Genomic DNA, 52,705 nt, shown 5'->3' on the forward strand with positions numbered 1-52,705 from the left:
CACGAAGCAAGCTACCCTAGCATTCAGCTGATGAGCGAGAGAGAAATATTGTTGCGTTTCTCATCACTCTTGCGTTGACAGTTTCTTACGAAATTTCGTGTGAGTGTAAAAGAGATACTTTGACTGCGAGCAACCAGAACAGAGCTGCGCGCAACTGTTAGGCGCACAACTAAACCTACGAAAGAAAAATTTTAGATAATAATCGCAATAAACAAAACTTTGCACCAGATCTTCACAGACTTTCCATATGGCAGTTCCACGAGAGTACAAGAGATCGATTTGTGCTTACATAGCGAATGGATGACGAGACAATTTGGAGCCAGTCAGCATATCGAAAAAAACAGCTAAGGCCGTTCCCAACGCAAAGTTTCAATTATGTTTTAAACTGCTCGACAAATTTATAGTTTGCAACTGTCAAAAATAGAACTGCATCATGTGTTACGCAATGCCATGTTTTAAAAACTTCGACGCCGCCACCTTATTTTATGTGTGTTTGTGCTCAGAATACTGTGACGTTTTTATCCGATCGGTATGGCTAGTGAGTAAAAGTTGGTTTTTGGTAGATTTGTTGTTTCAGCGTAGATTAACTGGCAGTCAGCAACCACAACAGGCATACCCGGTATAGCCTTTAGCTCATAGCAGACGCTACACGAGAGGTGCAGGTGATATTTGTTCAAAACACACCGGAATCTATTTTTCGTCCAGGCAAGGAAAAATCAGGAACGTGCACGGCGTATAATCCTTCTCGAGTAGAAATTTCAGAAGCGAAAGCAAAGCACGCATTATGCTAAGATAGGCTGACCAGACTCCCGGATTATGCGGGACAGTCCCGAAACTGGATGGTTTGTCCCGGATTACTAAGCGTCCCGGAAAGTGCACACCCTCCCCAGTCACGACCGCGACCAGCCGGCATCTCGAACTCCTCATCTGATCAATGTCGTTGGTGACTGTTTTCTTCATTTTTAGCTTTCTCTTCATTATCCGGCAGTAATTCAATATTGGACGAACCCGGGGACAATTTGGTGCACTCAGCTCTTTTGAGATGAACTGAAGTCCATTGTCCATTGTAGCATGCAAGCTGAAACTGCGTTAGGCTATCATGGAGCTTAATGAAGGGCTAAGTCCGCCTGGTGAGACACCCTGTGTATCTCCGAATTCTTATCCATCAAAAACACTGACTTTAACTCGGATGCCAATGAAACAGATCCCTTCCCAAGTCATGACCTTTTATCACGAACCCATCCCCAAAACCAATCTCGAATCTGCTACAAACCCTACCGCGAGTCAAAGTGATCGAACCATCCCTGCCGCTGGGTTTGGCTGAAATCGGCCTTTTCTGAAGCTTATTCATCGTCGAATCAGACACATGCATCGCGTTTCGTCACACCGGCAGCACAGCCTTTGTTTCTTATTTGAGGCTTCTGTTGGGCTCCCCACTTGCTCTAGTGGTCTAAATAGTCATTAAAGGGGCAATAATGTGCGAAAGAACTTCATCCTTCCGTAGGTTAACGAAGGCTTTCATACAAAAAATAACAGGAGGTTCTGAAAACTAAATTAAAGTTTCAAAACATTTTTCTTATTTTCACTTTTTGACAGTACTTAACCTGTCACTTCGGATAACATGTCGCACACATACTGACAAAAATATTTAAAGTTATATCCGTGTTTCAGATTCGGTCAAAAGTAGAACAGAACTGTCGCGCAGTTGTAAATTCGTTTCAAAAATGAATTCGAAAAGTAGAACTGCAACTCAGCATTGCGAATGACCAGTTTTAGTTCTAGTTGTAAAATAGACCAGCCCATACAAAATACAACAGCGTTGGGAACGGCCTAATAATAGTTAAAATATAACTACACGGTAAAAAACTATCACGTTAAAGTAAAGTGATTTATCTTTGAATTCGCACTACTTGCCAAACATTATAATTTGAAATGAAAACGTGTTGAAAATGAATCAATTCAAAGCACGATGAAACCAACAGAAAATCACTTCAATTTCGGGTGTGTTACGTTTTGAATTTTGGACTGTCAAATGAATTAAAAAAAACGCATATTGAGATTATTAACTTGTTCGAGTTTATTTAGTATATTATATTAATATAGTGGATAACATAATTTACCATAATAAATGATATTGCGTAATTATCCGTAACCACAATCACCGATCATTGAAGAGGACAATTCTTAAATATTGTTGGTGGCCGCTACCGTGTTCATGTCCGTCTCCATTTGATCAATTCCCCAAGCTGAAAACATTTAATTTATTAATTTCGATCACGGGGATAATTTCACTATACTCACGATCTAAAACATCAGTGATTTCAAACGAAAACATGGTTTAATCAGCTGACTTTCTGTTTTTCTGCTGACCATTATAAGTTGCCCGTTTGTTTCGTAAGACTTTGACATATATGATTTGCAAAAACAAGATTCATTTTCAATGGATGAAAACAGTCGTGCAGATTCTTAGGATATGCATTACAATTTGATGGTGTTTTCCATTAAATACTTCTCAATAGGAGATCACTTTGTTAAAAAATAAAAATCTCTCGAATATCAATGCTAAATCACTTCAATTTGCAGTGCGGCGTGACAAATTGAAGCAAATGCCAAAACCCTTGAAAAAGACGTGACAATTTTTTACCGTGTAGGGCAATTGATCCATTATAGTTGCGCCACTAAGCACAATATAACTTCATTTTGCTTGTTTATTGAAGTATATGCTTCAATTAATGCTCGTGGGATATAAATTTATCAAATACGAGTTATTTGTCACAAGGCAAGACAATTGCTTTCGTGATGGTACCAGAAGCTTTTTAAAGAAAAAATGAATTGTCCGATTCAATTATATTGTACCAACAGTTGCGCTAATGTTTTCTTAATTAAGTTTGATGTTCCTTTAATAGTGTTATTCCATATACATTGCTAGGTTGCTAAGTGAAAAAACATCGTAATAAAACTATAGATGAGCGCCCATCTAGGCGCCCATAGTTGTGCGCTCCAACTGCGCGTTAGATTTTGGAAAATTGGCATTTTAGCAAAAAATGCTTTAATTTTAAATGGTGTAGTCTAACTACCAATACTTCTAAAAGCCTGTTTTATATAATGAATGTAATTGTTTTATCTAAAATGCTACGGTGACGAAAATATGCATTAATAATGAATAGTAGCGCAACTATTGGTACTACCACAACTATTGGATCAACTACCCTAAAGAGGGCTGTGTTTAACTACGTTCTAATTGGTTTCAGTTGTTTTTAAATGAATCAACCTTTAAGTACACTCAAATAAATTTCACGTCGAAATCATATAGGAAAAGTTATGTGAATATTTTCCGTCCAGCTTTTCCTGTACTATTTACGTGATTTTCAGGTAGTTCGCACGCATACTAATGCGTTAACGTGAAAATCAGATAGATGCTATATAACAGTCCAATAACAGTCATGTGAAAATCACGTAACTCCCTGCAGAGAAATTTACGTGATTTTTCATGTGGAAAGGACATGTGAATTATTTTGAGTGTAGGTACCGGACCCTTCTGGCATACAAAAAAGTAGGTAGCAGAAACAAAAGTACCAAAACTAATATCCCGCATTTTGTACCTTACTGAACACCGCAGTCTAAAAGTGCGACTAGCACAAAAAGTACGACAATGCGAAAGCTGTGAGCGAGAAAGAGAAAGAGTAACAACTGCAATGTTGCTGTTTTGTTTTGTCATATATATTGGCATTAGAGGAAATAATCTGGATTAATCCAGGCACAGCTGCAAAGCACAATAAGTGGAACATGAACAGTTTGACAGCCACACCACCCCTCTGGTTTTTCCGAAGCATTTCCCAGTGTATCCAGCTTTTTACGAGCCAAAATGGCGGACGTGTTCGTAATATTTGAACAGCTGTTTTGACATTTCCCCAATACATCGCACGTTTTCTTCTACGGGGTGAAGTGGCTGTCAACGTCCGCCATTATGGCCCGTAAAAAGCTGGATCCCGCTTAGGCGCGTCCGGCAGAAATCGAACAAAAATCTGGCAGCAAAAAACTTTTTCTGTCAGGCATTCTGCCAGATTTCTGGCCGCCGTCACCCGTGAAAACGAGCAGAAATGCAACATCCGATACAGGCAGAAATATTCGCTCGGGTATTCTGCCGGATTTCTGTTCGATTTCTGCCAGAGGTTTTGAATAAAAACCGGTATTGCACCGATTCAGCTTTCCCTCCTTTTTTGGAGGGTAGCAGCAGCGGACGCGGACTGTAGCAGCAAGAAGCGTGCAATAAACAGGTTGACAATTAAATTATACCTGCTTTATCATATTCCATATTATTCTCTTACCTTTTGCCCGAAACTGCAAAACTGATGAACCACTTCTCTCAGCCTCAAAGTGTAACATTTGACATAAAGAGAATCGAGCGAAAAATGAAGTCTGGCTCTGTTCGATTTCTGCCAGGCCTTCGACTTTTTCGTAAGCGGGATAAGGTAGATGCCAGACAATGTGGTATATACAGGTGTGGGAATGTTGGTAAAGTGGTGTTAGTGCCGTGAAGAAATATCATGGTACAACAGACAGACATAACTCTTGGATGAAAAAAGTAGAATCATTATATGTAGAATGCCAGTGTCGCTGTTTTTCTACAGGACTCATTGTGGTAAACATGATGCTAACAATCTGTATTAAGTCTGTGAATCGGGAACTTCATTGTCAAAGTTGCTCATTGTTATTTATCTGTTCTTTATCTGTGCGCTGGTTGGTGCTGTCATCAGTGCGCTCATCGGTGTGTTTTCATGCCAGTGAAATGTTTTTAAACGTTCTTTTTCTTTTCGTCCGGATAAATTGAATCCCACAACTGTGCCTCTTGCACCGATTTTTTCAGAAATCGGAAGCAAGCGAAGTTTCCAATTACATTACTTGGCAGCCATATTTGAAATTTTAAACTGGTTGTCAAAGTTTGACAATGAGATTCCCCTTTTGATGAATCTCAGGCACACACACATATGCATATATAATGTAAATACATTATCTGAACATGTGTGATGTTTACCACGCGCACTGCAGCGACACTGGCATTCTATATATATTGATTATACTATGAAAAATCAACAAAAAATATCGTACCTCACATTTTGCCTGAACACTAGCACCATCTAAGATCGACATTCCCAAATATCAAATAGAAACTTGGGTATCCCCCGAAGTAGCAAATATTTTTTATGGGGAATTCCCCTTCTTTCGTCAAAAAGCGCCACTTTGACCAAAACGGAGACATTCCCAACTAAGCCCAAATTTGAAATGACGGTTTAATCGGTACGAAGAATGGAAAAGGAGTGTTATGTCTGTTTGTCTGGGGTATGGGTAAAATCGTAAATCAACCAATCACGGTCAAGCGTGACGTCAAACTCCAAAAACAAACCCCATTGTCCGACGCGGTTTGTTTTTGTAGTTTAACGTCGTTTTTTGTTTTTTTCGCTACTAATTCCATCTTCCTCACCTTTTTAAACCACATGGGATGCCAGAATCACACATTTTTGTTCATGCTTAAATTTGGGATCCCAATTATTTGTCGACCAACATTTGAAAAGGGCGGATAGTCAACTGTCAAACAGAACGAGTGAGAGGTAATTTTCCTATGCTGCTCCAACAGAAAATCCAGCTTTTTACGAGCCATAATGGCGGACGTGTTCGTAATATTTGAACAGCATTTTTGACATTTCCCCAATACATCGCACGTTTTCTTTCCGCGCGTTCACGGTAAAGCGGGGTACGCTGCTGAAAAGAAAACAGCTCAAGAAAAAATCTTGCTATTTACCGAAGAAATTTTGACAACTCCAATGCAAGCAACCACCTGTCATTTTTTCTTGTGGTAATAATTGCGCCGGATATTATTCCGTACGGAAAAGTGACGTTTTAATTCACCTGCATGTAAAACTGCGCCATCTGAACGTGAAATAATATTTCTTATGAAGTGCGTACTGCTTAAGAAATCGTAAACGAAATCGATTTCTTGTCCTATCTTTTTACCCATTACTTTTCAGCAGCGTACCCCGCTTAAAACTAAAGGAATGTAGGGAAAGAAAACGTGCGATGTATTGAGGAAATGTCAAAAATGCTGTTCAAATATTACGAACCCGTCCGCCATTATGACTCGCAAAAAGCTGGATAACTCACTCGTTCTGTTTGACAGTTGGCTTATCCGCCCTTTTCAAGTGTTGGTCGACAAATAATTGGGGTGGTCGACATTTCAGTTCCTGTGGGTTGTGGTTCTACCGAGGGTTCTACCAATGTTTGTGATGATTAAAGTAGTTCATAAACTATGTATATTACAGAAAAATTTATACTGGCAAAATTAAACATTGCGGAGAAAACAATCCAGCTTTTTCCGAGCCATAGTGGCGGACGTGTTCGTAATATTTGAACAGCATTTTGGACATCTCCCTAAAACATCGCTCGTTTTCTTTCCGCGCGTTCACGGTAAAACCACAGACAAACAGACATAACACTCGTTTTCCATTCATCGTACCGATTAAACCGTCATTTCAAATTTGAGCTTAGTTGGGAATACCCATATTGCTATTTGATATTTGGGAATTTGGGATACGCGGAAGCAGCCATCTTGGGAGCCAATCGAGCAGCGAAAAATTGTCAAAAGGGAGCCAATCAAACACGCATACTGTTTGCTTAAATGTTTGATTAACAAATATTGAAATAGTTATGAAATCTACTTAAGCTACTGTCACGCACCTTGAATATTGAATACTCGGACACAGTGTGTATAAAGCTTTGCAATGCATTGATGTAAATAAAACTGAACCGGATCGTGTTGAAAACAATCAAGTCACACTGCTACAGCATTTTGCTCCGCAGCAAGCGCTGGCAGTTTTTGTACACTAATTCCAAATCGTTGGCTTTAGTTTTCGCGTATCTCTTACAGTGAGCATTTCTACTCGTACCATCATATCCAGCTTTTTACGAGCCATAATGGCGGACGTGTTCGTAATATTTGAACAGCATTTTTGACATTTCTCTAATAGACCAAATCATCATACCGTCAATTGACAGATAGTGGCGCCCTTGTTTACATTTTGGAAAACTTTCTTTTCCGTTTATAGGGAATGTAGCGTGTATTTTAACATTTTACAGGCATAATGGCTTTTAAATTTAGTCTCAATGCTGTTTAAACTCGACTTAAACAACAAACTTGCCGTTTAAACAGCTGAAACTTTTTTGGATTCTACGGTCTGTTTGTAAACAAGGGCGCCAGTATCTGCCAGATGACGTCACCTTGATTTGGTCTATACATCGCACGTTTTCTTTCCGTGCGTTCACGGCAAAACTAAAGGAATGTACGAAAAGAAAACGTGCGATGTATTAGGGAAATGTCAAAAATGCTGTTCAAATTTACGAACACATTCGCCATTATGGCTCGTAAAAAGCTGGATAGAAATGTTGCTTGCATATTATCCGTATGCATATGCCATATCCAGCTTTTTACGAGCCATAATGGCGGACGTGTTCGTAAATTTGAACAGCATTTTTGACATTTCCCTAATACATCGCACGTTTTCTTTTCGTAAATTCCTTTAGTTTTGCCGTGAACGCACGGAAAGAAAACGTGCGATGTATTAGAGAAATGTCAAAAATGCTGTTCAAATATTACTAACACGTCCTTCATTATGGCTCGTAAAAAGCTGGATAGATTCGTGTTGATGTTTATTCTATTGACGGTGCAGGATTTTGCGCAAGATAAAAAGAGAGGGAAATATTTTTTCTTTTATCACACGTACGTTCGCAAGATTTCCTGCAAGTGTGAGCAGTGTTCAAAATCTCTTTTGATGCCGATAACGGCAATAAAGCTCGCTTAGGGCATCTAATCAGCTTTTCATAGTGCTTCAAGTAAATTTTTATTCAGCATTGAGAATGCCATTTTAAAGCAGCTATGCATTGACAATGCTGAATTATATCTGGCAGCATGTAACTTGCAAATATAGAGCAGCTTTCAAGCTTAATTCAGGGCTTAGCGGTAACTTGGATGGCTCATAGTTACTTTTTTTTCTATATTTTTATCTGAAATAATACGCGTAACATTAGCGCTGATAGACCCCCCCCCCCCTCCCCCCATTTCCAAAATATTTTCTTAATCTACAACAGAAACTTAAGAAACCCTCGCCTCTGTTGCGTTACGTAATATTTAAACTGGACCTATATGGTTCTCGAAAGTCCCTCTGAAAAACATCTGACACAAAAACTTTTAAACAAAAACGACAAATGTTCATAGTGCTAAACAATAACAAATAGTTAAAATTTTATATTTTGGCAGAGATGCACAATATTGGCAGTTATGCAAACATATCTCTACTATTTGTAATTGATGGTTTTGTTCATATTATAACCAACTTATTTATCAACACGAATATTTACATTAAACTTCAGTATCAATATAGTACACCGATAACATAACAATCGTCTGATTAAATTTAACATTCACTGTGTTGCAATCTGCATTTTGGGAAAGTGTCTAGTCTTGCGATGTGCAGTCTTCCGCCAAAGTTTAGTCATTTCTTTGTAGCTCCAGTTGATCGAAAATAAAGATGATAATGGCTTACGATATCCACAAGACGGTGCCTAGATTTTCTATCCAAGCCATCAGGCCTTGTAAAGATTTTAAGAGAAAGTGGTTAACGATTGAATTATTGCTAATTTAATGATAATTCGCTGTTTGTTTTCTCAAACAATTTGGCAAAATGAAATCAAAGAATGACGTCATGCTTATCCCACTGAAAAAGCTATATGCTCAATAATTGCTTGATGGTATGGGTTTGGTGCGATGATTTCCGATGTGCCTCGCTTTGCGAAACAGGCATCAACAAAGTGGCTGTCAACCTTGTTCGATCAGTCAGTGAATGAAGCTTGGGTGAAAAAGCAACAGAGAGAGGTTAGTCGCGCGTTTCAGCAGCTAGCAAGGCTACACTCACACATTCGTATAGTAGGTTGTACAAAAGCAGACCAAATTTTCCTGTCGAAAGCTAGTTTTTCATCATAAAAATTTCTTTCAAAACCAGCATTAAACTGAACTAAATTACCGGAAAAACGTTCCTGGTTGCGACTGAAATAGCGCTATCGTTTTGATAGTTGAATTTCGGCAAAATTGGACCCAGGAAATCAAATTCTTTTTTGCACTTACCTGCTTGGCAACTTGCGAAGACGTAGTCCGAATGGGCGATGTTTCTCGTCCACTGAAATTGATAATTGTACGACAATTCAAGGGGAAAAGGTTTCCTGGTGTAAAGCATTGAACTAAGGCAATTTTTCAATTTGAGGTAAGTTTTATTGGAATTTAAAAACTTCCCGTATTAATATTTTTATTTTGCTTATTTACTCCTGAGAACAATACTTACATCTATCGTTTGACACTTCTGTCAGTGCATGTTTTGAGGTTATATTTTTTGCACAGCATCGTACAGAATAGGCCATAAAAATATATTATTTTCTTACTCTGCCGTTTTAATGTATTCGTTTGTTAAAATTATGGATTTTAAGCTAGCATAGAATCTGTGTACATTTGCATATAATTCAATTATTAAGTGGAAGAATGAAATTTCTTTAAGATAGTGATCTAGTCGGAATTTCTTCTAAATATCTCCTGAACATGATAGTTTGCATGTCAGCTTCAAATTGATAATCTTAGCAAATTTCAATTGGTCGAAAGTTGAATGATTCATTACTAAATTGAACCATTGAATTGCAGTGCGATTCTTGTAATCATAACCCGGAACAAATGAGCAAAACTTAGCTGTAAATACGCGATATTACCAATATCTCTGGAAATTGAATATTAATGTTCTATTTTTGTGTTTTCGTATTGTGTTGCAGAAATGAATGGAACTTTTGATGGAAAATCATCTAGCTCATCTTCCTCATCGTCCTCCGGTGGTGGAAGTGTTTGTGGCACTGGTGGAAGTGGTGGTAATCCCGGAGGAAGCAACAGTAACACAACTCAACACCACCACAAGGCACCGCGGAATTACAAACTGATTGCAGATCCATTTCTTCACAAGGGCGTTCCAAAAATCTATCGCTATGACGGCATCGTTCCAGGTGATCCCAGCTATCCGCCGGTGATTCCTCGCGATCCTCGTAACCCATTAGCGAGAATTAGGTCACGCTTAGAAACATGGGACATTCCGGTTCCCAGGTAAGATTGCGCCGTTCTTCCTAATGTCTTAATGAAACAAGTTTTTTTGCACTTAGGTTTAAAATCGACCAAAATTACATTGGTGAGCCACCGGCTATTGAGATTACTATCACAAACTTGAACGACAATATCGACAAACCGTTCCTGTCGGAATTATTAGCCAAGTATGGAGTGTACACAGAATTGTATATATATTACCATCCGGTTACTCATAAACATCTGGGATTAGCACGCATTGTGTTTGAAAATGTTCGCTCAGCTCGTATGTGCGTAGAGAAACTGAATGGAACCTCAGTCATGGGGAAGATACTGAACGTGTTTAAGGATGCTTTCGGAGAGGAGTGCAAGCGTTTGCTGGACGAGAAAACAAATGAGCGGAAAATAGTGCCGCCTCCGCCGCCACCGGTGCATGCTGTGCATTCGGCCATATCGTCCGTTCCAGGCTTAACTTCAAGCTATTCCAAAACTCTTCCAAAGGCAGTCCATCAGCCGCCGCCACCGCAACCATCATTATCAGCACCGACAACTTCTGTTTCCCGTTACGGACATGGAGGCCCCGATATGTTGAATGATGAAGATAACTGGGACGATGATACTGTTTTGGTTAGACCAAAATCATCTGTTCCTCCGCCTCCACCTCCTGTTCCGGCTGCTCCGCCACCGTCGTCAATGAAAAGTGGGCTAATGGATGATCTTGAGCAGTGGGATTCAGGAGATTGTTCGGGTAGTGCTGGTAACAGTCACGATTCTAGTTATTATAGTAGAGTGAAGTATTCTTCAACCAGCAAGACTACCAGCCATTTCAATGATCGAGACGATGACAGTCGAGGCAAAGACAGATATTTCGATCGCAAGGAACGCGACAGAAAGCATGGTCACCATAAAAGTGATCGTCGGGAACGAGATCGAGACAGAGAACGTGATTGGGATCGAAGCAGAGATAGAGACCGTGAACGTGATCGAGAACGGGACCGTGATCGCGATCGGGAAAGAGATCGAGATCGTGATCGTGAAAGAGACAGAGATCGAGGCCGTGACCGCGACTGGGAGAGTAGGGATCGTGATCGATACGGAAGGGACAAAGGTCGAAGAAGCAAAAGCAATAGTGGTTATGGATGGTACGGAGATTCCGGTGGCTACTCTAACGATATGAACTATGCTGCGAGTGGAAGGTATTCACAATCACAATATGATTACTACGGCTATTCTACTACGGATTACGGTCAGTATGGATATACACACTCGTCTACGCAGAGCAGTACTTACATGACTACCAGTTCAGCGTCCGTTACTTCTTCCTGGGCGCCTCCGCCGCCGCCCGATGAAAAACCTAAGGCACCGCCTCCTCCGCCGGCTACAACCAAGCCTGGTTTAGATGAAATGGAAACATGGGATGATGAAGATGTAGCACCACCTATTCCACCTGCTGCGAAAGCGCCTTCTACTCCACCAGATGTTCCACCAGAGCCAAAAACAGAACCAACCAATGACGACGAAAACAGTGGATCAGCACTGGATTTGGACACAAGGATAGCTCTAATGTTTAAAGATAAAACTTTTGGTGTGGCACCGTTTTTGCAGCTCAGTGATGGTGAAGAAGAGCAGCAAGATAAAAAGGAAGAAGGAGAAGTAGTGGAAAAAATGCAAAAGGTAAAAATTAAAGAAGAAACAGAAAAACGTTCACCCAGTCCTCCAGCAGCTATTGAAGAGCAGATTAAAAAGGAGATCAAATTGGAACCTCCAAAAGAAGACGGTGCTAGCGACATCTCATCTAGTGAAGATGAAATTCTCGCAAAGGAAAGTTCCCCTCCACCAACGGTAATTGCGCCTACGAGGCCACCAATGGAGGATATTATAAAACGTGAGAACGATCAAATGTCCTTGTCGAGTTTATCCTCTAATGATGCTAAAAATGAAGACTCAAAGGCGCCGCCGCTCCCCGCAGAACCAGCCCCGGAAGTTCCACCACCACCGGAACCTAGCGATACTTTTGGGTACGTTTATCCGCCAGGTATAGCTCCCGGTATGGGTTATCCTCCTGCTCCACCCGGGACCGATCCGTCATACTATTATTCACAATCATATTCGCAAAGCTCCTATCAGCAGTATCAATCCGGGTATTACCAGAACAGTTACATGCCCTATATATCCGGTTTTTCTAGCGGGGCTTATCCATATCAAGTTCCACAGACGCAGCCGTACTACTCACCCAGCAAGAGAGATTTCAGTTGGAACGATGACCGTTACCGTACCTCATCGTACAACAGCTCTTCTTTCTCTGCTGGAAGAGATCGCGTGGAACAGAAAAAACGAAACCGTTATGAGGAAGCAATTACCGCTGTAATAGAACGTGTAACTGCCGAGCTAAAACAAATCTTAAAAAAAGATTTCAACAAGAAAATGATAGAAAACACCGCCTACAAGAAGTATGAGGCCTGGTGGGATGAAGAGGAGTTGAAGAGTAAGGGTAAAGACCGAGCTTTATTAAGTGAGATTACACCTCTTGGACAAAAGCTAGATAAAGCACCAGATATCAATCAGTTGCTCAACCAAACTTACGATAATTTAGACAGCAACAGCAGTTATATTGGTTTAGGTTTGCGAGCAACAATTCCGAAAATGCCGAGTTTTCGAAGGATACGAAAACAGCCCAGTCCTGTTCCTCAAGATGATGAAGATTCTAGGCGTAGCGATCAGGAAGACATGGTGCAAGGTTCAGACTCAGAAAAGGAGGGCGAAACGCAAGTGTCAACGCAGCCACGAACAAAAACACCACCCCCGTCGGGTTCATCGGAAAATGTTGATGCTTCGGGATCAGCTACTTCACGCACCGAAAAACGAAAGACTAGCATCTCTTCATTTTTCACTTCTTCTAGTGAAGAAGAGAGTAGTGCCAGTGAAACTGACGACAGTTCTGATACCGGATCATTGTCCGACGTTGATATGGCGTACACCAATCGAAAGTCACATCAGCCGTCTTCTCGGGACAAGAAAGAAAAGCGAATATATTCTGACTCCGAGTCGGACGATGAGCCTGATCCCAGCGGTAGCAAGTTTCCACTTCCATCCAGTAGCGCAGGAACACGCAACAAAACCAAAATATACTCGGATTCAGACTCCGATGAAGTCAATAAACCTCCTGTCAAAGAAGTTCTTCCATCAATCTCTACCGAAAAGGCACGGAGTAGAAGTCCCGAACACACACCCGCAGGTCACGATTCACGAAGGACCCCTTCGCCAAAACAACCGTTGGAATCGTCTTCAATGTTACCTTTGGATGAGCTGCATGAGGACCTATCGCCAGATGTTGAGGAAAGCCCTCCGCCTCAGCAGCCCCCTCGAACACCTGGGCGTGAATCTCCCAAAAAGGCTCTCTACGAACTGGATCGCATTTATAGCGATTCAGAAGAAGAACGTGAGTATCAAGAGAAACGCAGGAGAAAAGCAGAATATTTGGAGCAGATAGAACGTGAATTCCAAGAGGAACAGGCTCGCTTGGCTTTGGAACAAGAAGAGCAACGAAAGGCTGCAGCCGCAGCACCTCCGCCAGTAGAACCCGTTGTAACAGCTAAATCACCTGCTAAAGCTGCTAAGAATAGCAAGAAAAATGCCTCGGTGTCAATACTACAGAAAGCACTCAGTTCCGAGGATCCAATAACACCGGTTACGAGTCAACCTCCTCCAACACCCGGAGCGAGTTTGCTCGATATTTACACAAAAGATCCCATGAGTGAGGCATTCGCCAAAACCAGTCCCGTCACTGCTTCCACTGGCCGAAAGAAGAAAGCTGAAAAGGCTCCCAAATCGAAAGCGAAAGGAGGTCGCAAAACAAAAGAGACTAATGGCGTACCACCCAGTGTCGCTCCTATACCCGAAAAATTGCCACCACCGGCAGAACCAGTTCAACCTATTCCACCCCCCAGTACAGCCACACTGCCTCCTCCTCCTGTCGCAGTCACGGTAATTGCACAGCACGGTGGTACGCCTCGGCTCAGTTCTTCGGACGATTTCTTCTCGGCCGATGAAGAAGCGGCGGCTGCCCGGCGAGCAGCAAAAGCATCTCCCGCTTCGTCCGATGGCGGTTCCAGCCAAGCTAGTCAGGTGGCTTTGGATCATTGTTATTCACTTCCACCATCCGCCTCCCCATCTTCTTCGTCACCACAACCTCAGTCAGATTCATCTGCGCCGGTCGCAAAGTCTGGCAACAAATACGCTCCGTCAACGTCCGAAACATTGGCACATGATCATGGTTACACGAACAGTGACGAAGCCGGTATTGGAACAACGGTAGTGTCGTCACAACCGTTAACAGTGTTACCATCAACTCCAGCAGGCTCTGTTGAAGCGGCAACGCCGCTTACAGCAATTCCAACTCCTACATCCGCAACCCGATCAGTTGGCCGACCGAAAAAAGACTCCAGTGTGCCTAAAGCAAAACACAAAAAACGGACCGACAAACAGGACAAAGCAGCTGCTGCAAAACTGGCATTAACAGCGGTTACGCCTAGTCCAACGGCATTGCCATACGGAACGTCATACATGCCAATTGCCAAATACCACGAACGGGATATACGCTCTGAAATGTCTATCCTATATGACTTTTTGACGCGAGGAATAGACTCCGAAGATATTCAGTACATTCGACAAAGCTATGAAATGCTACTAACTGATGACACCAACAACTATTGGCTGAATGCAACGCATTGGGTCGATCATTGCACCACTGAACGTAGCTTTATCCCACCTCCGACAAAGAAGCGCAAGAAAGACAAAGAATCTGTGAGTGACATCAAGCAGCACTCGACTGGCTCAGCTCGCACCCAAGGCTTCTACAAGATCGACCCACGGGAAAAAGCCAAATATAAATATCATCATCTGAAAGGAACGCCTGCTGCCAATCATCTGAATAACATTGAAACAGCTAAGGCGGCGACGAAGATGCAAGGTCTGTCAAGGGAAGCGCGGTCGAATCAGCGTCGACTGTTGACCGCGTTCGGTGCCAGTACCGAGTCGGAATTGTTGAAATTCAACCAGCTAAAATTCCGCAAAAAGCAGCTTAAGTTTGCCAAATCAGCCATCCACGATTGGGGATTGTTTGCGATGGAACCGATTGCCGCGGACGAGATGGTTATCGAGTACGTGGGCCAAATGGTGCGTCCTTCGGTGGCCGATCTACGGGAAACCAAGTACGAAGCCATCGGCATTGGTAGTTCGTACCTGTTCCGAATTGATATGGAAACCATCATCGATGCCACCAAATGCGGTAATTTGGCGCGGTTCATCAATCATAGCTGCAATGTGAGTATATTTTCTTCAGTATATCTATCAATAGCGAAAAAAAGAAATTGCCGGCTTTGCGCCGTAATACTAGGAAATTTTTGCTTCACCAGCAAGAAAAGATTAAGCTTTTGTTTTACGATGTTTGGTTTGTTTGGTTTAAGGGTTGTGAATAAGTGATGACGGCCGAGGAAAATTTTCATTAGAGTTTTTTAGGAAAATTAGTGATTGTTTTAAGCATTGTTTTCGTTCTCAAATTCATTTTATCAAAAGTATTTTCAAAAGTTCGCATGATATTCTGGAACCCTTCAACCCAAACCAGTATGATAATTTTAAAAAATGACCATATCATTTGATTTCGATTTTAAATGACCACAAATTTGTCGATGATACAACTGTATGGCTAGTTTTAGTATAAATATTATTTGGAACCTTACTTACCTTTTAACAATATAATCTCATTTTAGCCTAACTGTTACGCCAAGGTCATCACGATCGAATCGGAGAAGAAAATTGTCATATACTCGAAGCAGCCGATCGGCGTAAACGAAGAAATTACTTACGACTACAAATTTCCACTGGAGGATGAGAAGATTCCCTGTTTGTGCGGAGCAAACGGTTGCCGCGGTACCCTCAACTAGGCATGTACAAGTACTTCTCATACTAAATATTACATGTGTGGAACGAGAATGCTCATTCTGAAATTATCCCCGTGAAAAAAATGGAAGGCAGATATGACGTCTGCTAGAACTAGCGGTGTGAAACAGAATAATAGGAACAAGTTATGTTTAGCTAAACAACGGAACTCGTATTTTGATTCGAAGCTCCTTGGTTATCGGTGGGAGTTTGTAAATTCGAGTATGATGGTCTCCGGCAAAAAGAGCATGCAGAATTTGCCGTGCATCGAACCCTACGTACATTGATTTCTTCTTTGTATAGATAGATGAAATTTTGTTTGATCACATCAGCCGACTAAAATATTCAAAGAATTTGCTGTCTGCATTTCTTAATTAGAAAACAAAGTTTTTTTTTGTAAATACTCGTTTTAAGAATACACGCAATATCAGAATGATACTGGGTATAGATGGAGGTATCAATTATTTGTTTCAGGTATTTAGGTAGGTATATTTTGAATAGGAATGTGTCAAGTAGGCTATCTCAGCAGATAGAAATGTTGAAAAGAAAGAATCCATACTCCTTTCGGCATGCTTTCTTTGTTACATGTCTTGAAAAAAAAAACAATCCCTTGTAGTTCGTAAAACGGAAAAATGTACCTTTGCGTCGCTGTTAGAGTACAGGACAATTGCAGGGTCAGTTGCTACGATCTTATTGACTCTAACAGCCACTTCCAGTCGACATTCGAACATACGTTGACTGGATTATTAAGCATCACACCACGAGGCCAACTGAAAGGCTATGTGTTGAATAAAATTTATATAAACTTATGGATATAAAGTGGAATTGGGCAGGTCTGACCTAGTCAATTTAAAAGCACCGGGAAGGTCCAGGTGGCGCATCCGTCTCAAACATCACGCAAGTACGTTCAGTGGATCCATAGTATAATTGAAGCCAAAGTTTACCCGCTTTGCTTCCCAACTTGCTTCGGCGTACTATACTGGTTCTCAATACTAGTCATTGTATGCTCGAATCTACAATGGGTCTCCGACTGCTAGTCTTTATTCGATAGTTGGCTACAGTGACTTCCTAGTTTTTATGAACTGCCACATTCGTCTATGAGCATTTGTTGACTCGTGGAAGAATGAAGTTTATCTGCATCTACATATATATATAAAAATGAATTTCTGTCTATCTGTATGTATCTTATAGACTTGAAAACTACTGAACCGATGGGCGTGAAAATTTGTATGTAAGGGTTTTTGGGGCCGGGGAAGGTTCTTATGATGGTTATAGACCCCTACCCCTCCTAGAAGGGGGGTACTTTTACAGGCTCTACCGTTGTTATTGATTCTCTTACTATTACCTGTAATGTTTTGACTTTTTCCGTCATTATTAGTCTAACACTTCCTGCGATATTGGAATTATTCAGTGTTTATTATACAGCCAAGCTTCAATGATTGCGCCGAGTCTGTCGTTGATTCTAATGTTTATTTGTCTTTTATTTGCAAGTTTCCGATGAGGAATACTGGAAAATAGGTTGAGAATTACACTAGACACGCACGAGAAAACAACCGGAAGCACCACCCCCAAACAAGGATGGCGAAGAACGTTCGGGACGCGTCGTACCTGCACTGAATTAAAACGTTACTAGAGGGTTTGGCTTAACTCTGAAAACCACTCAAAGGCAAGGAATGCTACACTGGATCGAAGCAAGGCAATGACGGCTTCAACAGGAATGGGAATTCCCATTAAACTAAGGTAAAATCCACCATAAAAGGGTAAGAGGAACGGAATATGAATACCCGAAGAACAGGCATGAAAAACATATATCTTTATTTTATAGCTTTAAACGCTCGCCATGTTTTACAACATTGCTACGTGACTATATGATCAACTATTTAACGTCATCTGATCTTGAAATCTTCAGAGTCAATTCGCCATAGCGTTTTACTGGCTGTCGTAAGCTGTCTCGACAGGCAGAAATGCCTCTGGGAGGTTCCGATATAAGATCACCCCTCGGGCCTAGTATAGAAGTAATGCGTTCGCCAACGTCTATAACTAGTCAACTCCCCACAGGTTACAGATTGCACAATAACAAGAATGGCACATTTGTTAGGTATAGTCTATGTTTTGAGAATTTTTGGTAATCTGCACACCTACAGGAATAACGGCCAGCGATGCATGTAGTTTTCCCCGGTTTCGTTTTTTGTCCGCATGCATATCTATAAAACCAGTTGGAGATTACCTTATCAACAAACAATGAACCAAATCGACCCCGCTCTCATCAACGGTCAGTTTTTTCCGAACGTCACTTACGTTGCAGCATGTTGGGTCTGACGGGGAGGGAACGGATTTCACTACAATGTTGTCCGGCATCCTCGCAACGTGCTCGATTTTCTGATTCATTAGAAGGTAAAGACTGCTACGTGCTTCAGATATTATCCGTTTCGATGAGATATTTTTCCATATTCTGCGCCAGTCAGCTGCTGGATCGGTCTGCTGTACTTTGGGAATTTCCGTTTGTTCCACAAAAAACCGAAGTATTTGATCAGCAGAGTGATTTTGTTGAATTTGAACCGGCAACCGGTTATAATTTCGGATGATGATTTTTATGCAGGGACAATCTACAGGTATTATGAGGTTTCTTTGGTCGTAATAGGATTTGTAAAAAGGTGTGGAATCGGTCTCTTGAACATGTCTGTTGATTAGTAGAGATTTACTTTTTAAAGCCGGTATTTGAATCTTTAAACCACCATGCTCCTAGTCACGTGCCAACTGCTGCATCGGTACTCGGTAATCCTCAATAGGAAAGTGCCTATCACTGCTGTTATTTTTCCTGTGTATACGGCATATTGAGGAAGTATAGAGGAAACGTACCAGATTATTACCAGAATAGTATGACTTTCTGATGTAGAGTCAAAGCACGCATGGAGTGGAGGAAGACCTGCTGACTAAATTTGCTTACTAGGGATTCCCAGTTCAGAGTAATCATGTTCCGAATCGAGTTCGCAAAGAAGATCCCAAGGATTTTAATCTTATTTTCAGCTCTCAACCACGGCACATTTAGTGGCACAGTTTCGGTGCATCCGACATCAATTGCAACTGTCTTTCCCATGTTCAATTTCGCACCAGATACTTGCTCAAAATTTATAAATGTTTGTCACATCGCACATAAGAAGGGCTCCATATAAAGTAGCGGCCAAAATTGCCGAATGTAAAATTTCACATTTTAGCACATGCTTAAACGCGGTTTTGTAGTAAATTGTCTATATTTTTATGAAGAAAAAAAATGTCATGTAGAAATAAGCCGTCAAAGTTGCCCATTTCAAAAGTTTGAAAAATGAGTCATTTTGAAAAAGTCAAAAAATTAAATAGTTATCGCGGATGTAAATATTATTGTTATATATTATTTTAAAACTGATATTTTAGCCTATTAAAAAATGAAATGAAAACAAATTTAAACTCAATGTGGTGCGCCATAGGCTACTTATAATAAAAATGAAATTTTCACAAACTTTAATCAAAAAAACAACTCTTGTCGCCTCTTGTCGCCGCAGTTTCTAACAGTGCGTCTGAAAGCTCGAAGTATGTTGTATCAAAACATGAATTGAAAGTTTGCTATAATTTGACGTTTTCCGAAAAAAAATAATTTTAAAATTGTCATATTTTTAGCAAGTCTTTGAAATTTTAAGTACTCTTTCAACAAGTTTGATTATCTTTGTTACTAAATTTATTTAGTATCTGAAGAGAGTTTCAATGACAAAATGGGAGAATCCCCGCGAGAAAGAAATTTTTTTTTGTCAAGCAAATATTTATATCAGTAACATTTGATCATTTTTCCCCAAATCACCCTAAATATGAGTTCTTATATGTTTAAATCATTTCTTTTGTTACAAATATAATCTAGAATCAATTTGAAACTAAAAAATAATTTTGGCCAAAAATCGCAATTTTCCGACTATTGTGCATCGCTTCGATTTTATTCACGTTTGTGCGTACCACACTGATATCATCTGCGTACGCAACAAGAAGATCTTCTCCACATACGTTTTCAAGTCTGCTTACCAACGGATGAAGATAGAGCACAAACATATGCATTGATATCGGGTCCCCTTGTCACACTGAGCGCTGAATTAGGAAGATGGGTGAGAGATGTCCATTAACCAGGAGGCGTGAAGACGAATGACAAGCAATATTTTTGAGGGGGCCTACGAAACGATCGTTGAAGCCGAGTGAGCACATGGTACGATGCATAAAATCAACACGCACTCTATCGAATGCATGATCCAGGTCGTAGGAGAAAAGTTTCCCCTTCTGTTTACGAGTAATCAGCTGTGCAATTTTATCTTTCAGTGAGATTGTCGCCTGAAAGATGTTCCGTTCGGCATTAGAACATTTCTGTCCTCCACTGAGTATTTGGTGAGCGGTCATAACATTCATAACATAACATAACATAACATAACATAATATTTTATAGTCAACGTTCAGTAATGAGATTGGACGGTAGTCGTATGTAGTGTTCCCGGTTCCCTTCTTCTTGACCAATACGATGACACCTTTCACGAACTCCTCCGGAAGATTCCCCTGAAGTGCGTCGTTCATTATAAGATTTAGCTCTCTATGGATTACGTCGAAGAGGCGATGATAAAATTCTTTAGGAATACCGTCCGAGCCTGTCGATTTTCTGGATGCGCTGGATTTAATAGCTGCGAAAATATCTGCTGTTGATATTTCGTTCATACAAGCAATGTTTGTTGGGTCGTCCTGAGGGATAATTTGGTTGCACTGGAATTCTTCGGCTACCTCTCTGCGAGAATCATTTTCCGCATAGAGATTCGAGAAGTATCGAAATAAATGCTCTTCGATCTCCTCTCCTCTCCTCGGAGTTATCGATGGTTCCGTACGCCTCGTCTTGCAACTGTGTGATCGTCGTTCTTTTTCTCCTCTCACCAAGTTTAAACATTGAGATCGGTTTTCCAGCAATGTACGATTCGTTTATTTTGATAAACATCGGCGAGAAGCATCTTTGAAGATTCAGCATTTCTCCTTTGATTCGGTTTATAGTAGCAAGTATCGTAGGATTGTGGTAGTAATCATCGTAAGCTGCACGCAATTGCCCATAGAGTTGCTGTTGTTGGTTGTGGAAGCATTGGTGTGCTTCACTGGATTTCCATCGAAAAAACTTTGATTTGCGGTTTCGCGTATTCTATCCACCAGTGTATCCAGGATTTATAATTGCGGCGTTGGCGTGTCCAATACTGCCACCGATATTCAAAGTCTGCAATATTTTCGGGAGTGAGTAAGTGTGGATGAAGAGACCAGTAGCCATAGCCAGGTTACCGCCCCAGGTGAGGCAGACAAATTCTTGCGGTGACTGCCTTGTGATCGGAGAAAGAGCATACGTGTGTGACCGCTGTTCGCAGTTGTGTTCGCAAATCGTTGGATACATAGAAACGATCTAGCCGTGATTGGAAGTTGTGTGTAACATAAGTGAAGCCTTCCGTTCTTAGGTTCAGCTGTACCACTACATCGTGCAGCTGTAGTTGTCGAACAGCTGATTGAAGAGCTGGACTCATGTCGTGGCCCGTCGCATCTTGCTGTCTTATCACACAGTTGAAATCACCAGCTAGTAGTGTGTGTGCGGTACGGTGTCGGAGACAGGGGGCTGATATGACGTCACATTTTCGTTGCTCACATGAAAAAGGCGGCAAACGCATAGTGAATTCACAAAACGAATTTAACTAACCATTTTCACTGTTTTATGTATTTCGCATCAATTGCCTGCCTGGCATTAGCTATGTGATGCTGAAACCTTGGCTAAAATCAAACTAAAACTAACAAAATTTAACAATTTACACATCCGACTCGGTTGTCAGCTTGAGCCCATGTATGAAGCTGTCAGCTTGGGCCCGCTCTATGTTGGCTACGTTTTTTTTGTATAGGTTGGTATTGGAAGTGTCATTCCCGTGGTCGGAGATAGCATGCAAGGGTGTTATTGAAGAATCTCTCCCGCATTGCACGATGAGTAGTACCAGAAGGCGTGTATATGTTGCAAAGGGTAGTACCGTTGATCCGTAATGCTACCAACCGTCCATCAAGGCTTCTTTCGACATGGGAAAACTGTATGTAATCTTTAAGAGCGATTGCTGTACCTCTTCTGGTGTTATCTACGTTACATACAACCTGTAACCCGTTGTAACCTTGATCATTTTCGACCTCTTGTAGGAACACAATATCGAGTTCCAATGTACGAATGAAGGTGCGAAGCATCAAGTTTTGTTGTGTTGGTTATTGTGTTTATATTTATTGTGGCGATATTGTAGCTACTGTATATAGACATATTAAACAGTAGGTTTATAGTTCCATCTCCTTCTCTCTTGGATCGATTTCGTTGCCGTCTGTACGCAATTTCTTCCTGTGTAACTGATTCCCTTTACCCCGCTTGCTACTGGTAGAGGTTGTAGAGGTGTCCGTATCATCGCCATTTGTAAGTACCTCACCACTACTCGATTGAAGAGCAGTACGCGTTTGTAAACGGGTGTTTTTTAGGATTAGCGGTCCGGAGGGGCGTACGATTTGTGTTGTTAAACATTTTTGGTTCTAAGGTCAGCAGGGGCTTGTGTTGGTGTCAGTTCTGGGAAATTAGTCATGTCCGTCGGTGGTACTCTACGCGTTGATATGGATGGTGTAAGCGATCTTGGTCCCGCTTTGGAAGCTGGTTTTTGTGACTGCTTTGCTGCGTCTGCGTACGTTTTTTGTAACATCAGTTTTTTTGTTTTTGCACGCATGAGATGCCATTGTGTGCAATCTCGGTGCAATGACGGCATGTTTGTTGTTGACCGTGGTAGACTACGTTTGTAGTTTCTCCACTAATTTTAATGTAACACGCGATGTTTCGCTCTACAGTCATTCTCGCACCACGAATTCCAGTAGGTATTCCACCGAAAATGTATTTATCATCCCACATAACGTCACGAATCGAATAAACTTCCGCATACTTGTTTAGCACTTCTCTGATTTCTTCATTGGTTACTGCCTCCGACAGGTCAGAAAGCTTCACGTCTACCGCTCCATCTTCCATAGTAATACGAATGTAATACGTCTTATCGTCACACACTATCGAATGTTTGTTATCGTGTTCGTCTACAATATGCTGCGCTAACTCGAGGTCGTTTACCTTCACAAAGGTACATCCTAATGTACGACGGCACTGAATACGTTCCACTTCATCACGTTTTAGACCAAGTGACTGAGCTACAAATTTATGTATTTCTTCGAAAGAAGGTATTTTCGAAACATTCGCGTAGTCGACGCGAAAAGTATTTTAACCTTCTGACTCCGAAGTTGAGCGCTTACTGCGAGCTATCAAACTATAAACGTTTGGTACATTGTTAGCTGCTATTAGCGCTCAATACCTTATCGGTGAAAACACTTGCAAACTTTATGGGAAAGAAACGGCATATATCCTAAGGAGCGGCAGCAACTTCCCTGTTTGATTTCATTGATGACAGGAGCTCGAACTCTACGTTGCTCGTTTACTTCCAGAAAGATTTCGGGTGATGTTTCAGTCTTCGTTGCATAACGCGTTGGTATCGCGAAAAGCATCCACGATTCACAAGCCTGTACAAATTATTTCCCTCGCATAATGGAGTTTCAGTGGATGCGTGCGATACTTCGTGAATGCTGATCTGTTATATGACTTCAAACTGCGTAGCTCATTCATGTGCCAAGTGGGATGGTAAATGTTGCGGGGCTTCTTTTCTTCTTTCTTCGTGTCGATCGATAGCATATAAATATGTGTGAATATTTGCGCAACAGCTTCAGCATTGCCAGGATTAAGCATGATTGCCCAGCCAATAGCGGATAATATTTTTGATGCTCTCTTATTGAGCTCTACGGAAATTGTAGGAGACAGCAGCTGGAAATTCATCGAAATCCCGAAGATTATCGTCAATACAAACGATCAGACATCAGAGGACGATGCAGAACTTTCTTGATTAACGAACATGGAGCCATTTAGATAAATAGGGCCTTGTCCTGCGAGCTCACGAAGCAGAGGTGTAAATAGAACGGTAAATAGAACATGGTTAACTATATGGAGCATTTAATTGCAGCACTATAATAGTTGTCAAAAAGGTTCATTGCACCGGTATGGACCGTAGAGTTTTCAGAGTCAGGATAGAGAAAACCGCTATGGAGCAGTTGAGATATCTGGCAATATGCCGCCCAATAGTACTATTTCAATCAGTGGCGAACATTAACAGAGTAAGATGATTAACAGTAAGCGTCAATTAAATCGGTGTCGCAAACACGATCAGGTGCAATGTAGTATAGGACAAGATCGCTTAGCTTCATGGCCGTCCAAGGTTGCTCTACGCATTGAGTTATCCTCGATGGCTCTCGCTTCCAATCCACGACGGACAACTATCAGAACACCAGCGCTATTAGATTTGCAAATGTTAGGGTTCCGATCACAGCAGAAAACTTCATAATCGGATCCAAAAACTTTACTGGAAATCGTCCTCATACCTATCTACGACGTAAACCGTGACATCTTTCATTTGATTATAAGATTATATGGTTTTATTGTTTTTAATCTCGAACACGGAAGATGATCTGATCAAAATATTGGAAATTCACAAAGTATTTACTAAACAGGATATGCTCTATTTCAAGTGGAAGGGATCGAATCTAATAGTTCGTCATAAAACGAAAGTAGGTACCGTGCAAGCACCATATTCAAAACAGTGCCTAATTCTGAACAGTTGCAAATTTTTCTTAAATATTGACAGAACTCTAGCTATTTAAACCATTTTCATAATATGAAATCATCAAATGTAGTGATTAAATTGTTTAAATAGTTAGAATTTTGTCAATAATTATGAAAAATTTGCAACTGTTAGGAATTAGGCACTGTTTTGAAAATGGTGCTTGCATGGTACCGCAATTCGATGCTGAACACGGAGTACTGTTGTATCAGTGGTGAAAATCATCAGAAAAAGACATGAAATGACTAATCTCATTACTTTCTACTTTGAGATAATAAGACGCGCATTGACGTGGTATTTTATCTTACTCTTTAGTCATCTTATGCTCAAGCTGCGATTAGTTCTCGTTATGTGTAAATATATCACTTCTTAAAACGGTACACAACAGAACGAAATGATACAAGGAAACTGGATATAAATTATATCCTTTGAATAGTTTTGCTTTGCCATAACTCGTGTACCACACGACACATTGAATGGCAAGTAAAAAGTGTTCTAACACGAAACAGCTATATTTCTCGATCATTGCTTTTTCGGCGATGAGGAATACTGCATATCGAGTTGTGACTGTGCGATATCGCTTAGAGCGGCTTGAATTTTTTCTAGTAACATTTCACCTTTCCTCACGACTTCCTCTAGTTTTTCCGCTGAGTCCTGATTCTCTATCTCAAGCCGTTTCAGAGCTTGCACTTGCTGTTCAATTGAACTTTCTTCGCTTGGTAGAGATTCGATTAAGGTATCGATGTCCTTGGCACATCGTGAGATCAATGTGGAGAAGAGTTGTGCGTAGTCTTCCTGTTGATTTTGCTGAGGCGTCTGAGAGCCGGTTCGTTCAAAACCGGGAAATTTGCTCGGAACAGAACACTGCTGCAGGATGCCGATGCTGTTACAGAAATGTTCCGCTTGCTATAACGGTAATCATTTTTTAGATAATAAAATCATAATCCACTGAAACACTAACCTGATTCACTGTGTCCTGAAGCTGGGTTAATCGGTCAGCCATCGCTTCGAAGACGATAGAATAATCCAGCTTTTCCTCGTCAATTTTGGCAGAAATAAAGATTCAACACAAAAAAAGAAAAATAAAAAAACAGAAAAGGCTACGGGGCAAAAGAGGATGCCACTGTGCAGCGATACGAGTGTTATGTGCTTCTATTATTGGAGGAAATTCAGCAAGTAAATGAAAACTGGATGCGCAACCTGTATAGGCTGCTAGTTGGACACAGCAGTAGAACAAGTGGTGATTCAAATTTATAACAGATTAATCGAGTCGCAGATCATCTCCCTGCCGAATCTTTCATCCGTTTGTGCGAGAAAAACTCCGAAAGGCTTCCGGCAAAGACGTCTGCCGGATAAAAATCACAATTTGTGGAAAAACTTGCACGCCACTAGATAGACACGATTGGATTCTATAAAATGACAGCTTCCGAGATACTTTTGGTAAAGATTGCAGATTAGAGAGGATGTAAAACAAAACGTCAGTTCCAGAAAATAAAACACGCTTACTTATTTGAACATCAAATTGAGTCATATCCATTCTCGCTATGACGGCGCCGCAGTGGAGACACCTATATTAGTTTCGAGTTTGCGTGAAGCACACTCAAAATATTGCCCGTTTCTTTGGTAACAAAACGCGCTGCTCACTTTTTTGATTGCTTGAAATCATCGCAGAGAGAATCTGCTTGGCTATATGTACACGCAAAGTAATCCACACGTTCTTTCCACGTGAAAAATCACGTAAATTTCTCTACAGGGAGTTACGTGACTTTCAGTTGAACATTATTGGAAAATACAATAACATCTATCTGATTTCCACGTAAATGCACGCATACTAATGCAAACTACGTTAAATTATACACGTAAATAGTACGGGAAAAGTTAGATGGAAAATAATCACATAACTTTTCACGTAATTTCGACGTGAAAATTATTTTGAGTGTAAGTTATAAGTGTATATTATGCTTGTCTAGCACGTAAGCTATTGATTTACTTGACAAAATAAACGATATTTGCCCCCGCGACGATTCTGGCGACGGTTATAATTCATCGCGTACAAAAGGGTGGGAAATTGATAATAAATTTCACGTCGAAATCATTGGAAAAGTTATGTGAATATTTTCCATCCTGCTTTTCCCGTAATATTTACGTGATTTTCAGGTAGTTTGCATGCATACTAATGCGTTAACGTGAAAATCAGATAGATGTTATTATTTTTTCCAATAACAATCAGCTGAAAGTCACGTAACTCGCTGTAGAGAAATTTACGTGATTTTTCACGTGGAAAGGACGTGTGGATTATTTTGAGTGCAGAATAGCGATTTGTTTAAGAGAGCAAAAGACAGAAATATGTCGGGAGGAGTTCTTTTTATAGAAATGTGTTCACCGCATTCTTCTTGCCAACCTGTACACAGCGAATATATTTTCATGAACAAAATTTTTGATTCAAATAAAAAAACTACTTTTGAAATTTGCAGAATCGATGACGACTAATTTCACCTTAACACGCCACGATAAACAAACTCTTAAAAACCTAGTAACGTGAAAAACTTGATGGTTTCAGTCTTTGTTAATTTCACCTTAACACGCATCCATAAACAAACTCTTAAAAACCTAGTAACGTGAAAAACTTGATGGTTTCAGTCTTTGCTTTCCAACAACATTTTTGCGCTTCACTTGTGAATTTTTGTTTCTTCAGTTGCACGCATAAAATCAACCAATCAGGAAGGTGGACAGCAAATTGGCTCTTTTGCGATAGAACGTGTCACGTTCTGTCCTATAGATCTAAACCGCTGGATGTGACAAAAATATGTTAACAGATTCTAGATAGAATTAACAAAAGGGCGAATGTCACAAATATAAACAAAACGGGTGAAAGTTATTTTTTGCTGCACCAGCATATAGAGCTTGCTAATTTGCGGTTGTGTTGGTGGTTTATTTTCCCCCAGTTTGAAAAACGTCATGGAAAAACCAACAGCAGCAGCAACAAATCGCGTGTACATATACGCGGCATAGTGTGCGTACGGTAGCTGTCAGCAATCGTAATATAGGAAAATCAACCCTCACTCGATTTGTTTACGCTTGCGACATTCGCTCTTTTGTTAATTCTATCTTAATTTGTCGACCAACATTTGAAAAGGGCCGATAAGCCAACTGTCAAACAGGACGAGTGAGAGTTCATTTTCCTAGAGTGACTATATACAGAGTGGCGACAATGTCAAAATTGGAATGATAATTATCTGTCAGTGTCATTCCAATCGAGCAGACGACCTATTCAACGCGTATGCAGGAAAGAGAAAGAAAAACCTTGGAAAAACCGCATTGCATACATTTTGGATGACATGTCGCCACTCTGTATATAGTCATTCTACATTTTCCTATGCTGCTCCAGCAAAAAATAACTCTCACTCGTTCCGTTTGACAGTTGGCTTATCCGCCCTTTTAAAATGTTGGTCGACATTTGCCGTCACTCTGCTGATATAAAGCATTGCACGCAGATGTCAGTGCGTTTTTTTCCTCCCAGGTTTGACACTGTTGTGGGGTTTGTTTTGATTACTTATTCGCAAGACCCAGAGGCAAACAACTGCAAAAAGGACAAAAATATATGTTGTACAGAACTGTTATCATTTTCCTGCTTCGGAAAAGTCGGGTATTTCCGGTTTCCGCAAACAAGTGGTACGAATTACAAGTAATAAACCCAAGTTGCAATAAAATTAGGTTACAAATGGAATCAAAACAAAACACACAAAAACGTCAAACTAGAGTTGAGGTTAGGCACCGTGCAAAGGTTTATATCAGGCCGCAAGCAAGGGGTTTCCTGTAAGGCATAAAAGTGCGTAGTAATCAGAGATTACTTTTGTAATCATTTACAAATTAATTAGGTAATCAATGGTAATCAGTAGAGTTAGAGTGACTATATACAGAGTGGCGACAATGTCAAAATTGGAATGATAATTATCTGTCAGTGTCATTCCAATCGAGCAGACAACCTATCGAACGCGTATGCAGGAAAGAGAAAGAAAAACCTCGGATAAACCGCATTGCATACATTTGGGATGACTTGGCGCCACTCTGTATATAGTCACTCTAAGTAGAGTAATCAATAATAATCTTAAGGAATCATTCGTAATCATGATTAATTTATAGTAATCACAAGAGATCTCTTTATAATATCTAGTAATCTATATAGATTACTGGTAATCAGAGGTAATCAGTGAAGTAATCAAAAGTAACTATTTTCAAAGGTGCGTAGTAATCATTGCTGTTGGCAACCCCTTGGCCGCAAGAATGACTTATAGTTCTGGTGCTTGTCGCAAAGAAGCGCTGCTCTCAATATTTGACGGTTATGCTGTATGCTGTGAGTACAGTTTTGTTCTCCCGCGACGCTTTCACAACCAACAGAAAAACGGTTAAGTTTCTCATAGAATTGTTATAAACAGGCAGTAGGCAGTGATTTTTGAGAAAAAACTATCGTAAATACGGTTTATCATTGATTTCGAAAAATGTAAACTATTCAACTGTTCAAGTGTAATCAATAATGTACAAGATGTGAATGAGTTTTATATTACAGATCAGTTAAATATGGAGTCGAAAATACCGAAACCATCGTTTGTAAAAAAGACTTCTGGAATGGCAAGTTTGCCTGGAAACGCACGGCTGCCTTTAACAGATATGCTGAATGTGCCTGTAGAGTTGGACTATCACGGTAAACGGGTGGCTTCACCTGAACTAGTAAATGCTGCTATGTTAAATCGAACCAAGTTACGTCGCAGTCGCTCAGCAAGCGATCTTAGCAGGCCTAACTTTCATCGACCGAAATTTGTACCTAATTTGGAAAGTATCCCTTCCGCTAAAACAAATCATTTTAACGCTGCGACCGTATCTCAAATGGTGAAAAGTAACTTAGTCAAGCAGGTTCAAAAAAACCATTTGAGAAGAAGCCTTTCCACAGGTGATTTGTCAACAAAAGTTGTTCCTAGTGTCAGCACTAAAAACTCCCAACAAAATCCAGTTAAGCGGCAGTTATCAACAGTTGCTAGTACGATTCCACCTAAAGCTGTCAAGGTGACCGCCTCCAGTTCAGCAACTGCAAAAGTGTTTGGAACGAAGCCAACAGCAGCAGTTACAAGAAAACCACCAATGACAAACAAACCTAAGGTCGGCCCAGCTAAGTCCACTTCGGTAAATTCCAGTGTTTCAAGTGTAAAATCTAATTCATCGACATCCAGTGGTGGGGCTGGAAAAAAAACTATAAGTAATCGGATTCCTCCATACGATTATAAAGCTCGTTATTATGATTTGTTGGAAAAGCACCAAGCGCTCAAGGCAAAGGTGGATTCACTCAGACAGGCGAATAATGAGTTAGAAACTCTGCCACAGAAATACGACGATTGCTTGGAAGAGCTAAGAAAACTAAAGCAGCAGCATGAACAGTTAATGGAGAGTAATCGTTTAGTTATACTAGAAAATGACAATCTCAAATTGAAAAATACATCTCTTTCATCCTGTTTAAGTGACACCGAATCAAAGCTATGTGCTCTTAAAAAACAATACACCGAAGCTGACGAAGAGCGAATTAAGCTTCGCGAGATGGTAAAAACTTTGCAGGAGAAAACGTGCATGTTAGAAGAAAGGAATGAGTTTCTACAGCATGATAACGAGAAAAAGTCGGAGCTGCTTTTTAAGGCCAACATTGAACGAAAAGACCTGCACAACGCGGTAATGGATTTACGAGGCAATATTCGGGTGTTCTGTCGAGTGCGACCACCATTAACTTCCGAGTCGGAAAGGCTTGAGTGCACGTGGAAGTATCTGGACGAACAATCACTGGAGATCTTCGCCACCGATGGAAGTAATAAACGTATGGACTTTAGCTTTGACCATGTATTTCATTCGCGAACGACACAGGAAGACATTTTTGACAATGTAGCTCCGTTGATACAATCAGCATTAGATGGATACAACGTGTGTATTTTTGCCTATGGTCAAACGGGAAGTGGCAAAACATACACGATGGATGGCATATCGGATAACATCGGAGTCATTCCCCGAACTGTTGATTTAATATTTAACTCCATTGAAGACTATAAACGGTTGGGCTGGGAGTATGAGGTAAGCAGTATTATTTGTTTTATGATGTTGCATGAAAATTTACAAAAAAAAAACGTTTTCAGATACGAGTCAATTTTCTTGAAATCTACAATGAAATCCTGTACGATCTCCTAGACTCATCGGGCACTACAAAAGATCTAGAAATTCGTATGGCAAATGCAAAAAACAAAACTGAAGTTTATGTGTCGAACGTCATCGAGGAAGTTGTCCGATCCAAAAACCAGTTACGTCAGCTAATGGCAATTGCCAAGTCCAATCGGGCAACGGCGGCGACAGCTGGTAACGAGCGCTCTTCTCGATCACATGCTGTGACCAAGTTGCAGCTAATTGGAACGCACCAGGAGAAAACTGAACTAAGTATGGGCACCATCAATCTCGTTGATCTGGCCGGGTCAGAAAGCCCAAAGACGAGTACTCGCATGGACGAAACTAAAAACATCAACAGGTCTCTTAGTGAGCTAAGCAATGTGATTCTGGCATTGGTGCAGAAAAACGAACACATTCCCTATCGAAACTCAAAGCTCACACATCTGCTAATGCCTAGCTTGGGAGGCAATTCTAAAACGCTAATGTTTGTGAATGTGTCCCCTTTCCAGGATTGCTTTAACGAAACGGTTAAATCTCTCCGGTTTGCTTCACAGGTCAACGCGTGCAAACTGCAGAAAGTACGCAAAAACAAAATTCTTAACAATTCTAATATATTTTAAGACTGTTTCTCTCTTGTGGTGGCTCTAATCAGTTTTATGAAAACATGTGTTGCAGTTTTTAAGTAAAATTTATGTATTTATCTTTGATTTTACGTCACTCTTAACCCAGGCCAAATTTCTTTTGATTAATAAATATATATTCGTATTTCTAACAACAGCGTAGGTGTTAATTCGTTTTATTAGTATACTCGAGGGGTTGATTCAAAAGTACTTGACATTTTTCCATTGTTTGATCAAAAATTTGTAGAACTAGATTGAGAACGAATATTAGCAGGTTTAACCCAAGGTTAATGTAATACAGAATTGGCCACCAATTAGTTCTAGATGTTTTACTCTGTTTGCTTCCTTCTAGAAAAGCTCGTATAGGAAGGAGGAAAATCTGCGAAAAGATTCAAAAGCAATGAATGTGTTGGCTGAGGCTCAGCTTCTCTGTTTCGTTGCAGCATGGGTGAATCACGATTTTTGATCACAAAACCACGATGCAAAATATTGAAGTAATCGACATATATTGGCAATAATAGGTAACCATCGATTAGATTCTAGACAAGAAGAACATTTGATCACCTGTGCATTCATAAAACAGGAATGGTTAATAACTTATCTCACCACTAAAATGGCAGAAACTGACGCAAGTGTAATTAGAAGATAAAACATGGCTCCCAATTCTGGACCAACACTTATCAGCAAATAGAGCTGCTGTATATTTACCGCTAGAATGGTCATTAATCCAGTGAAACTGTGCACATCAATCTTCTGAATTTTATCCTCGATGTCTCCGTCTTTTTCGGTTGTTACACGTAGATTTTCTCGGCAATTATCAAGCGGAATTGATTCGACTCGATGATCCGTACGATCCATGGCGTTTGCTTTACCAATTTGGACAACCTAGACGAAGGTTTAGTGATGAATAACAAACCGCGACTGTTGCACCAAATTTCGCGCTAATAAAGCGGGGTGAATGCACTTCCTAAATTTACCGATAAGATAATGGAATATTTTTCCGATTTCCAATGTGCATAAATAGGGTAATGCGGATGACTTCAGTTCTGTTCAATGTTATAGTCTTCCAATGACCTATTTTTCGCTATAGCAATTGCTAACAAATCACTATAATTTGTTAAAGTTTGATGATAAATTATGACCTGTTGGGACCAAATATCCACAAGTCATTTTTAGTACTAGTAGGTATATTTTAATTTGGATTTGATTAGAATTATTGTTTATGATCGAAATGCAGGTTAGAGGTTTGTGGAGGATTCAAAACTATATGTAAAACTGCAAAATATGTTTGATTGTATTTACAAAAATATTTTTGAGATATTTGTTACATATACGGAGATTACAACTGATCATTACCGGGCTACTGCTAGGATGGTCTCATTCGTCTAATTTACAAGAACTGATATCAAGCAACGTCAGTCAACAGTCCCATTTAAATAGGGAACTTCATAGAAAATAGGACTGATATGCGATTCACGACAGTATATGGCGTCTTATAGTGAACGTGGGAGCCCTTCGGCTGTTGGAACTGCGGTGGTGCTACTTTTGAAGTAGTCGATGAATTTGTGTACCTTAGTGACATGTAACATCAGGGTATGAAATGGGGAAGGCAAATGAGTAGCGTCCAATATAGCTCTAGCTATCCCAAGCCCCTACCTAGCGCCTCCACGTGGCCATACCCGGTAATGCTCTATTGAGTAGCCAAGCTAGGAGGTGCGATACTGTGTGGTTCCCGGCTGCCTGATCTCATAATTAAGGTTTTGGGCAGACGGTGGAGCCACACGATCTGGTAAGCATAATATAAGTTATTTTAATTATTTTTTTCGTTTTAGCTTATGAAGCATTTACTGCTTTATAGTAAAATCTTTGGCCAATACGAGTGTTAATACTGCACATGGATATTGGATACCAGAAGAAAAATTAAATTAATTATTAGAAGCACTTATGGAAACTAAAAGGACGCAACTCTATTTCATTCGAAGGACTGCTGGTGAGATTGTTCTATTTTTACCCATATATACCACATTTCATAAATAAACTAGAATCGGGAAGAAGGAGGGACCATCAGAGCACTTGTTTGAAGCGGTGGGCCTAGGGAGAGTGAAACAGTCAACTTTCTAGGGTTAATCTTGGCCCGGTTAACAACACGTCGTGGATAATGAGCGGGCTCTTCTCCCCACCTGCTGGAGTTATTCTGCATTAAGACGGTTTATTCAACGATTGACTCAGGTGACTTAGCACTTGGAAGGAGATTCTCTAAATCCCTGGTACGTGTAAGTGATGTTGCTTATTGACCAATTCCCTTTTGGCCCTTCATACAAGAGTTGGGAAGCATGACCAATCGTTGAATATGTTCAACTCTTTTTGACATGATAGGCTCATTGCTATGAACGGATGTTCTGCTAAGGCAGGTGGTAGTACCATATATTCATATTCATATTCACCTTAGTGACATGTAACATCAATGTGGGCTGTGAAGTAAAAAGGTGGATAGCGGCCGCCAACAGGGCCTTCTACGGATTACGTAACCAGCTGAGATCTCGTAGCCTGCAACTCCGAACGAAACTCGCGCTCTATTCTACCGGTGGTATTTTACGGTCGCGAAGAGTGTACGTTGAAAGGGAGCAACCGTCGAGTTTTTGAGCGTAAGATCCTACTATCAATCCTTGACGGCATATTAGAAGTTGGAGTGTAGCGCAGGCGTATGAACCACGAAATTTACCAAGTGTACAAAGATACGGATATTGTGTAGCGAGTGAAACACGACAGGCTATAGAGGGCTGGCCATGTAGCAAGCATGCCGAATGTGAAATCAGTGAAAAAAATATTCAGCAAAGAACTCGACAGAGGCCGTCGGCTTCGAGGCACACCCCGTACCCGTTGGATGAGCGCTGTTGACGATGCTGCAAGAACAACGGGTGTTAGTGAATTCGGTCCAAAATTCGATAAACGGATTGTGATTGTAAGTATGATATCAACTAGATCAGGTGTTCATCTTCAAACAGATCACAGATCTATTTCGGAGGAGGATTGGCAGACTCATCATCTGTTTGTGGGTTTTAAGACGATGTATGAATCACTCAATGCCGAAGCTAACTGCACTGCAGTGCCCAGTTAGCTTCGAGGTTAGCTAACAAGCCAGTCATCGTATGTTCGGGTCTCGGCTGGGTGGGGCTGCTAGTCAGTAGGATTGCTGCACTATCTCCGTAGTTGTTCAGTACATACTCTAATTCAGACGGCGAAGTCTGTCGAAAAAGAAGGGTCAAGTCTTAATTGCTTTTTTACGAATCACTCAAGCGAAATGAGATGCGGCTAATAATGCTTAACCATGGATTGTAGACGGAAGTACTGTATCTCAACCGCATTGAGATAGAAAATGAAGTGCAGTACAGCCATATCAATCACGATTTGTTTTAAGTGTTGTTAATAAAGTTAATATGTACAACGTAGCAGTTTGCATTGGGCTGGACATGTAGGCAGAATACCTGACGAAAGAGCCAATAAAACTTTCTTTAGCTGGGAACCATCGTTTAGCAAGAACAATAGGGAATCGTCGCCACAGAAGTAAACTCGAATCTTAATTGAGTGACCGTTCAAGTCTTGTTATAGTCAAGTTTCAAAAAAAGACACTATAGTAATCTCAAAAGACTTGCTATTCAAATATCCAAAAAATGCTGCCAAACAAATTAACAATAAAACAAACATTTTTGTGGTGACCAGTCTCATATATATAGATAAATAAAGTTAATAATAATAATATCCATAACAATAATAACATACTGAAGTTTTTGGAGCGTCTTAGTAGAATACGAAACCTAAAAATAAAAAATAAGAAAACTTATCCAATTTAATTCTACTATGTGTATACACATACACATAGTAGAATTAAATTGGATAAGTTTTCTTATTTTTTATTTTTAGGAATAATAACATAATAATCTTGCAGTTGTAATAAATTTCATGAGAATAAGCAGCTAACTTATTTTTACGCATCAGTATTGTTACTGGCTAGAACGTGTATTTGCATACTTTTGGTCGAATTGTATATCTGCCCCGGGGGGAAAGGTTGCAACCGCGGATGCGTGTCCGTTTTGGACTTGTTCATCGAAATGTACTTGGATAGGCGGACGTTCGGCAGTGGTAAGAAGCCAGCTGTCAGCGGCAGCACTTCTAACGTAATGCTGTGACTTTCTACTTCTTCCATCGAAATGACCCCTGCAATTAAAAATTCAGAATTTGTCAACGCCTCAAACTAGCATTCTCTGGTCAAATTACCCGCAGTACGGCCAACAACAACCCACATGTTTTGATCGGCAAGAACTTCATACATAAGATCTGAGAATGGATTGGCATGAACCTTCGATATTCGCAGATTCAAATGACAGACCGAATTTACACGACATAACTCGGACGGTTCAATTTTGGCGCAAATAGTGAATAATGTAGTGTAATCCATCACATCAAATGTAACTGAGTACGGAATATAGTATCGCAGTTCTTCCGGTAGATTCTCGTCTGCGAAACTCATGCGATAGTCGACATGGATGACCGGCAGTTCTCTTTCTGCTTTCAGTGCTTCCACTTGTATTTCATACAGATACGAAATAGACAAGCTTTTAGTCATGATGATTTCGTTTTGTGATTTGGGATTCACGTCAATGATTGTGACACCTTCGGCCGCGCACGTCATAGTCGCATTCTTTAGTATGAGTCTATTATCACTCACTCCTTTGAGTATTACCTGCAGAAATTTTCGTGAACCTGACGAATGCAAACGGCATGAAGCTGTCAAAGCCGGAAGAAAGTGTAGCGGAATTAGAATTTCGTTGCGACTCCAGGGAACCAAAAGGGCAACCTTTTGTTCGATAGGTTTTTCTTCACGCCGACCGGGAAGGTCACATAGGGCTTCCAAATCAATGGCCCGTTCTTCAAACGATTGGAAATCGTGCAAACCAATGATGAGCTCTCGTTGAAAACTTGCCTTGCGGCATTGCTCGTCTGAATTAGCAAGTCGCATTCGTAAATTCTTCGAACATTTTAGCGTAATACTTGCATCTTTTGAAAAGCGAAAACTACCACCGGAAACAATTAGCTTTACCGGCTGTTCTACACCAGCAATAAGGTTCATAAAATTAAGCACGGCTGATGAAGCCTTGGTAATAATTTCAAAATTTACTGGACTTGTGGGGAGGCTCTCGGATAGGAATTCTACGTTATCAATTTGAATGGACAGTTGTTTAAAAGTCCAAGAGCCTACGCGCTTCGCTTTCACTTTTAGCTCGATCGTGTTTAGTCCCGGTTGAAGTACCATTTTTTCACTGGCAACACAATTGGTGAAATCAGATCGTTGCGTTGGCGATATACGACGCCTGGTGCTGCTAGTTCGACGAACCGGCTGTTTTGTCTTGTTGTCACAGGCGACCGATGCACAGCTTAGAGTATCATCTTGCTTGTAGTCGAGATGTAAAGTGATAGGAAGCAGTGCCGTCGCTTCCGGTAGCCCGGGCTGTGCATTAGGCGATTCGGATGCTTGCTTCGGATCCATTTCAAATGATAGTTGTACTTGTTCGCATGGAATTTCACGTGGAAAGTTGCTTTCTAATTTTAAAACTACTAAGATGACATCATCCTGGACAATTGAACTGTGTGTTAAGTTAATATCGATAATCTGTAATAGCACAACTTAAATGTATATTTGTTGATTATTTTGTCAAATTGCCCATTTACCTGAAAATGATCTTCTAGTACTGTTATAACGTTTAACGCGTTGATATCTGTAGTTCTATGTGCTTTGAGCTGTTTTAGCGATGTTAAAAATTCATCGAAATAAAAGGTCCGAACCAATTTCTCCAAATCTACGCAGCAAGCAATTGCGCCACACGTTTTAGTGTAACTGACAATGTCGTCCATTTTCTTATAGCAACTGGCCAGCTGTAACAAGGTTTGACTGCTAAGGAAATGCCAATTTTCTGTCTTAAGCTCCCTGAGCAAATCAGTGAAGAAAACTACTGCCTTCTGAGGTTCGTTCAAGGTAATATAAAAAGTGCCCAGATCAAGTCCAACTAAACGAGCCGATCGCAATCTAGATACATGTTTGTAGGTACTAATTGCCAACTCGCTCAATTCTAAATAAAGCTTTGTAAAGGCTTGATTCGAACCTAATGCTTCCTTTAGACTATCTTTTGCCGACTTTCTTGGCTTGCGTGCTGGCGAATGAGGTTTCTTGCCTTCTGTTGACTCGGGTTCGAGCAACGAACTGCGGCTGTTTTCCGGAATGGTGTCACCTATTCCTGCTGAGAGATGAACTACCGTATGTAGTTGTTCTGAGGATGGCGTACAACCGGGGAGTAAACCGCATTGTTTACCCAAGCTGTACAATTTATCTTTTGCCAAGTTCCAAATTGGCGCTGAATACTGTGAACACTTGTAAATATCCTTCGATTCCTGTACTTTATCGCAAAGGTAAAGAACTTCCAAGGCACATACAAATTCCCAACACTCGAGAGCTCCTTCTGGGGTCTCTAGCTTCAAAGCATCAATTTCCCTCAAAGTGGAAAATAGAAATGGTAATAAACGTTCAGCAATTTCCCAAGGCTTACCATTGGTATCTAGTAGCAAGCATTGTCTCTCAAAAAGATAGCTTCTAAACTCCAGAAGATTGACGGATTGGATAATAATTTTGCTGCGAGTTTCTTCCATTTTTACTGGATTCATGGATATACCATGAAAAGCATACAACGGCTGGTCAAAAATTTGCAACCACTTTTGTTTTTCGCCATAGACCGAATTGAGAATAAATTGAGAGAATAAAGCATCCAGCTCATCATATTGCACCAGCGCTTCCGAATATTGTCCAAGCATTTCAAGTACGAAAGCGAGTTGCTCTTGTAACAGAAAGTAATCGATAAAATTCCAATTCTCCTGTACTCTGTTTTCACGATTTGACCGTATCAATTCCTCATATTTGACAATATTCCTGTTGTAACCGGTCAGCATCAAATGACGTACACGTTGCAGTAAGCAGCGGAATGATTCAGTTCCTTTCATTTCGAATTTACTTGGATTAAGAACAGATAGGCAGCGATCTCCATTTTTCGATGCGAAATCTAGACGAATCTTGTCCAAAACCGTTGTTCGAGGCAAAATGTTTTTTGATTTTTTAATGTCAAGCGTTTCAACAAGTACAATCATCCAGTCGGTTATATTGAATCCGGTCAAGACTTTCAACCATTGATCGATTTCCTCTTTTACTGAAGCTCGATATGCTTCTATATCGCTACATTCAGTCACGTAAAGGTGCAGTACGGGATGATCTACAATGCTCCAGTTACCTTCGTTATATTTTTCTAATAGGGTCACATCTAAAGGTTTGAAAGTTGCTTCAACGCGGACATTCTTGACTGGTCGTCCATAGGATCGTTTCCATTCGGCTGTATCCGAGGGTAATGCCGCAACGATATGCGGTTCCAAACTCTTAAACAGACGGCTATCGCCTGAATCTGCAATAATATTAAGTTATTTGCTGCCAATATTAATACTGATTGATTTTGTTTACATGTAAGGATTGGCTTGCAGTTCATGCTCAGCTTTTTTCGTTCACGGCTTTAATGTAATAAAAACACCGAAGTATAGCGCGAATCGTTGTATTATCTTCGCGAAATTACATTAAATTTGGTCGATTTATTTTGAAACAAAAAGTTATGTTTTATTGTTTTGAAGATATTTTTTATGGCATGCAGAGTTGCATAGTAGCATACCTAGTAGGCAGGGATGCCACATATAATTCTGTGTTTTTTGTTGGAAAAATCTGACAATCTGTACGGCGAGGAAAAATATCTGTGCAAAAACCTGTCCAATGCAAAACAATGAGAGTGAAAGAGATAGAGAGTCATTTTGCTGACTATTTCCGTCTCTTTCACTCTCATGTAAAAGCTCAAAAATCTGTTTAATCTGTATAATTTGGCGAAAATCTGTATTCTATGCATACAGATTCTGTACAGGTGATTTCTTTCAAATATCTGTTAAACACAGAATAATCTGTGCATGTGGCAACCCTGCTAGTAGGTACTGAACTATAGTTACTATATATATAGTTCGGCGGATAGAAAACCAGGCGAATTGGCATCCCTGATTTATGAAATTAAATTTGAAATTATGGTGAAATGTGCAGGTTTTTACGAAAAATAATCACTGGCGGGTGTTGAAAATGACTAGTTCTATGAAAATAAAGTGTGTTTTTTTAACATTACTCCTGCATTTTGGATTTTGAAAAGCTTTTGGCTCCGCTTTTGACGTTTATTTGGCTCCCGATTTTCTATCCGCCGAACTATATACAGGGATGCCACATATAATTCTGTGTTTTTTGTTGGAAAAATCTAACAATCTGTACGACAAGGAAAAATATCTGTGCAAAAATCTGTCCAATGCAAAACAATGAGAGTGAAAGAGATAGAGAGTCATTTTGCTGACTATTTCCGTCTCTTTCACTCTCATGTAAAAGCTCAAAAATCTGTTTAATCTGTGTAATTTGGTGAAAATCTGTATTCTATGCATACAGATTCTGTACAGGTGATTTCTTTCAAATATCTGTTAAACACAGAATAATCTGTGCATGTGGCAACCCTGACTATATATAGTAACTATACGTGCATCGAGTTCGAATGATTATTTCAAACATTGTTACGCCATTGTTTTCGATTTCGCAAGCAGCTCAAATGGAAATGTATTCAATGCATTTTTTTCACGAACGAGAATGGATATAATTAACAAAAAGTCAATCGAAATAATAGTAGCCAGAAAAAAACTGTCCTCTCCTTACTTCTGCCCTTTGTATAAAAAGGTATCGAACTATGATTCAACGACATAACTGAGCATTCCTACATATAGTTACTATATATTGTGCATTGCAAGAAATCTTTTCAATCTCGGAAAGTTCATAGCAAGCTGTCAAAATAATTCTGTATTGAGCGAAGCTGACGAATTTTCGTTATTTGAAAATCGATATTTTTCACATATCGATACGTATACTCAGCTGAAAGCATAATCAGCTAAATTGCTCGCATCACGTGACGATCTGCATTTTACATTTATTTTTAACACTCCGTATAACGTGTTAACATTTACAAAGCTGTTATATGCATGCCGAAATTAACTATTTCGAAAAAAAACTATATCGAGATTTCGTCCACGAATATCGATACCAGTTATATCGATACATTATCACCCAATGCTGACCTCGCCAAATATTGAAGGATGTGCTTTTGTCCAGAGCTGCCATTCAAATAGATTAATTTTTATTGTTTAGATATTTGCAACCCCTTTCCGTACTTCTTAAATTGTGTTACTATTTACACATATTTTTATACTTATGATATTCAATGGATTTATATAATACATATTTTTGAATGTAAAAGGTTAAAAGACGTTTTTTTATGTATTTTTAGTTGCTAAAGCATCAGTAACAATTGCACCTATAAACCAAAAAATATTTGGCCACCTTTCCTTGTTCTCTTTGCGGTGATTGACGATGCGGGTTACCGCCGCAACAGGATGAAAATTTATGTAAATAACCGCAATATATAGTTCGGCGGATAGAAAACCAGGCGAATTGGCATCCCTGATTTATGAAATTAAATTTGAAATTATGGTGAAATGTGTAGGTTTTTACGAAAAATAATCACTGGCGGGTGTTGAAAATGACTAGTTCTATGAAAATAAAGTGTGTTTTTTTAACATTACTCCTGCATTTTGGATTTTGAAAAGCTTTTGGCTCCGCTTTTGACGTTTATTTGGGTCCCGATTTTCTATCCGCCGAACTATATATATAGTAACTATATTCCTACATCCCTACACACACGCTCAACCTCGGCTACTCAAAATTGAGTAAAAAACTACTCAGTTTCGGAAAAACCGTGGGTACGCAAAAATGAGTAAAGGTGCTGTCACTCAAAAATGAGTACACACAGAAAAATTTCATGGTAAATTCTACCATTTTAGGGGTAAGCTTGACCAGAAAAGTATGGTGGTTTTCAACCGACTGGGAAAACTGGTCTAGACAACATTTTCATGGTTATTTCGACTATAAGCTTGAACAATGGACGCATGGTACGGTTGACCACACATAGTAGGCATAACTATAATCTGTATACCATAAAATTGTCATCATTACAATGCTTTAGTTATCTTAACCACTTTTTGTATAGTTTTACTGACAAGAAAATAGTCATCTTGGACAAAAAAATAAACGGAACTAGCTGGTTGCAATGACAATTTTATGGTAAAAATGACCATGTATGGTTGGGACAACTATAATTTAAAACTATACAATTGTCATCATGACAATGGTTTTGTTATCATGACCAGGTTTTGTATGATATTGCTGACAAGAAAATAGTCATCTTAAACACGCAATGAACGGGACGAGTTGGTTGTCGTGACAATTTCGTGGTAAAAATGACGTTATTAACTATTGTTGAAATAACCATGAACGTAGTCATCTCAACTATAAATTTTATAGTTTTTATGATCATTCACGTTATACTTACTCCGAATGAATCAAACGAATCTTTTGCAATAAATGAATGTGGTGCACCTGCAGGTATACTAGCAGAGAAACTTTCAAGTATACTTGCAGATGCACCACATTCAATTATTGCAAAAGATTCATATGATTCTTTCGAAGTAAGCATAATGTGAACGGTAATATATAAATAAATTAGACGGATTTCTCATTATTTCACAATCCAAATAACAAACAATCGGTTATGTCTATACATATATATCGTAGATTACTATAATTTTAACAGGAATTTTACGTACGTTTTTGGTGTGGCTCTGCAGTGTAGGTTTGCTGACTGTGGTTACCTGCATTCCGAGTATAGATTCATCCGCGGCTAAAACCACAATTTGCGATGTTCAGCCTGCAGCAGAGCCGGTCAGATCTGGCATATTTAGCTGGAATATACTGAAGTGAAACCACTGGCTACCTATTAGTTTGAACTGCCTGAACATTAATCGAATGTGGCATAGACTTCACGTTATCCTATTTGGGATGAGAAGCGGTTTTAGACGTGTGCTAAACTAACACATACCAATATTTACCTCAAAGTTGTCGAGCCCGTGTAGCTACTACTCTAAAAATCCTTATCATGATGGCACATCCAATGACGATCATCGGTTATTGGGACTTCGAATAAATTGGAAACATCTCCCGAGGGCATTATGCAGCAGAATCCTGTACGGATGGGAAAATCGATAATCCTGGAAATAGTTTTCTGGACATATGCCGTATTCTTGACTGCAGACAACACGTCTAACTTAAGCCTATCCATGATGCCAATTAACTACAGGATAAGATTCTCCACCGTGCACCATGCATTGAAAATATTGTTATTTCAACTGTTATAAACGGCAAGCAAAGGTGATCTCCGTCAAGTGATTTAACAATTGGTTTCTGATCAATTTCATCAGAACAGGTTAGTACAACCGACATAATTAGCATTTTATATATGTTCGGTTCTAAGGGAAAGTCTGTCATACGGCAATCTAATCATGCCGGCTGTCTTTCGTTGTCTAATGCAGATAAAGAGTGCAATAGGTCTGAAGCAGGCAACAGTAATTCAACTAGCGGAGCATCCATAAAATCAAACTGCAGGAAATCGTTAATTCCCAGCTGAAATATCATTGTGGTCAAATCGGTACGCTAAATTTTTGGAACCAGCATCGGAAGCGTTTTACGTTCCATTCTAGTTTTTGAGATGAAGACTTTTTGCTCAACAAATCCTGGATTAACCACATAATAAATACCATCGACTGTGAGCGATGTTTTCGTTATGTCCGTTCGTAGTGTGTCAGCAACTTGAATAACAGACGACTGAAATGAACAAAATTGAATAAACATTGAAATACGACAAAAATTAAATACTCACTTCGTTCGTTCGTTGGATATGCCGTAGTTTCGGGGTAGTTTAAAGGCCGGCCGAAATCTTCCGATCAAGTAGGACGTCATAACTGCTGGTAGAAGTAGATTTTACGATTGAAATATTTCAAAGTCTCGGAGTTGCTAATTGTGACTCTGATCGGTTTTAGAAGTCTATTGTGCTCCAGTGTCTGCTGACGGAAATAGTTTGACGATGGTCTAGCTCAGTGGTGGCCACGGTACAAGCATATTGCGGGCTAAATCAGATCTCCCCAATAGATCCGCGGCCCTAAATGACTTCTGACATTAATAAATTCAACCTATAGTGTCCGTCCGCCATCTATCAAACCAGTTCGCGGGCCGCAAAGGCCAAATTCAAGAGCCGCAGTTTGGCCATCACTGGTCTAGCTGGTGTTACATAGGATGTCATTTTGAATTATTCGACTGAAGGTACCGAAAGTGTAATCCTCAATTCCCGACACGAATCAGCCATCGTTGGCAGTTCCAGAACCTGCTTTTTGTTTGTACGTGTGGCAGGATGTTCGAACTGGTTTGTCTGATCATCTGGATGCTACGCTTGTTCCGCACCTGCCACTCTACCGGTCAGGAAAAATATGTACTAACTTTTGATTCCTGTCGGTCTACTATATTGCCGCTTTCCTCTGTCGAAACGTATTTACTTCTGTTTTTTTTTGCTGAAATATCCAGTAAAACACTGTACCTGTAAAACAACATATTAGCCTCAACCGTTTGAAACAGTCCTAATCGAGTTCATTGCTGGTCCTAAAAAGAGTTATTATGGTGTATTTGAAGATAATAAAAGATGATTTTTCTATTTCTTTACCTAAAGCACAAATGGTGCTTCCTGTAGTCCGTACGGTATGGAGTTATGATGACGGCGATTAAAACTTTGGATTGATTCTTTTTTTTTTCATTGGCCTAATAAAATAAAAAGTTTCACTGGCCTGTGGATTCCGATATAAAACATCTGTTGGTGAGCAAACCGTGATCATTGTATTGTATTTACGACGAATCAAGAAGATCTATGACGTGGATCTTGGACCCGGCAACAATACCGTTCGCACAATAGAGGCTAAATGTTGTGATTGCTGGATGGTGTTGGCTCATTCCTAGTTTTTGTAAAGAGCCGCCATCCGGTTATGTTCGATATTTCGGAAGCAAGTAACAGATGCAAATTTTCTTAAAAATATGTTGCGGAAAATATAAAGAAAAAGAAAATATTGTACCCAACAAATATTTTTGTTATATAACAACTTATCAGGCGTTTGCTACTCGGTATTAGCTATACAATGGTTTTAATAAGGTATACTATTAAACAAAAATGTTTGTTGGGTATACAGAAAAATGAATTTTGTCTGTTCTGCATGTGCCTTATAGACTAGGAAACTACTAAACCGATCGGAGTGAAAATTTGTATGCGGTTTTTAGGGCCAGGGAAGGTTCTTATTGTACTAGCTAGTGCTGCTAATGAAAATACGTCTGTGCCGCCCAGTTGTAAAGTTTGTACTTCCCAGTATGTATATTAAATAGCATATCCAAGAATCTATGTTTACTAGATCAACGGATAATAGAGTTTATAAATATTTTACTATACTACACAGGGTGGCTCCCATACAAATAAAACCAAAATTTTACATATCTCGAGAACCAATCAAGCAAATTGAACCAAATTTTGGATGAGGTGGGGTTTTACCTTCTCTGGAAGGGGTTGTACTCACACAAATAAAGCGGATATTTTTGCAAAACTCAAAAACTAATTGAACTCGAGAAAAATTCTTCCATAAACATTAGTCAATATCAAGATCACTAAAAACTGCTTATATACACTAGATGATTCAGGGCGAGACGGCCGCAGGTCGCGAGTACTGCCGGCGGAAGCGCTGACCACTACGAGGGGGGGCAGTCCCCAGAGAAAACACCTCTGTCTAGGTTTATTTGTTTTCCTAGGTCTACTGCCCTCTATTACTTTCCTTCAGTTGAGTCCGAACGAGCAACGGCGGGTAAGTGAGGATCACACCCGCGAAATAGTACTTTTCGCTAAAAGGGTTTTCGCGAAATGGTATTCCGCTAACACTATATTCCGCATTATGGTCAACTGAGAATTGGTTTTCCGCGAAAATTCGGCGAAATGTTATATAATCACGGTGAATATTTAAATACTATTAGCTTTATTTTATCTGCCGTAATAATAATGGTGGGAGCAGCCACGTAGCCAGGGGGGCCTGGCGGCCTTGGTCCATCCCCCAAAATATTTTGGCTCACATTTTTATCGCGGCACTGCAAGAGATCTGTCACAAAGGCGAGAAGGTGTGGAGGATCCGTGGCGGTAAAGCCAAATTTTTCCAGAGCGTTGGAGCGATCGACGAGCTGGGAACGGGCTTCGTAGTATTGGGAAAAATGCAGGATCACGTAATGGACTGGAAAGCGATCAACGAGAGGATGTGTGTGTTGAGGATAAAAGGCCGTTTCTTCAACTACACCATCATAAACGAGCATTGTCCATACGAAGGTAGACCCGACGACGAGAAGGAAGCGTTCTATGTGCAGCTGCAGGCAACGTACGACAGCTGCACACGACAGGACATCAAGATCGTCATCGGCGATATGAACGCCCAGGTCGGCAGGGAAGCAATGTATAGACCGGTGATCGGGTCCCATAGCCTGCACACCGATACGAACGACAACGGCCAGCGATGCATGATCACCAGCGATGGTGATCAGAAGCACTTTCTTTTCCCACAAAGATATCCAAAAAGCCACCTAGAGATCACCTGACCAATGAACTTCGAACCAAATCGACCATATTCACATCGAGGGCCGGTTTTTCTCGAATATCACCAACGTACACTCCCTACGGGGTACGGATACCGACTCGGACAATTACCTAATAGCAGTACACGTGCGCTTAAAGCTAGATGCTTCGACTCTCGAAAACGGGTGGAGTATGATACGCTCGGCCGTCAACGGAGTCGCAACCTCGGCGCTAGGAGTGGAAACCTCGAACGGAACCAAAAAAGTGGTCTCTAGGAAACTCCGGTAATATACGTGGGAAAGGCGAGACCACACGAAGCCAGCTCCCCCTCGATCCAAAGTGTGTTCGGCTACTGGTAGTAAGAAAACTACGGCCTCCATGAGGCCAAACCTCCGGTAATTCCGTCTCTCCTAAATGCCAGTGAGCGGAAAAATCACAAAAATACAGTGCAGATAAACCTTCCACTTGCGAAAGCTGTTTCGGGCGTAATTTTCAGGAGGTTTATCGAACACGGTGTGGACCTGGCCCTGGGGTGACATTGCGATTCTCGTTTCGAGTGATTTTGGTTCGTTTCGACCACGTTAAATGAATGGGCGAAACGAACTAAAATCACTCGAAACGAAAATCGCAATACCACCCCTGATTCAAGAGCCCTGGGTCTACAAAGGAAGAATACAAGGTATTCAAACAAGAACATGTAAGTTCTTCTATGATGACAAATATGATCCTCCGAGAGCTGCTGTCTTGGCCAACGCAAACATTAATTGTTTGCCCATTACAGAGTTCATCAAACGAGACATAGTGGCGATCAGAGTTGAGGTATCAATCGCCAAGGGAAATCCGATATTATCATAGCATCGCCCCATTTTCCTGGAGACGTTCCTAAGGTTGCAACTCAAGAGGTTGCGGCGTTCGTCAAATTCTGCATAGAAGTCAACAAAGACTGTATTATCGGCTGCGATGCCAACGCTATCGCATTTTGTGGGGAAGCACCGACCAGGGGTGTTAAATTGTCAAAATTTTGCGGACTAAACATCCATGAATGGCGACAATTTGGAACCAGCCAGCGGATCGAAAATAACAGCTAATAATAGTTAAATTATAACTAAAAGGCTACGTTTAACTGCTTTCTAATTAATTTCAGTTGTTTTAAAACGAATCAACCTTTAAGTAGGTCCCAGCACCAAAGGTATTAAAACCAATGAGTGGGACATGGACAATGTATGTGATTTGACAGCCACACCACCTCGCTGGCACCGACATCAACAATCGAGATGAGTACCTTTTAGAATTTCTCTCGTTAAACAATATCGACATTGCTAATAAAAACAATGAACCTACATTCATGAATGCTACGAGGCAGGAAGTCTTGGACCTGATCTTGTGAGAAGCTAAGAGGCAAAAGGTTTCGAATTTGTGGGTTTTGCTGATGATTTGGTTATCATGGTTCTTTGAAAATTCGACGACGTGATATCGGATAGAATGCAGAGGGCCTTTGTGTAGTAAAGAAGGCCTGGGCATCAATCCCTCTATAACAACAATTGTTTGTGTTGTTTCACTAGGAAGAAGAAACTGAAATTACAATCTCTACACCTTAAGGAAGAAATTAAATGTAGAGTCTCGTCTCAGGAGTAATCCTATACGCTAAACTATCTTGGCACGCACACTTAGATTTAATAATTAGCAAGGCAGACTGCCTTATGGGTATGTTCTAGACTGGTAGGAAAAAAATGGGTCCTCAAACCAAAAATGGTGATGTGGGTCTATACCGCCGTTGTGAGACCTAAGATAGCTTATGCCTCGTAGGTATGGTGGCCAAAAACTAATAAAAGCCACAGCTATTGAAAATTTGAACAAACTTCAACGATTATCATGCATGGCCGTAACTGGAGCAATGAAAAGCACACTTTCAAAGGTTCTAGAAGCTATCCTCCACTTACTACCCCTGAACCAACATGTTCAGTTAGAGGCTAAGAAAAGTGTCCTAACACTTAAACGATTGAAGACAATACTCGACGGAGATAAAACCGGTCACTTGAGTATCCTGAATCTTCTACCTGTTTGTCGGTCCAGCTGCGGAAATGAATAGTGATTGGATGGAAGCTAGAACCAACTATGACATCCCATACACATTAAACGAACCCTCACGTTCGGTATGAGTTGGGGAGGGACCTAGCCTCCACAGTGGTTCAATCAAGTTCTATACCGACAGGTCAAAAATGGAAGTCAAAATGGTCGCTGGAGTGTACGGTCCCAGAACAAGAATATCTGTAGCTATGGGAGACTGGCCCACAGTCGTCCAGGCAGCGATAACAGCTATAATAGAATATAGGGTCAGGTGGAGCAAGACGGGTCACCTAAGGAAAGTACCCGATGCGTTTTTCTACGAATTCAATTTTAAGCAGCTTATCATTTATTTAGATAAATCACTAATAATATAAATCCAAAAATAACCAAAATAAATAAAACGAAACAAAATAAAAGTTATATCAGGCAAAAAGTGAAATGTCGGAAAACTACCCTTTTGCCGCATTAACTGTTTTGTGGATAAAATATATGCCGGGCCAGCTAAAAACTTATTTAATAACAACAATAAATAAACTCAAAAATATAGATATATGGACAAACATAGAGTGCCACACAAGTCTTTTTCAGTCTAACCCATCTTTCCCCTATTGAGCTGGTAGAACAAAATACATGTTTATTTAAAACTTTGTATTGTCAATTGCAAGGAAAATTGTACCATCCAAAGTGCGATATCGCTCATAAAAGTGCTATTTTGCATTAAATCGTTTCGGTCTCTTCGGCGCACTTATTGCTTGGAATATAACGAAAAAGTGCGCCGAAGATACCGAAACGATTTAATGCAAAATAACACTTTTATGAGCGATATCGCAATTTGGATGGTACAATTGTCCTTGCAATCAGCAATAGTATATAACAAACTAGCTGACCCGACAAACTTCCCCCATTGCTTATCCTGATAAAATAAAGCGGATAGCATTTAGATATTCGCCATCATTGCAAACCATTTAGCCGAATACCATTTTGCGGAACACCAATTCTCGGTTGACTATAACGCGGAATATAGAGTTTCGCAAAATACTATTTCGCGAAAAACCTTACGCGGGATGTACCATTTCACGGAAAATCTTTTCGTAGAAAGTACCATTTCGCAGGGGTGACCCAACTGAAGGAAAGTAATAGAGGTCAGTAGATCTAGGAAAATAAATAAACCTAGATAGAGGTAATCTCTACGGGGGGCTGCCCCTCACAGTGGCCGGCGCTTCCGACTGCAGGTCGCCGGCAACACTCGCGGCGTGTGGCCGTCGCACGCTGAATTATCTAATGTTACTATTGACAGTTTTTGGTGGTTAGTCAATAACAAGATTAATGTTTTATGAAAGAATCTAAAATTGCTCGAATTCGATTAGTTTTTGAGTTACGCAAAAATTTCTGTTTTATTTGTATGAGAGTCCTTATCCCCCTACCACAGGGGTGAGGGGTCTCAAACCATCATTAAAAGAATGCTGGCTCCAAAACCCCCCCACATGCCAAATTTGGTTCCATTTGCTTGATTACTTCTCGAGTTATAAGGAAATTTGTATTTCATTTGCAAGGGAGCCCCCCCCCCTCCTAAAAACCGAGTGGGGTCCAATTTCATCATAGAAAAAATTCATGCCTCCAAAAACACCCACATGCCAAATATGGTTCCATTTGATTAACTAGTTCTCGAGTTATAAGGAAATTTGTATTTCATTTGTGTAGGAGCCCCCTCTTCTGAAGCGGGGAAAGGTTTCAATTCATCATAGAAAACATTCTTGTCTCCAAAAACACCCATATGTCATATTTTGTTCCACTTGCTTGATTAGTTCACGAGTTACGAGGAAATTTGTGTTTCATTGGTATGGGAGCGGCACTAAAAGCCTTTAAAGTTTTTAAGTGCTCTTCAAAAATTGTCTGGGATTGCAATTGCTTCTTACGGCAACTAAGCCAAGTGAACTCGGTAAAATTGTACTAGGTTCCTGGTCATTGCGCTATAGAGTGGAATGAACTTGCAGACGAACCAGCCAGATGTGGATCTAACCCTCCATTCACGGTTCCAAATCCATTTCGCTGCATCCCTGACTGTGTGCTGAAAAGTGAGCTGACACAACGGGAGAGCCGAACAGGCATGGCCAATTGGATGGCCGTACAATCCCTCAAACAATCAAAAAAATTATAACGCCGTGTATTAGGGTTACTCAAAAGTTGACATCAAGAAATCTCAGCACGCTTACCGGTCTTGTGACAGGACATTGTGCGAGTAAATACCATCTTCGGAATCTCGGTTTCGTACAAGATAACATTTGTCGCTTGTGTAATGCCGAGCGTGATACCTCGGAACACTTGCTCTGCAATTGTGGAGCACTAATAGGACGTAGAGTGCAGTATCCCAAAAATGGTCTACCAGAGCCAAGGGAGATCTGCTTTGCGTCGCCGATCAAGGTAACAACGTTCAAAAACCAAGTCATCCCTGATTGGTACCTGTCTCGCTCCAGCTACGAGCCTATTACTTACTTAACAAGTGATAGGTAAGCTTGAAGCGTACAGTAAAAGAAATAAACGGGGCATAGCACAATAGTTCAAAATAATGGACGCAGTGGTAAGAGTACTCAACAGAAGAGGGAGTTTCATAACGCAATTCTTGACAGTTATTCAAGATCAGTGTTATCGCTCAGAAGTACGAAAAATCGAGCAGATATAGTATAATGGGGACATGGCAATCGTTCGCATTATTCCAATTTTTCTCGGTGACGGTAATTGCGGCTTTTAAAAGTAGAGAGTGTTGGTTATTGGGTTATTAGGTTAGGTTACATGCTATACATGAAACTAAAACTGGCGGTTGCTGAAGGACTCAACAAACCACCTACTCATGGAAGAGAAATTAATGTATCTAAAGTAATTGCTCAGATTGAGTAATTTTTATAAAAGAGAATTTGAAATCAAAGCATATTAATAGCTAATACAATAAAAACATTAAATGCATACCTGTCTGCAAGATTCTTGTGTTTCGCAACTTTTGATGCAATTTGCAATCTATGTTCAGTAATGATTCTCTGCTCAATCGCTTGCGATAGTGCTTTTCCACTCGCGCCTCCACATATTGCGATCTCTCTAAGGCCTAACTCAAGAGCATGTTTGTCGCTTAAGGATTACTCGATCTGTATAAAACATTTCAATTAAATTATGACTATTAAATTTTCAACCGTTACTCACCAGGTCATTGACTAATTCACAAGGGTATATTTTACGCTCAAGGATTGCAATTGGCAATCGTAAAGCCATAGCTTAGCCAGTACATTTCCTAAAAAAGTTATTTATCACAATTTGCTCCTAGTAGTTTGCGTCTCATGTGTAGTAATCCAAATATACCTGACGAATATTAAAGAAAAGATAATACCAATAATTCATACAATCAAAAAATATCGAATACTACCTATAGATGATGGTCTGCATGCAGATAGGATATATAAATTGCCTTTATTACAGTTCCAAATATACGTTTCCAACAGTCTATCCCGCAGCTCCCTCGCCGCAGTCAAGTTAAATGGAAATATTTGGACATCATTTCGCGTTTTATCCAAAAACACTTCACGGACACGTCTAATCCACCGATTGAACTGTTTAGAGCGGAAGTCCAGCACCATCCGCAATTAAAAAAATAAAACAGACAAGCTATAAATAACACCGATTACACCATAACAGTTTAGCAGTTTGTTTTTGTTAGTACACTACACAGTAAAATAATTCAACCTGTTTTCACGTACACAGAAAATAATTTAATACAATTTGTCACTTAAAGATTAGATTTTTTTTATTATTTGTTTTGCACTAACAAACTGTTCATAATATCAAAAAAAATTTAATAAAAACAAAAAAACTCACAACTAAGCACATCACTCGTGACTCAAATTTTTCGTAATGGCGGTGCGGTTTCAAATGACAGAAAGAAAAAGGGCAAAATAAACATAAAATTGTCATCAAGAAACGCGTTTCCATAGTCGGTTGAAAAGCACTAAACTTATACTGTTACGATAACCCATAAAAATGTTAAAACTACCATGATATTCTTACAGTTAGTAAGTTACCAATTTTATGGTCCTGTTGACAATTCAATATTGTTATATCAAGCTGCAAAAATATTGTCATTAGAAGTATGAGAGAAAAGTCAATTTAACCACGGAAATAGTCAGCGATTTGCTTGTTGTCATAGTAGTTTTAACCACGAAACTTCTCAAGTTGACAATAATCATGGTAAGCGCTACAATATTGCAATATAGTTAAGATGACCATGCATACATGTTTCGCATT

The 52,705-nt window shown here is 40.1% G+C and overlaps 4 protein-coding genes across 5 annotated transcripts; 2 read left to right on the plus strand and 2 right to left on the minus strand.

The window, feature by feature from the left end:
• The first annotated feature begins 8,937 nt into the window (after nt 1-8,937).
• LOC128744449 (histone-lysine N-methyltransferase SETD1) lies at nt 8,938-16,448 on the plus strand. 2 transcript variants are annotated; one of them, XM_053841477.1, is made up of 5 exons: nt 8,938-8,978; nt 9,051-9,308; nt 9,862-10,183; nt 10,240-15,481; nt 15,928-16,448. In XM_053841477.1, the coding sequence occupies exons 3-5, from the start codon at nt 9,864-9,866 to the stop codon at nt 16,099-16,101; spliced, it is 5,736 nt and encodes a 1,911-aa protein (XP_053697452.1). In that variant the 5' UTR covers nt 8,938-8,978; nt 9,051-9,308; nt 9,862-9,863; the 3' UTR covers nt 16,102-16,448. The 2 variants fall into 2 exon arrangements, with proteins under 2 accessions (XP_053697452.1, XP_053697450.1); XM_053841475.1 differs by having other exon boundaries at nt 8,945-9,308.
• Nucleotides 16,449-25,142: 8,694 nt separating this feature from the next.
• On the minus strand, nt 25,143-26,236 carry LOC128743200 (mediator of RNA polymerase II transcription subunit 21). The gene is made up of 2 exons (XM_053839730.1): nt 25,808-26,236; nt 25,143-25,752 (listed from the first exon to the last, which is right to left on the minus strand). Exons 1-2 carry the CDS (start codon nt 25,847-25,849, stop codon nt 25,369-25,371), a joined length of 426 nt encoding a protein of 141 aa, XP_053695705.1. The 5' UTR covers nt 25,850-26,236; the 3' UTR covers nt 25,143-25,368.
• A 3,188-nt stretch (nt 26,237-29,424) lies between these two features.
• LOC128743658 (protein claret segregational) lies at nt 29,425-31,661 on the plus strand. Its single transcript, XM_053840276.1, has 2 exons — nt 29,425-30,954; nt 31,017-31,661. The coding sequence occupies exons 1-2, from the start codon at nt 29,425-29,427 to the stop codon at nt 31,659-31,661; spliced, it is 2,175 nt and encodes a 724-aa protein (XP_053696251.1).
• A 3,932-nt stretch (nt 31,662-35,593) lies between these two features.
• Nucleotides 35,594-39,337, minus strand: LOC128742151 (trafficking protein particle complex subunit 10). The gene is made up of 4 exons (XM_053838389.1): nt 39,217-39,337; nt 37,389-39,160; nt 35,937-37,329; nt 35,594-35,876 (listed from the first exon to the last, which is right to left on the minus strand). Exons 1-4 carry the CDS (start codon nt 39,239-39,241, stop codon nt 35,647-35,649), a joined length of 3,420 nt encoding a protein of 1,139 aa, XP_053694364.1. The 5' UTR covers nt 39,242-39,337; the 3' UTR covers nt 35,594-35,646.
• Between the last annotated feature and the right edge of the window lie 13,368 nt (nt 39,338-52,705).

The sequence above is a fragment of the Sabethes cyaneus genome, chromosome 3 (assembly GCF_943734655.1).
Source record: "Sabethes cyaneus chromosome 3, idSabCyanKW18_F2, whole genome shotgun sequence".
Lineage (NCBI taxonomy): Eukaryota > Metazoa > Arthropoda > Insecta > Diptera > Culicidae > Sabethes > Sabethes cyaneus.

Excerpts from the sequence above, each read along its gene's own strand:
- LOC128744449 (XM_053841477.1), top strand. The coding sequence starts at position 9,864 with ATGAATGGAACTTTTGATGGAAAATCATCTAGCTCATCTTCCTCATCG. Across the intron at positions 10,184-10,239 it reads TGGGACATTCCGGTTCCCAG|GTTTAAAATCGACCAAAATT; the intron begins GTAAGATTGCGC and ends TTTTGCACTTAG. Across the intron at positions 15,482-15,927 it reads TCATCAATCATAGCTGCAAT|CCTAACTGTTACGCCAAGGT; the intron begins GTGAGTATATTT and ends ATCTCATTTTAG.
- LOC128742151 (XM_053838389.1), bottom strand. The coding sequence starts at position 39,241 with ATGAACTGCAAGCCAATCCTTACAT. Across the intron at positions 39,161-39,216 it reads CTGCAAGCCAATCCTTACAT|ATTCAGGCGATAGCCGTCTG; the intron begins GTAAACAAAATC and ends ATATTATTGCAG. Across the intron at positions 35,877-35,936 it reads TGTTGTTGGCCGTACTGCGG|GGGTCATTTCGATGGAAGAA; the intron begins GTAATTTGACCA and ends TTTTAATTGCAG.
- LOC128743200 (XM_053839730.1), bottom strand. The coding sequence starts at position 25,849 with ATGGCTGACCGATTAACCCAGCTTCAGGACACAGTGAATCAG. Across the intron at positions 25,753-25,807 it reads TTCAGGACACAGTGAATCAG|CAAGCGGAACATTTCTGTAA; the intron begins GTTAGTGTTTCA and ends TTACCGTTATAG.
- LOC128743658 (XM_053840276.1), top strand. The coding sequence starts at position 29,425 with ATGGAGTCGAAAATACCGAAACCATCGTTTGTAAAAAAGACTTCTGGA. Across the intron at positions 30,955-31,016 it reads GGTTGGGCTGGGAGTATGAG|ATACGAGTCAATTTTCTTGA; the intron begins GTAAGCAGTATT and ends AAACGTTTTCAG.